Source organism: Neophocaena asiaeorientalis, unplaced genomic scaffold (genome assembly GCF_003031525.2).
Source record: "Neophocaena asiaeorientalis asiaeorientalis breed wild unplaced genomic scaffold, Neophocaena_asiaeorientalis_V1.1 scaffold183, whole genome shotgun sequence".
Taxonomy (NCBI): domain Eukaryota; kingdom Metazoa; phylum Chordata; class Mammalia; order Artiodactyla; family Phocoenidae; genus Neophocaena; species Neophocaena asiaeorientalis.
Window position 1 is genome coordinate 100,965 of NW_020175199.1, and position 72,089 is coordinate 173,053.

Here is a 72,089-nt window from a genome sequence, read left to right on the forward strand (position 1 = left end):
CACTAAAAGGGAGAATAAAACACTGAATAAAATGCTGCAGTTCATATATTCATTGTATTCTTTTGAATATTTATTTAAATCTCTAACTTCTTTGGATTAACACAAGGATATGTATCCCAATAAAAGCGAAAATATAACTCCATTTGGAAATACTTTAAAACATTACATATCATAATGAAGTCACACAAAGAAACTTTTTTAAACACAGGCTTTCTCTTTAAAGTTTAAATGCGAGGCAGACATCTGACTTTAAAACAGATGGAACCCCAGAACATTTCCAGGATACATAAAATTGAATTTTGTGTTATATTTTATGTCTGAGACAGCTAACAATATAAATTGATGGCTAGGGTTTCTGTACTGGTTGTTTTTTCCTACCTTCTTTTTCTAACATTCAATTTAACAGTTGTTTCTTTTGTAATCCTATGGATGAGCATTCCAGAATGTATGATTTTTTTCAGTTATACATGTATATATTTTTTCAGATTATTTTCCACTATAGGTTATTACAAGATATTGAATATAGTTCCCTGTGCTATACAGTAAATTCTTGTTACTTATCTATTTTATTTTATTTTATTATTTATTTTTGGCTGTGTTGGTCTTTGTTGCTGTGTGCAGGCTTTCTCTAGTTGTGGTGAGCGGGGGCTACTCTTCATTGCGGTGCATGGGCTTCTCATCGTGGTGGCTTCACTTATTACAGAGCACGGGCTCTAGGCAGGGGCTTCAGTAGTTGTGGCACATGGGCTCAGTAGTTGTGGCTCGTGGGCTCTAGAGTGCAGGCTCAGTAGTTGTGGCGCATGGGCTTAGCTGCTCCATGGCATGTGGGATCTTCCTGGACCAGGGCTCGAACCTGTGTCCCCTGCATTGGGAGGCGGATTTTTAAGCACTGTGCCACCAGGGAAGGCCCTCTATTTTATGTATAGTAGTTTGTGTCTGTTAATCCCATACTCCTAATGTATACCACACCCCTTTCCACTTTGGTAACCATAAGTTTGTTTTCTATGTCTCTGAGTCTGTTTCTGTTTTATATATAGATTCATTTGTATTATTTTTCAGATCCCACATATGAGTGATACCATATAGTACTTGTCTTTCTTGGACTTAACTTCACTTAGTGTGATATTCTCTAGGTCCACCCATGTTGTTGCAAATGGCAATATTTCAAAGAATGTATATGATTTTTATAATTTGCTCTATGATTTTTATCTTAAGTGTGTACCTATGGTGTCTATTATTTAATCAAGAGACACTCAGTAATAAATAATGTAATTTCATGGAACCTAACATATATATTCTGACACAGGAAAAATATACAAGTTACCACTAATAAAATGAGTTTATTTTAAAGTTTTGAAAAACCACATTTGTAAAATTACCGCCATACTAGGCTTAAAGATAGCCTTTACAAAGGGATTAAAAATTGCAAAACTGCTTTCTCTTAACTACTAAAGTACATAGATTTAAAAGGTGTTAGAAGAGAAAACATTAATTCATGGTCAGTGTTTAAAGAGTTAAAATACATCATATCTGTAGAAAACTACTAGAAGATTAAATCTTAAAAACATTAAGAGAATAAATGCTGTACTTTCCTTTCAGAAAGCTTTACTCTTAAGTGATGTTTACTGAGAAACATACACTGCATACCACAATAACGATCTTATCAAAATTTATCTAACTGCTTTGCATATGGATCAACTTAAACAGAAAAACACATAGGAAATTGCTTTTCAATACATATTAACTTCTTATTTTTCCTGATAAAAGAAAATCAAAATAAAAATTTAGTTCATTCCAATTAAAAATACAAATTACTAATATTTAACAGTTGTATTATTTCTAATAACACAAAAGTTCAAGCATTCTAGAGTACAAACTGTTACTTAAAAAGAAAGCAAGCAAGAAAGAAAAACATTTATCTAACCAATGTTTTACAGAAATTTGGAATATTTACATGTCATATAACACTGTAGAAATCTTTGGTGGTGACATATGGATTAAGTTCCCTGAAAACACTTTAATAATTTTGTTCCATCAATCTGTGTACTCAAGTATTTATAATTGGTAATGCTGGCACCATCATTTCCTACCCAATTCCACATACATATAGGGAAGTGTGTGGAGGGAATCTTATGCAGGGTCTATGGGGGTTTACATAATTAATTCCTTAGCAATAAGGCTTATTTCGGGCCCATTTTTATACCAGAAAAAATATGGTGAACTAAAGAATAGATCAATTAGTACTTCCAAACAAACCCTGGAAATAGTTAATATTATGAACAAGTTGAATGACTGTATAATAAAATAAAACACCAGCTACAACTTCTGGATAAACTTTAACAGCTACCAAAACAGTGCCCTAAAGGCTCGTGCAGCATCCAATGCCCATCTGCCAAGTGGTAAGCAATGGGGGAAGCAAGGCACTGTGCTCTAGGGATTAACACACCTCTTTTAAAAGCATTAGACTTAAAAGCAGAAAAACAAAAAATGACCTGTTCCACCTTAAAAGAAACAAAAATTTACATTTATTATACAAAATTCAAAAAAAAAGCATGCTAAAACACACATAAAAGAAAAGAAGCAAATTTAAGAAATGTACGAAAAGGAAAGAAAGGAAATGATAGACCAGCAAAATGACATTGACTGTATATAAGGATATAACAAACACATCAGAGGAAGCATTGTTAAGTGTAAAGAGATACAATTAAACAGAAGGACTTGCATTATCTCTTTGAAACTAGTGTTGCCCTCCATTAAACGTTTTGATTCTACAAGTGTAGAGGGATAAATAATTCCTCCAACTTAGGACAGTATTCATGAGTTTACTATAATTAAAGAATAGGTTTAATACTGAAATTAGACTTGAAAAAAAATACAGTGGTGCAAATCAGCGCCCAAAGGTAATGTTTTTGATACAAAGTCACTTACTTACATGACTTTGTCAGGCAATTTGAAATGACATTGCCTTTGTGTAGGAAAGATAAGCATGGCACAGGTAGCATTTATACTGGGAAGTCTAGTACTAGGCAAAATAAATAAAACTCTCTTCCAAGAGTTTATAACCAGAATTCATAGAAATTTTGAACACAAAGAGTCTTTCCAGAAACGAAGAGGCTAAAAATTAGTCAAGGTAAAATAGATGAAGATATTCATGGAATTAAACTTTGGGGGAAAATAAGTTGAATGAAGTTTTAGTCGGTGGTACTTATCAAGAATGTGAGATAATCTAGAAGACATTTTAAGACTTGCATCAGGAGAAATGTATGAATTATATTAAGGTACTCCTGAGTAAACATTCTGTTCTCTACCAACACTCTGAGTAGGTCCTGAATATACACTGCTAGCTGGCTTCATTTCTTAGAAGGTAGAAAGGTCAAAGATCTTACAAATCTCTCTCACTGCTTTTTCTTTTGGACAAACAGAAAAATCAAGTAAATTTCTGAACAAGTATAATAAAACAAATTTGATTACTGATGACTAAAACCATCATCAGAAATATATTTACTTAGAGTTCATAATGCATAGTTACCTATGCCACCTAAAAAACCTCAAAGTTCAGTAACTCAAATTCTCTTGGATTAAAAAAAATGGTATTTTTCTAAAATCTATTATAATAATTTCTAACATGTAAGATTAACAACATTTGTATTTTGCATTGGCAGGTATCTTCAGGAAATTATTTCAGCTAGAAGTGAAGTGATTCAAATGGTTCTAGTCAATGCCAGATTTATAAATCAGCAGCTCGTATCAGTGCCAAGCTTGTGAATGGATTGGCTGTTGGTTAATTTCATGAATTAGAAGATACCTCAGTGCTATACTGGTCTATGACTCCATTTCACAAAAGCTACCACTTTTAAAAGCTGAAAACATAACCAGTGTTAACAAAAACATGCTAAGTTCAACTACACTATAGAGCTAAATATGGGAAGCTGGTGAGTTTTAAAATAACTTCTTATCTGTAAAGAAGGTAAGTAAAAATAGTTAAAATTGAAAAATAAGCTCTGGTTTTTATTATTAAAATTAAATGAATATAACTAATGAAACCCACAGGAAAAGAGATGATGTAATTCAAGGCATAAATTTGACATGCCAGAAAATGACAAATAACAATAAACACAGTGTTAATAAAACTTAAAATAAATGTACAGTTGTAAAATAAGTAAACAATTTTCAAGTGTGCAAAACTAGTCAGGAATGAAAGTGCTATGTAGATACCTGGTTTTCAAACATTTGCCTTGAAAACTTTCAGTTGATGGTGGAAAAACTAGAAAGTATTAACAAAGTAAAAATTTGAAGAATATAAAGCGTACTTTATCTTACATTATACCCTTGTTCTATCACTGCTGGATCAGAGGCCTATTTAATTACTATCCTCATGTGATAGAGAGGATAGTAACAGAAATATAGGTAAACACAATACAATATCACAAAGTCTGGTGTATCTTGAACCATAAAAAGACTCTTTTCAAGTATACTGTGGGTTTGTGTTTCACTTTACATCACAGGCACTCAGTGTTCTGAAGAATGTGACAATAGATAACACAGTATTCTATTATTTCTGATATATCTATCTATCAATTTTTGTATAACTACCTTTAGTAGTCAAGATTTGGAAGTAATTGTTAAAGAAATAAAAGCTATTTAAATAGATGAAAGTAAACCCTATGACCGCCACAATTTAAAGAATTATTTTAATGTATAAATCCTGAATATATGATGTTAGAAAAAAAGTTGATGTATTAGCATAATTTGTCTTGGGATACTTGACATGTACATGACTAAAAATAAACTTGTGGTCTCTTCTTCACTTTGTATTTCAGTGACCCATACCGCACCTGAAGAGAGAAATGTGTTATTATTATGACTTAGGTTTTGACATAAGACAGGACTTAATAGCTCATAATCACAGTAATCATTTTTTAACTTTTCTGATATAAAGAATCAACTATGCGCTAAGTGTGTACTCAAAAGACAGCACTACCTATATACTCCAAAATGTAGTTGGCATTATGTTGCATATATGCACAGATTATGATCACTGATAAAAAATGAAAACTGTTATTAAAGCTGTTATTAACTGTTATTATTTATGCTTTGCTGGGTACATGTCAATGAACATTGCTCACAATAACCTGAGGTCATTCGCTGAAATCCTCCACTGCTTTCTGGGCACAAAGACAACATATTATCATGGATAGACTTTTACTATTTAATCCTTATTTAGAGTTGGTTCAGAACAAAAGTACATACTTAATACTGCTTTTTCTTGCATATACGTAGGGCTGGCACTGGGTACTCACATCAACCGTAGGATTTTGCTGTGTGAGAATACCATTTTCTACTTAGAGTGGAAGACTAGGAATCTGCCATTTTCTAAATTTCCAGAGATTGTAATCCATCTGATCTGAATAAAGAATTTTAAATATAGCCGGTGCTCTATTATTCCAACCCTTCATCTACGGATACCCTAAATGCGAATGCAGCAGGAAACCCCTAAATAGTAATCGCTGGGAAAACAACTCTATACCTGACTAACCTCTTTTCGGCCTTTCACGGTTTTCACAGATTTCATGCTTTGTGATCTTCGTAGCCCTTTGTGTGTTAACATCTCATCATCTGAATATGGCCCATCCGCTTCTTCATCTGTTTTCTCATCTCCGTCTCTCAGTGGAATTCCATCACCTAGACGAGTTGTCAAAACCAGTATGTTTTGGTAAAAGGATGCCAGTTAGCACCACCTCTTCACCCTGTCTATTGGCGGCTCTCTCCATGCTCTGCATTTGCCAGCTTGCTCTTCTCCCTGTCTCATCTGGAAGGTGTTCCCTGCCCTTTACCATCAATCTTTGCCCCTTGCACTATTCTAGAGGAGGCTCATAACTCATTTCTTCCAGGAAGTTTTCCCTGGCCATTCCTATTTTTACTATGCATTTTTCAGAATAATTAAAAATACTTTATTTTTCAGTAGGTTAACACGGCTGTCTTGTTCGAAAGTCAAAGAATATAAATAGATACACAGTGAAAAGTCTCTTCCTGCCCTTTCTCCTTTTTGTGAACTCTTTTTTTCTTTTTTCTTTAAATATTTATTTATTTATTTGGCTGCACCAGGTCTTAGTTGCAGCATGCAGGATCTTTAGTTGTGGCATGTGGGTGGGATCTAGTTCCCTGACCAGGGATCGAAACCGGGCCCCCTGCATTGGTAGCAAAGTCTTAACCACTGGACCACCTGGGAAGTCCTCTTTTTGCGAATTCTAAGCAACCTAAGCAACAGTGTGTTTTGGTCTGTTATTTGTACCTTTGACTTTAATTAGGAACTCAGGGTCCTTCTCACTCCCCAACGTGTCAAACCTTTTGTCAAGACCAGAAATGGTAGAGTGAACTTAAGGAATCATATAAAACCCTAAGGGGATAGAACTATGGGCAAGATAGTTCACTGGGGGCAGGTGATGGAGAACTTAAACTGACACTGTTGCAGCTGCTAAGATAAAACCCAACCAGACAGGCTACGGTAATTAGAAACACCACAGGCTATGATGACTGATGTTAGTCAAAGAAAATAGCCAGCATCAGGAGGGTCAGTAAGAGATGGATCCTGTGGGTGTGCTAACAGGCTGCTATGTGTAGCAACGAAGACTTAACATTGGCCAGTATGCAAACATCTAGGCAGTCAGGCTGGTTACCGTCAGGAAATCTGAGAGCACCCTGAGAGGCTGGGATTCAGGGACAAGACCACTCCCATTCCTGAAGCAGTGGTTCTCAAACTTTATTAGAGTTTATTAGCACAAACTTATTAGCACTTATTAGAGTCACCTGGAGAATTTACTGATCCACACATTGCTGGGCCTGGTGTGGGGCTGAGAATCTACATTCCTAGCAAGTTCCCAGGTGATGCTTATGCTACTGGTCCCGGGCCCACACTTTGAGAACTACTGCCTGGATGGCGCAAGAGAGGGGCTCAAGTCTAAGGAACTGGAGTACTAGGTAGGTTATAAAGATAGTGGTGAGGGACTTCCCTGGCGGTCCAGTGGTTAGGACTCTGTGTTTTCACTGCCGAGGGCCCGGGTTCCATCCCTGGCTTGGGAACTAAGATCCCATAAGCCGCAGGGAGCGGCCAAAAAAAAAGAAAAAAAAAAAGAAAGACGGGTGACGTTACAAGGCCCCATTATGTTTCAAATTTTCCTTCAATAAAGGTAAGGAGCATAGATACCTTCTTCAGATGAGAAAAAAGTAGCAGGTTTTCCAGGCTCAGGAGGGGGCAAGAGATGGACTTTTTGCATGTGAAGAAAAGTATACTGAATAATTGTTTATTAATCTGCTCTCATAGGACATGAATAACTTGAGCATCACTAAGCAAACTATGAAGAGTTATAATGGGAACATACAGTATAGCACAGGGAACTCTACCTAATGCACTGTGGTAACCTAAATGGGAGGGAAGTCCAAAACGGAAGGGATATCTGTATGTGTATAGCTGATTCATTTTGATTTTGTTGTGCAGTGGAGGCTAACATAACATTGTAAAGCAACCATACTCCAATAAAAATTAATTTAAAAAAAAAGCTTCCTCGTCTCATAATAAGATAAACATCTTTAATTATATATTTAGGAAGTACAATTTTATGCTGCCAGACTTCTAGGCTAGAAATCAGGAAGGATTTGGAAGTAGAATCAGTCATTACATAGGTCAAGATCCTTTGCTTTCCTGCAGCAGTCGGAGGAATTTTGTTCTAGGTAGACATGATAGCATGTGCAAAGGCCCCGGGGCATTGGGAAGCATAACTGTGTGGAAGAGCTGTGAGGCGGTCAGTGTGGCCAGGGGAGGGAATGGGGTCAGTAGTCCTGGGAAAACCCTCTTGGTGCAATATTAAGTGGAAAAAAATGTATGTATAGAAACAAAGTGTTGAAAAACATAAAAATGAAACCATTATATCTGTTGGAAGTGGGCTTTTAAATTTCTTAATTTTTCCTTTTTTAAAAAAAGTTGCCAAACTTTTATTTAAAAAATTGTATTACTTCTATAAACGGGGAATATAAACCAGAAAAAGTATTTTTAGATTGCCATTTGTAGATTTTTCTCTATTGCTGTTGCTTATATAACACCCCTAATCCCAATATAATAAAACTAAGGTAAAACATAGAATAAGGAATCAAGGAAAGAATCAGAAAGGAAGCAACTGTGATCAAAAAGTTCTCTAAGGCCACAGATGAAGCATAAGCCTACATTTCAACAAACACGGCCCTTGCTATTTCAACTGCCTCTCCCTTCATGTGATTAAGAATTGGAATTGCATTCAAAATGATAATTATATATACATCTTATTCTTTGCTTCCTAATTTCAACTAAAAAAAAATCTTAGTTTTCTAAATATTGTTTCAGGAAAAGTGATGGATTGATTTGTTATTCCACAAGTATTGATATATATATATATATATATATATATATACAGGGAAGCCCAAGTATTGATATTTTAAAAATATTACTATGTGTGAGGCAGTGTACTAAATTATGGGGGATACTATGTTGAAAAACACACAACTGTCTTCTTCTACCCTAAGAAATATATAGTCCAGTAGAGGAGACAGAGTCTAGTGGGCATGACAATACTGTAATAAATGCTGTAAACAGAAGACAAGGCCAAGGTGCTACAGGAGCACACAGTAGGGGAAGTGGGTGGTAAGAGAAGACTTCTTGTAGGAGGTGTTGGCCAAGCCGAATCCTGAAAGACTCATAATTCTATACACCGAGCACATGAAAGAGTGTGATGCCAAGTCTGGGGAGCTAATATACCACACGCTATTGAGCTTGGGCTTCAGAGAGCAAGGGGGAGGGGGTATTGAAGCATTTTAATCGGAGGGCGACATGATTAGATTTTGTTTCTCTAAAGGAGTCTTCTTGTACTTTGGAGAATGAATCAGAAGTGGATGAGACTGGAAGCAGGGAGGTTACTGCAGTACAACAGGCCGGAAATGATAAAGAGTCCAGGGATTGAGGAGACAGGAGCCAAATTTGGGATCTGTTAGGAGATGAAGTCGACAAGCTTAATTTAGCAAGTTATTAAACTAAACTGCATCAAAAAGAGAGGAGTCAAGTCAAATATCTTCAATAAAATATTCATTTTCTATTCCACTTAAAAACCTGAAAATGAGTATGTATGAAAATTCTGCTGTGAGTGGTGGAAATAGTATTAATCAAAGTTGTCCGAGGATTTTAAAGACTTCGGAAGAGGGGGAGATCCGAGATTACGAGAAAAGCCCGAATCTGGATGCCCTATCTGAACAGGAGCCCGGCAAGTTGGCTGAATGGTTTGCAGGTCTTCCAAGCCCAGGCAAGGGGAAGCTGGTGGGGTGCAGCTGGCGCCGACAAAGGTGATGCCAAGGTCGGCTGCTTTCCGTCATCAGTCTAGACTGGGCAAAATCCTCAGAATGGGGCTGTCCATTCACATTCCTGAGGGGGAGTGACTGAGGACCTAAAAATGAGGAGTCTGTGTTGCCGGGGGCCCTGAGGCCTAAGGCTGCAGCTGTTTGACCACCTTCGGCCCAGAGCTCTGTTACCATTTTAGGAAAAGTAGCAGATGCTTTTGCAAACTGACCTGGTTTTATTCATAGCTCGTACATCTTAGAATTGGTATATTTTAAGTCCCCCTTCCCCCCTTAGAATAATAATAGCCAATACTGATCCAGTACTTAGCATGGACCAGGCACTGTTCTAAGCAGTTTCCATGTATTAATGTATTAATGTAAGTGCAGAATCATGGAAAGTTGACTTGGAAGCGGCCTTAGTTATCGTGGTGGAAGGGGCCCTGGATCCATGTGAGGAGAAATGAGTACTTGGCCACTTAACAGCTGTTAAGACCTTGAGTGAGTCTTGCTTCTCTGGGTTTCAGTTTTCTTATCTGGTAAGCTGTTGAGGCGGATGGGAGATGAATACGTTTCTATGTGAACGCCAACTCTGAGCCAGTTGAGCTGTCTGGGGCACTGTGTTGAGAGGGATTCTGAGCCAGCGTGGGAAGTGCCACAATCCATTAGCAACGGCTGCCATGGGCACAGGAGCAGAGAGGAGGCATGTCACTTATTTGCCATCTTTGACTAAAGCACCTCTAAGGTCACCCCTGCCAAATTGTTTGAATTCATTGTTCCAGCCCAAGTGTCTCACTAAGTGCAGTCTCTTTATAAAGTAAAAAAAGAGTAAGAATTAGGTTAGGAACCTTGGATACTTCATTTCTGTCATTGAGTATGTGGTCTTTGACAAGTAATTTAATCTCTTTAAGTCTCAGTTTATTCATCTACAAAATAAGGATAAAAATATTTAACCTGCATCGTCATCTTAAGGATTAAATAAATATGTAAAGCATCAAAAATAAGACAAAACAGAAATCTCTTTATGTGCTGGTATATTGAAACTGAATATTGAACCATTTTTAACTAATATGGGAGCAGCAGGTTCTTTGCAGAAAAAATATTTCCACTTATCAGAATTTGGTGTTCTTTCTAAGGAAGTGAACATCATGTTCAAGGTGTCTATTTTCTTACAAAAAAGCATTTGGAGGGAGCTCTTTTTCCCATAGTGACAACATGCGGACTTGAGTAACTTCATCAAAGCAAGACTTCTCTCAATCAGCTAACCTCAAACCGCTCAGAGCAAGCCATTACTAGTTTTCAAAAGGGAACCACTTTTCCAAATATTTGAATTTGCTTGTGTTCTGAGCTAACTGTATTGATTACACGAAATATTAGTAAACAGACTTTGCAATATAAATATACTTCCCACACTAAAAAATGTACCAACTTGCTTTTCTTGAGGAAGTTTGGAAGTAAATAAAATAGAAAAAAATTCATGATATAAAAAAACGAATACCTTAATTGTTTTCAAAACAAGAAGTAGGTTTTATTTCTGATTTTAAGGGTAACAGGTTGGTTAAAAAAAAAAAAATCACTAAAAACCCAAAACTCAGAGGTAAATGCTGTTAACATTTTAGTTAGCAGCATTTAGACTCTCTTCCAGACTCTCCTCTATGTACATATATCTGAAAAACAACTTCACATATATTAATCCATTTCATCGTCTATCTATTGTTCCTCTATGGTATAGGATTATAACACACACATTGTTTCACTGTTATTGTTCTCCCCCGCCCCCAATCTGGATATGTTTTCATGTCAGTAAGTATAAACTGACATTATTATTTTTCACGGCTAATAGCCACCTTTTTTCTTACCCATTTCTCTTAGGAATTTGGTTTGTTCCAATATTTTGTTACTATAAACAACAACAAGATGAACATTCATACATCTTTGTATCTGTATCTTTGAGCACTTGTCTGATTATTTCCTTATGACATGTTCTTAGAAGTTTCTTGCTGAGTTAAAAAGAATACATTTTGATAATTCTTGCCAGACTGTCATCCATAACGATTATTCTACTTTAAACTCTCATAAAAAGTGTATCAGAGTGTTTGTTTCCCAACTTTCTTGTTCTTTTAATTTCATGGTTTAAAATTTAACAGAAGAACTAATTAACACCTCACTATCCTAAAATATTTTAGTCACACCATTTTAAATTTAATAGATGGATACCATAAAACTAGTGTCATGGATTTTCAAATTTATAATCCTGGTTTTATTTAAATAATTGGAATACAATTCTTAACCAATTCTAAGGTATAATTATGAATAAATTGCTGATAAAGGACTCAGATTACTGGTCCAAATCAGCAAAATATATATAGCAGTCCCCATAAACAAAATCAGTATACCTCAGTTTTAAAATGCATATTAAGAAAATGCCTATTAGGGACTACTTTTACATTATTAAAGTATAAAGGATGATGGTTCAAGGTTCAAAGTTTCCTCACTCTTAAAGGCATTAGTACCTTAATCAATGGCCAATACTTAATTACTACCTCTTAGATAATAGCCACCAGCTTTTTAAAGTTATTCATTCTGGGGAGAACTTAGAAGAAGGTTCACTATTTTTCCTTTACATGAAGGGACTGTTCTTTTCTTTCTTTCATTTTTAAAATTAATTAATTCATTATTTTTGGCTGTGTTGGGTCTTCATTGATGCACGCGGGCTTTCCCTAGTTGTGGTGAGCGGGCTTCTCATTGCAGTGGCTGCTCTTGTTGCAAAGCACGGGCTCTAGGAGCACTGGCTTCAGTAGTTGTGGCTCACGGGCTCTAGAGCACAGGCCCTGTAGTTGTGGCACATGGGCTTAGTTGCTCCGCGGCATGTGGGATCTTCCCGGACCAGGGATCGAACACGTGTCCCCTGCATTGGCAGGCAGATTCTTAACCACTGTGCCACCAGGGAAGTCGCTCTTTTTTTTTTTAACATCTTTATGGGAGTATAATTGCTTTACAATGGTGTGTTAGTTGCTGCTGTGTAACAAAGTGAATCAGCTATACGTATACACATATCCCCATATCCCCTCCCTCTTGCGTCTCCCTCCCACCCTCCCAGGTGGTCACAAAGCACCAAGCTGCTTCCCACTAGCTATCTATTTCACATTTGGTAGTGTATATATGTCAATGCTACTCTCTCACTTCGGGACTGCTCTTTTCAAATTGGTTTTAATTATAAAGGATGATTTTCAGTCTCCCTCAGAAGAAAACTTCTACTTAAAAAAAAAAAAAAAAAAGATCAAGTAGCCCTGCACCTTATGAACCTAATAATACTTTAATAAGAAATATCCTGAAGATCTTAGTTCTCAATTAGGCCTTGAACTACAACTTTCTTATATGCAAAAAAAATGACTAAGGGACTATGTCTTTTTGTTTATGTGTATGTTTCTAAGACCACAAAAATTTACTAAAATTTTAGAACGTATCAGCTATGACATGCTTATAATTTACGTTAGAACAAGGTAGTTCTTAGTCTACAAGTCATGATTTCAACACATTTTTCCATGGGAGTAATCCTATTTTCAAACCTGTCATCTTTTGTCACCTGCTTAAAACTTTTAATCTTATAAGTCAATATCCTTCTTTGTTCACATCACTTACATTAAAGAGGGTTTAATTATAAAACTCAGATGCCACTACATAGTTTGAGTAGCAAGTTAGAGATCACAGCTCAGAACTAGTGCTGGTGGTAGAGGGTAACCACATCCACTGCTTTAAAAAATTCATGGCAGCACAAGGCGCTACTGCTACTTTCTTAACTGGATTATCTCCAGAGTCAACAAAAAGCAAGCACTAACCTTATTTAGAGAAAATTAGAGAAGGAGACCTACATACAGTTAAGTGTGAAGCTAAAGAATATAAGCTTAAAAATAAATGTTGTTTACCCAAATTCAGCTAGCGACCAGGTATTATTTTAGTACCCATCTTGACTCAAGATCCCAATTATGAAAGAACAATACATTAACACAAAACAAGCACACCTGGTGATTCACCGGAGGCTGGTTTACTTTTCTTTTTTGTTTCTGGGAGAGGTTGGTATGGTCTTTGTCCCACAGGCTCATCACCTTGGATAGCTGTTAGATCATGCATACTGAAACTTCGTAAACGTTCAGTTATTGCTCCTTGGCTCTATTTAACAGAGAAGTGATAGGTCCAAGAAAAGAAATGCACTTTAAAATACTTAATATGTTTCCATTTAACTTTCCTCCAACATTTTTTCATGAAGCTTATTCATTTTAAAATGAAACATTCAGAAAAGTTTAAAGAATTCTACAGTGGATACCCATATATCGTTTATATTTTGCTATATCTGCTTTACCACATATTTACCATCTATCCATCCATCAATCAATTTTTAATGCATTTCAAAGCAAGTTGTAGACATCAGTACATTCCATTCCCAAACATTTCAGCTTTAAATTTAATTCAAGAATGTAAAAAAATGTATAATGAGCTTATCCCCTCTGTAAACATCATCCATAATATTTCTCTCTCCTAAAAGCAGCACTTTGAGGCTTACGTTTATGATTCAGAAGAACTTTTTAAAGTAAAAGAGATGCTGTTTCTTTTTTTTAAAACATAAATTCTACTTTATTATAACATAGCCTATACCTAATTTTCTTTTTCTTTTTTTCTTTTTAACATCTTTATTGGGGTATAATTGCTTTACAATGGCGTGTTAGTTTCTGCTTTATAACAAAGTGAATCAGTTATACATATACATATGTTCCCATATCTCTTCCCTTTTGCGTCTCCCTCCCTCCCACCCTCCCTATCCCACCCCTCCAGGCGTCACAAAGCACCGAGCTGATCTCCCTGTGCTATGCGGCTGCTTCCCACTAGCTATCTATTTTACGTTTGGTAGTGTATATATGTCCATGCCTCTCTCTCGCTTTGTCACAGCTCACCCTTCCCCCTCTCCATATCCTCAAGTCCGTTCTCCAGTAGGTCTGCATCTTTATTCCTGTCTTACCCCTAGGTTCTTCATGACATTTTTTTCCCCTTAAATTCCATATATATGTGTTAGCATACGGTATTTGTCTTTCTCTTTCTGACTTACTTCACTCTGTATGACAGACTCTAGGTCTATCCACCTCATTACAAATAGCTCAATTTCGTTTCTTTTTATGGCTGAGTAATATTCCATTGTATGTAAGTGCCACATCTTCTTTATCCATTCATCCGATGATGGGCACTTAGGCTGTTTCCATCTCCGGGCTATTGTAAATAGAGCTGCAATGAACATTTTGGTACATGACTAGAGATGCTGTTTTAAAGCTAAGTCAGGAGTGGTAATGGCTCTACCTAGAACACAGTAAAAAAAATTTAAGAGCCAAAGAATCTTAAGTATGAAAGATATTCAGTTAATGAATTCACCATCTGGCAAAGCATATCTACTAATACACACAATTTAACTTTAAGTCATTTTAAAGCCTTAACAATATGGTAGACATTAGGTACAAGTGGGTATTTAAATTTAACTAAAATTAAATAAGTTTAAAAATTCAGCTCCTTAATTGCACTAGCTACATTTCAAATGCTCAATAGCCACATGTGGCTAGTGCCTATCGTATTGGACAGTGCGATACAGGACATTCCCATTACTGCAGAAAGTTCAATGCTTTTCATCATTGCACAGCTTTGAAAGGGACATTTCTGAACTTCTCAGACATAACTACATTTCCCCCCAAAGTATAAAGTTTTGTAAAGAGAAAAAAATAATTTCTAAATTTACCCACTTGAAAATTTGCATAGCATACAGATGACTCATTTCTTATTTATAGCTGGATTAAAAATATTCTTCTAAAGGTTTTTTTTTTACACTTATTTCTTCTTCTCACACATGTGAATTTATGATTGCCTCTAGTTATAATGTAACTGTAGAAACTCATCCATAATGGTTCATCTCTAAATTTCAAAGCCTAGGGCACTATAAACATTCCAACATTACTGCTAACATGTATTTTACACTGAAGAAAAAGGTCTTGTTTCATGAGTCTTGATTTAGCTACTCCGAGTGAGTGATATCTTATTATGTCAAACCCAAACACCATTTTCATACCCCACTTAAAGCTTTGTAATTTCTACCATATTTTTTGAATTATGAAAAAGAATTATTAAATTAAAGGGTCTATGTCCTCAATAAAAATAATTGGATTCCACACATCTTTAAACATTCTTGACAAGGTTTAATTCATTATACTCTCTTTTTATCGGATACGATTTGCTTCTTAAATAGAGGATGACAGAAGACTTCAGACACACACTAAAAGGAAGTGATCAGTGCTCATCTGAAACAGATGCCTTGTTTTCTCAGAACTGTCATTTTCTCTATTCCTACCTTTGTATTTCTGTGCCCTTTCTCAGCAATTCTTGACTGTTTGCCTATTGCCAAATGAATGATAATATACGTCCATGATACCCTCTACTGTAATCCCAAACCCTCCCACTCAAGAAAGTACATCTCAGCATGCAAATGAGTCAAAGTGCCATTGAATCAGTCTAGCTTTATAGCACCCACAAACTTTGGTATCTTTAATGATTATAATCAACTAATTACTTCGGGCATATCTCACAAATGAACTCACAAATTAATGTTAGTTCTATTGCTGTACTTTATATATTTTGCCTCCAGAGCAAGATTTTAAGAAACTAGAGAGGGACAAATCTTCAGCTTCTTCTGTTCTCTGAGTGCATGTGGTATGGGACTGATATTGAGTATGTAATAAGTAAACTAAATACTCTTTTTATGCCTCTTCTTTTTCATTACTCTTGACTGTTGGAAAGTTCTCCATAGGTTGCAGCATGTTTTAATGTAAACACTGGAGTTTATATAGAGAGTTTCAGCACCAAACTACAGGTACAGTCATGGGTATCTACATGGTTAGATTACACCATCCACTAGGAGTCTGCTTCAGGTTTACATTAAAGGTGAGCAAGGACCAACCCTGAGGTATCTGGGTGATCTATATACAGTATGTATTTTAATGTAGCTCTTGAGTAAGCAACCCTCTAGCCCCAAGTATTATCAATCCCCCAAAAAGGCCAGGTACTGTAGACAAAAGCAAAAAGGGGCTGTACCCTCCTTGAAGACCCATGGCACTTTAACAGCCAATATCACTTTGAAAAATCATTTTTTTCCACTGTATATTTTCTAATGGGTCCAGAATAGAACTAATATGGGGAGAGAACTATTGCACTATTATGAACTTCAAAAATATTACATAAATTATAAGTATCTAATGTGACCACTTTAAAGGAGAGGTGTCATTATAAAATAATTGCAGCTAAAGGCAAACCTATTCCCTCTAATTTTTATATATTCAGCACAAGAAGTCCATTAATAAGGGAATTATGTTTGCAATACAACGTTAAGTGGAAATACCTACCCTCCACCTCAGAATTCTAAATCATGCAAAATACGGGCACAAGTATGCAGTATGGTTATAGTTAGGGAAAAATATTAAAAAATGAAAACAGTGTGATGTTTAGGCAGATGAGCGATTTTTTTCAAAAATTTCTTCATATTACAAAATTAGTCACAGATGGTATAGCAAAGTTTTAATTGTAACATAGTATACTATAAGAATTTCTTTTTTTTTTAAGAATTTCTGATCCATTTCTTGATCATTTTTCCAATATCTAAATCCCTTACTCCCATAATTAAAAGAAAAAATTGTTTCTACATTTTAAGGGCATAAACAGGGAATTATAGTCACTTGTCAATAACAATACAAAAGATATTGAGATTTTGTTTAAATTAACAATACCTTTTCAGAAACCATGGAGGACAGAAAGCACTGGGATGACATATTCAAAGTTTTGAGAGAAAAAGTTTCAAATGTGTATTCACTATCCAGCAAAACTGTCCTTTAAAGAACAAATTCAGACAAAGATTTTTAAAAACTAAGAATTTGTCACTAGCAGCCCTCCCCTATAACAAATACTAAAGGAAGTCATTCCAGCTGAAAGGAAAGGACGCTGGACAGTAAATATAATAGAACCCACGTGAACAAATAAAGAGCACTGTAAAGGCTTCCCTGGTGGCGCAGTGGTTGAGAGTCTGCCTGCCGATGCAGGGGACACGGGTTCGTGCCCCCGGTCCGCGCAGAGCGGCTGGACCCGTGAGCCATAGCCGCTGAGCCTGCGCATCCGGAGCCTGTGCTCCGCAACGGGAGGGGCCACAACACTGAGAGGCCCGCGTACCGCAAAAAAAAAAAAAAAAAAAAAACCATGAAGACAGGTTCTAGTCTGAGGAGGAAAATACGTGTGGAAAGAGCAGTCTTAGTCAATAAGTTGGAAGGGCGTTACCATCCTCAAGGTAATTCTATATCCCAGTATTTTAGATCTTATTCTCTACAGAAATGTATGTACACTGTTAAAATTAGTCCTAAAAATCAAAGAGAAGGTAACAGAAAGATTATGATGAGAAAGCAAACGTCAAAGTAATTAAAAAGCATTCTGTAGAATATTTCACATCATTAGCAGAAGTGTTCCTGTCTTCAGGTAACTCTGAGTTCTCGGGGTTTGAATTTGGAGCCCAGAACATCCATTTAAGAAACTAAGAACACTGTAAGGGCTGACTGGGTGGGAGGGCTGGGACCAAATCTAACACATTCAAGCTCTGGAAAGAATCTTTCAGCTGAGAAGCAGCTTCCCGAGCTGGCCTCACACAGAGCTCACTTATATCCAAGGGCACTAGAGAATCTGAATGTCTGCTCAAGTATCCAAGTCTACAGTTGGCATCTGTGAAAAGGGACCCTGCATGTATGACTAATTCTAACTTCTTTATACCCAAACGATTCTGCCTTTGTTTAAATACTTCATATCCTGGTTATATATTACATTAAAGTTACTATATTTTGTGTTAAATAAGGGGAATTTACCGTGCTTACCAGCATCTTTGTATAAAACCTCAACCTATCCTCTTCACATTTTTAAATTAAGAATTCAAAAACATAATCAGCAATGCTTTATAATCTTACAAGCATACAAACAACCTTTTATGGAACAATTTTTATGATACTGTTCAATAATGAATAGCCATGAAGCTCTATTTCTTGTTGATCTTTGACATACTACATTATAACTGCAGATAGGGTCAGTCCCCAGTTTTTAGGGAAATGGCTTTTCCCTATGGACATTTAACACAATCTGATCAAGCCTAGAATGGAATTGATTGCATTTGCATTAAGTGAAAAATATATTTTAGTGGTTTTAAGATTAAAGCAATATATATTTATTGAAGAATGTTTGTAACAGAGAAAAATATAAAAAAGAAAGATTATTTGTAACCCATCACCCAAACTACCTATACATATTTATGTATTCTTTTAGCCTTTTCTGACTCATCATACTTTTAGAGCAGGGTTTCTCGACTTCAGCACTAACGCTATTTTGGGCTAGATAATTCTGTGTGTGTGTGGGGGATGCCATCCTGTGCCTTGTAGGATATTAAGCAGCATCCTTGTCCTCTACCTGAGATGCCACTGGCAGCACTCCCCTCTAACTTGTGACAACCCACAACGTCTCCAGACATTGCCAAATGTCCCTTGGAGGGCAAAACTGCCCCCAGTTGAGAACCATTGTTTTAGAGCATAAGGGGTTTTAGAAGTCAGTTTTTACCCTTGCATTTTACAGGTAAGAAAATAAATACTTAGAGAGATCAGTGCAGATGACTGCCCCAAATCTCACTGCTAATTAGTGGCAGAATCAGGGCTAAAAAATGCTGACAACTCAACTGCTATAGAATTCAACTTTCATTATAATATTGTGCTTTCCTAGATTGCAGAGAAAAAAATATGATCTTTCTTCTCCATTGTCTAAAGAAGTGCTCCCTTTTTAAATGGATGATACTAAGCAGCTGAATCTCCTCAAATCGTTTCACAAACAGAAAGCCATTAAAACAGACAGCAAGATGTCAGGATTTTTGACCTAATCATCATCATTTACAGTCAATAAGGTTTCAGAAATTTTAACTTTAATACTCTCATTTCTGTGATAATTGATTTTTTATAATATCTGCCAAAGAATTCACCAAGAAGAGGCTGCCAAAGAAAATCCCAAGAGATGGTTAATACGACTAAAAGTACTTTTCTTCATCTGTCCTTCGTCCGGCAGGAGTGTTGCTCATCTGTACAAAAGCCACCGGCATTTCTCGTGTGAAAGCTATGGGATGTTGAACATCCTCAGTAAATCCTTGAAGCTCCTTCATATGCTTGTGCTTTGCTCAGCCAAAATAAACTTGTACACTGACCTTGGTAACAGATGCCTGGTAATGAGGTCACAGAACTGAGTAACATTTTCAGAAAATTGCTTTACGGTGTAATAAATGTTCTGATTAGATTCCTATTTTCATGTTTAACATGCTCAGGTGGTTCAACCTGGGGAAACTAGTCAGGGGTACTGCTGATCTTTAAAGGTCACACTGAGAGTCCAATATTTTTAGCCTGAAAGATATTTTTAACAAACCATATATTGCAAAAAAAAAAAAAGTTTAATAATTCTCAAGTCTTTCTATTAGCTTTCTTGCAGTTTCTCCTTAAACTTGACCTATTTCCTATTTCAGCTTCAATTTACTCTTCGGTATGAAGTGTCTGGTTCAGTGATTCTTCCATCACACTGCCTTTCTTTGACATCTCCAGAGATGAAACTAATTTCCCCTGCTTTAAAATAGGCACAGTAAAACTTGAGGCAAATAGTGTTAACATTATGCTGTGTTCAGCATATTTAATGACTATTTCTGATGAATAAAATCCAGTATGGTTGATGCCAACATTCCTGTGCTCATGAGGAGAATGGTGAGGGTTGCCTCACACGGTGAGCTTGATAACAAAAGGATCACGAGATCACAAACAAAAGAGAGCATTCCAAAGTGAATTCAAATCACAGGATGTGTGTTTGATTGTTCTGCAGTGGTAACTTAGATGACTTTTATGATCTCTGTTTCCTGCCTTTGAAGTGAGGAGGTGGTTTTGATTTGTTAAATGTATAAATAAAAACAAACATTGAACAACAAAGAAGCCAGAGAAACACAGGTATAGAATTACTTTTATAGCCTTTCTATAGCAAAGTGTTTCTGTGAGACGATGCTTATTTTTATTTTATTTTTTTTGTCTGCACCGTGAGGCTTGTGGGATCTTAGTTCCCCAACCAGGCATTGAACCCTGGCCCTCGGCAGTGAAAGCGTGGAGTCCTAACCACTGCACCGCCAGGGAATTACCAGATGATGCTTATTTTCATAGTGGAGGGCAAGGGGTAGGCTCTAAGCAACCAAAGATGAGGTAAAATTTTCAGTTAGTGAATACAGACATTCAGCTTGACAGTAGTAGCCTGTGAGGGTAAGGACTGTATCTATTTTGTTCATTGCTGCATCCCAAGCACCTACCATATGGTAGTCATTAAATACATACATAGGGACTCCCCTAGAAGTCCAATGGGTAAGACTCTGGCTCCCAATGCAGGGGGCCCGGGTTCAATCCTTGGTCAGGGAACTAGATCCTACATGCTGCAACTAAGACCGGGTGCAGCCTAAATAAATAAATAAATAAATATTAAAAAACATACATACATGTAGATGTTAAATACATTAAATACATACATGTTGAATAAATATATCGGATGTTAAATACTGATGGCAGCAAAGTATGTATAAAATCAAAATAAATAAGAAGGGAACCAGGATAAGATAATCTAGTTGGGATTTCTGATTCCTCACACAGTTTGGAAGTAGTAAGTCAAAATAAAATAAATATCCTACAAAATAGTGACAATATGTAGGGAGGTGTCTCACAGAGTATGCAGGATTATAAACTATATTTAAGTGTTAAAGTGAAGAGAGCAAGGACTTCCCTAGTGGTGCAGTGGTTAAGAATCCGCCTGCCAAAGCAGGGGATGTGGGTTTGCACCCTGGTCCAGGAAGATCCCACATGCCGGGGTGGGGGTGGGGGCAGCAACTAGGCCCGTGCACCACAGCTACTGAGCCTGCGCACTACAGCCTGCAAGCCACAACTACTGAAGCCGGTGTGCCTAGAGCCCATGCTCCACTACAAGAGAAGCCACCAAGATGAGAAAGTCCACGTACCGCAAAGAAGAGCGGACCCCGCTCGCCCACCGCAACTAGAGAAAGCCCGTGCACAGCAATGAAGACCCAATGCAGCCAAATAAAGAAAAAAAAAAGTAAAGAGGGCAAATGGGATTTGTGTGCTTCTATGTTTCCTAAAACAATGTTCTAAAATGACTATATTTTCTAAGCAATTTTTTTTTTCTAAGCAATTTTTGATGTCGAAAGTTAATTTTTTGCCATAGAATCACGGTGAATGTTGCTTTTAAGTATGGAAAACTCAGAAAGCATCTTCTTTGGGGTGTAAATAAATACATGTACTTCATTTGTAAAGTTAAATGATGCTAAATTTTGTAACAAAAGAAAGCAAGAAGCCCTCGGTCCCTTTCTCTCCATCCCCCTGCAGGCAACCACTTTAAAACCTCTACTTTCATATACAGCAGATGAGGATTTTAGTTCTCTTCCACCTCATTTTCTCCTCCTCGCCATCCTCCCAGTTGAGAAGTTAAGTCAATCGCCGATGGTTACTTAGAAAGTCACACTCAGCACTTTCTGGATCTGAAACCTATTTTCCTTCCATACACTACACACCAAAACCAATTATGCTATGGTATTTAAAATAAACCACACTAATTACTACATGCAAAGAAATCCAAAAGCCATAATGCGAATTTTCACAGAAGGCATTCATTCCTTTGATAATTTGGCTTGCAAAACACAACACATGACATTAGTAATTGGCTAAGTAAAATCTTAAGTTTTAAGAACAGAAATTTTTCATGCCTTATTTTGAATAATCAGTTACCTCAAACTGGTTGAAGTATGGGTGCAGAAGTAAGCCAGAAATCCTACCAAGATATTGCCATGGACAGAGAGAGGGAAAAAACACCAAAGACAGAGAAAGAAAGAATGGTCATCTTTACTAAAGGTGATTTACTCAAAACTATTTTAAGGTTATAAAGTAGGAAAATTATGACAAAATGACATTTTCCAGTATGTTTTACTTACTAACTAGCTCTCATTTTGTGATCAATTAAGAGTTTCAAAATATCCAAGTTATAGAAAACACATGTTAAAATGCCTTTAAAATAATCTACTTGTTTTTTTTCTAGTATTACAAAAATAAACAGAAGGTAAATTTGTGCCAAAATTTTATAATGATCTGAAGTAAAAAGCCACCCTACTTTGTTCATTGACAATGTGACACTGGATTAAAAAAAAAAGGTAAATAAAAAATTACCTTCACTGCTGCAGTGACAGCAGCAGTAGCTGCTAAATTTAAACCTTGCCGCCCAAAGTTTACCATAGTCTCATAGCCTCGTTCCTTTGCTTGTACAATATAATCATCAATCTCCTAGAAAAAAAATCAAACCCATAAATATTAATTTTATTTAAAAAGAGTATCAAGAAGCTGAAAACTGGGACTTCTCCCCCTTAACATAATAGTTTCACTCACTTTATAGCATATAGCATGTGATGATACACATTTCTAATAAGTGATTTGTGGAAATAATCTGTATATCTTACCCTTTCCTTTGAAGAAAGTAGTGGATGAAGGAATTTTCTATATATTAAACTTGCTCCTTTGGTATAGGGAGAGAGCAGCCATATGACAAAAGCAATCTTAAGCTCATAGTACAGGGGGAACCTAATGAGAAAAAATTAGAAAAAAACGCCAGTGAAAATAAAGTACAGACCATGAGGAAATTGCAAAAAAACCTTTTTACAAAGTTCAGTCACTGGGTTAAGTTTTCACATGTAAAAAGTTGTGATCAGGGAAACAACCATGTTTGAATTGACAAAATCTCATTAACTATACAGATCAGAGCAACCTGACCCCTGGAGTGATTCACACCTTCTAGTACAAGATTGCTCCGTTTAGACAAGCACAGCCAAGCTGCCAAACTGACTGTGGCAGTTCAGAGAGGGCATTAATAGCATTTATAACTATGATAGTAAGGTACACCCACCCTGTCTGCAGAGCGTAGCTGTTATGGCATTACCTGGACACACCTCCAAGCATCAGGAGTCACCTTTATAAGTACCAGGTGTACAGTGTTACACCATATACACATCTCCTTCCCTTAGGACTCCCAGAAAACGTCCCCTCCAATTTCATTTGGCACTTGACAGACCTAAACTGTTCACTTGAAAGGAGAATGGAATTGCCATTGTGGTAACCTGGGAATTAGGGTAATATATCAATGCCCCTTCCCACTTGATTTTTCAGTGCCTTCTAGGTAGGCTGAATACACTTCCTCAAGCAATGACCATGGCTTTAGCCATGTGACCTGCTTTGGGCAACAGAATGTGAGTGTGACATATGTCACATGCAAGGAGACGCTTTAAATGCCCTTTGACTCCCTCACCTCAACACCCCCAACCTCTTGCTTTCAACTTTTGCTTTTTGCCACGAGAACAGCTGCTTCTTCAGCCTTGGTCCTTGAACAAGAAGACACTTAAAACTGAGCTGAGCCCAGTAAAGTTGCAGCCAACCATTTGTCCTCATATAGCTTGAGCAAGAAATGAATGTTTGTTTTTCTAACCCATTGTGCTTTTAGGGTTGTTTGTTGCCACAGCAAAAGTTAACTAATACATCATGAGGAGACCAGAATCTTGTGGTACATGAAGTACTAAGATACATGATAAAAAAAAAATCTGGGCTCTTCTGATGAGACAGATGGGCAGGGGGCAGTGAGGAATGACTCTTGTGTAGTCTACAAAGGGTCTCTGCAGTGCAGTTACAGAGGAGTTTCTGGACTATCATTGCTCGTGGTAAGCATTTTCTACGTTGTTTACTTTTCAATAGTGTATATGTGCTACATCTGCAATCAGGAAAAAAAAAATAGAAGTCTTTAAAGAGAGAGCATTGAAATTTAAGAGACCTAGTATGGCTTGGAATCTGTGTTCTGCCACTTAAAAACAAACAAACAACCCTCCCCAAACCCCTACACCAAAACATAACAGGTAAATAAATGAGCTGTGGGACAGAGGAAGAGAAAGATCAATGCAGATACTGAGAAGTTGAAAAATAAAGGCAGGTTGTTAAGAACATTTAAGTCTGATGACTCCTGTTTTTTCCTAGCAATCCAATGTGACCTAGTGTGCTATGAGAATATGATGAGAATAGCAAAGTCAGAAAGACAGTTTAAGCAGAGAACAGTTAAATGTTTGAAACAGATGCAGGAGGGAATGGAAGTAGCCACTGACCAAAAGCAAGTAAAGGGAATCGTGACTTTCAAACTGATACCAATATGAGCAGCTGATTGATTTTTTTCAGCTCAACTGGTAGCCTGGGTAAAGAAGCAAAGAAAAGCAATTGTTGGGCTAATTTAGGATGAAGGTTTGTGCAGCAAAGGCGGTTGAAGATAGTGGCAAGGTAGTAAAAGTTTAAAGAGCTTGAAAGGAGGATTTCTCCAAATGGAAAGGTATAGATGGAAATACACTACTGAAATACAGCACAAGGAGATTCAAGTTGTTCCATTAAGTACTGCTCCTCAGTAAAATGTTAAATCCTCGAGGATATAAACATGCTTTAATTTTGCCCCATGCTGTTTGGAATAGAGCAGTCAAGGAGCTGGTGTTGGGGGGTGTTTCTGTGTGGATTTGACATCATCCAGTTTGAATGTTTGTAGATGAGACTTTTAAGGATGGGGAGGGAGCGCTAAAACCAGATGCTGTGGGATTCAAAAGAGGAGTCGTTTAGGAAGTAATCAAGAAAAAATAGTCTGAAGTCATCAGTGTGGAAAAAAGATAACGACAACCAAGTTTTCTCTATTCCAAGGTAGTGGGAGGCGTGTGGGGGATGGGCAGGGAGTGGCATGTGGGGAGGATGAGCTGCCTTCACCTGGGGGATTTCAAAAGGAAAGTAATGTTCTTGTGGGGAACCCACATGAAGAAAATGATACAATGGATAATCAGGTAGACTGATCAAATTCACTCAGTTAACAGCCGGAGCAGGATAAGAACTCAGGACACCTGATCAAGTCTATAGTCTGGCCTTTTGTCAACACTAGAACTTACCAAGCAACTGTCTGATCTGCTACTGTTTCAGTCACAGTATAGAGAGCAAAGACAATCCAGTACATCATCCATCGAACCTGTAAGACAATAAAAATATGTATGAAATAATAGACCAAAGTTATCTGCAACTCTGAAAAACTGCATATATCATACGTAGTATGTTGGATTAAATGCAGAAGGCGATGGTTTAATTCTCAACAGGTTTTATGCCTGAGTTCCTCACATCACTACATCAGCAGTCTTGGGATATAAGAATCAAAGAATAACAAATCTCTAGGCTTTGATGCAATATAATGTAGGAACCGAAATGAGAGAATTGAAAAAATAGGACATGTTTTTCTTAACTGGAGGAAAATTCTTTAAAAGATCTTATCTACATGCTCCCTTATGAAGATTACTAGCTATTTAATTATTATACAAATCATATAGTATATGTATGATATGACCACATTTAATCTTTATTCGTCTTTTAAATTTTGCATTCCTTATTTCTCAATATATAGAAACTATTCGGAAACCAAAGAACAATCCTGGATTTGTTACACCCATAACGCTAGTCACCGACTTTGCAAGTCTAAGGTTAGTGTCTTCTTCCTCTTGCCCTAAATACAAGCCTGTAATCTTTCACATATCCTTTTCCTTCTACTCCAATACCACAAGAGTAGTTGCAATAGACCAAATGTTTGTGTCCCCTCAAAATTCATATGCTGAAATCCTAACCCTGAATGTGTACTAGAAGGTGGGGCCTTTGGGAGGTTTTTAGGTCATGAGGGTAGTGTCCTCATGAACGTGAATGGTGTCCTTATAAAAGAGACCCCAGAGATCTCTCTCTGCTCTTCCACCATGTGAGGACATAGCAAGAAGATGGCCATCATAAACCAGGAAGTGGGCCCTCACCAGACATGGGGTCTGCTGGCACTTTGATCTTGGACTTCTCAGCCTCTTAAACTGTGAGAATAAATTTCTGTTGTTTATAAACCACCTAGACTATGGTACTTTTGTTATAGCAGCCTGAAAGAACTAAAACAGTAGTTCAGGACATCTTTACCTCTTGCCTGGAATAGAGCATCCTAAAAGGTCCTCAAGACTCTGGTATCTCTGTACCAATCCTTTTCATGGAATGCTGCCATATTAATTTTATCTTGAACTCATTCTCACAAATGAGTGAGAATATACCTTTCCACCTTCCTAAGCACAGAGACTCTCATCTCTCATGTACGTTGGATTTTCCTTAAGGGTTAAAATATCTGCTTTTCAACCTAGGTGTCCATCGACAGATGAATGGATAAAGAAGATGTGGTACATATATACAAAGGAATATTACTCAGCCATAAAAAGAAACAAAATTGAGTTATTTGTAGTGAGCTGGATGGACCTAGAGTCTGTCATACAGAGTGAAGTAAGTCAGAAAGAGAAAAACAAATACCGTATGCTAACACATATATATGGAATCTAAAAAAAAAAAAAGGTTCTGAAGAACCTAGGGGCAGGACAGGAATAAAGATGCAAACGTAGAGAATGGACTTGAGGACACGGGGAGGGGGAAGTGTAAGCTGGGACGAAGTGAGAGAGTAGCAGCGACATATATACACTACCAAACGTAAAATAGCTAGCTAGTGGGAAGCAGCCACGTAGCACAGGGAGATCAGCTCGGTGCTTTGTGACCACCGAGAGGGGTGGGATAGGGAGGGTGGGAGGGAGGGAGACGCAAGAGGGAGGGGATATGGGGATATATGTATAGGTATAGCTGATTCACTGTGTTATACAGCAGAAACTAACACAACATTGTAAAGCAATTATACTACAATAAAGATGTAAAAATAAAACCCTCCACTTTCTCAATAATACACAAAACTATGGCTAACAATAATACACAAAACCATGACAACCATAGGCCAGCGACTGTACTAAGTGCATCGCATATATTAATTCACTTATCCCCACAACAACATTATGAAGTAGAAAACAATTACATGATTATAAGGAAACGGTGGCAGAGAGAGGTAAAATGACTTAGTCAAGCTGCCCGACTCTGGAATTGGTGCTATTAACCAATTTTGCCACGTACAGAAAGAAATGTGAGGAATTGCTGAATGCGAGGTCCAAGAATAACCACTACTTCCCTTGTTCTCATCCCAATAAGATGACAAAAAAACAAAAATTAGGTCTCTATAATTAGCTAGAAAATTGACCTATTTAGTTTTAATACAGATGCTTGTTTGGGTATTCCATAAACAATAAGGAACTATAACTCAGGTAGCTTTAACAGTTTTCTATGTTCATGGAGAAATCAATTAATAATAGCCAAGAAAAACTTTTGAAGCAATGTGTTGTGACATATGCGTAATAATTTACCCAAGAGCTTAGAAAACTGCCTGAAGCAAATAGTAGGGCACGTTATCTCTATTTAAAATACAAAGAAATTGATTTATAAGATTATCATCTCAAATTAAAAAAGAAAGTTAGACCAAATATTCTCTTTAGTTTTTCACTTTTCATAAGTTATCTTAAATCCCTCACTGCTGCCAGCCCAGTTCCAAGCTTTTGTCCCAATATGGGGATTTTCTTCCAGGGCTAAAATCCTATGTGTTTTTTCTCCCCGCCCCTTTCTATTTAAAGGAAAGTGAGGCTCTCACATGAGTTCGTTCATTTAGCTTTTCCAAATCAAACAGTAATTTAGTACTCTTACCATTCAATTGTATTCACAAGGTTATCCCCTCAAAAAGAAATGAAGAAAAAAAGCCCCTGCAAACAAAACAACACACTTTCACTGAGCTAGAAGGGACCCTGGTGGCGATCAAGTTTTTTGAACTACATAAGCCTTTATTGAAAAAAATTGTAAAACAATTACAAAAAAACCAGCTCTGGTTGGTCCTCCCATTCTACCCACCGTCGGACTCCTGAGGAAACTCCAAGAAACCCTATTGCTCCATGGGGCAGAGTTCGAAAATAAGTAACCTGGCAAACTCCTCTCATTTTACTGAGGGCCAAAGTAAGCACGTTGTGCAAGGTCGCCAAGCTGGGAAATGGGCGCAGGAGGGCACAGTCTACTTTGAAGCCTGAACCAGGCAGATTTTCAAACAAGCAGCTGCCATCAGACCAATCTTTTCAGCTCTCTCTTCCCTCTCCGATACTCAGCCTGGGGATTTCAGTGTAAACTTTACCACCTTCTTTCCTGGGAAAGTGGTGGCTTGAGTTAAATGGTCTCTCTCATAGGAACTTTAGGAAACTTTCAGAAAAATAAATGATTTAAGTCAACGCTTGTTATTTTTCATTATTTTACTATTTCACAACCGTCATTATGGTTGTGATCTTCCAAATGGATAACAACAATAAAAAATACCCCACAAGGCTTCCCTGGTGGCGCAGTGGTTGAGAGTCCGCCTGCCGATGCAGAGGACACGGGTTCGTGCCCCTGTCCGGGAAGACCCCACATGCCACGGAGCGGCCGCGCCCGTGAGCCATGGCCGCTGAGCCTGCGCGTCCGGAGCCTGTGCTCCGCAAAGGGAGAGGCCACAGCAGTGAGAGACCCGCGTACCGCAAAAAAAAAAAACAAACAAAAAAACCCCAAAAAACAACAACCCACAAATAGTCATAATTTACCTGTTAATAGGGTTGAGCAGAGGTGAAAGGAACTGCACAGATACCTAATGTTTGGTGATACTCCCTGAAAGACTACTTCTCAAATAGACTAGAGCTGCTACAGTCCCACAGGTTTCAAAAGCACCCTGGCTTCAGTAAAGTCAAGTGTTAATTCAGTTTTCAAATTCATTTAAAACCCCATCAAATAAATAAGTACTTTCACGTATATAATGTTTATCTCTAAAAAGAAAAAATTTATTTAGGTTGTGAGAATATGCAATAATGCCAAAAATTAAAAAAGGGAGAAAAGAAGAAAAAGAAGGCTCTATCTTTTTAGTTAAAAAACAACAACAAACTATATACTCAATAGGGTATTCCTAGACATTTCCCTGAGGTATCGGCTACAATTTTATATAAGCAAAACTCCATGGTTCTAATTTATCTTTAATGAATATATTCTTTGACAATCTGCTCTCATAAACTTATGGATTTTTTTTGTTGTCCTCATTAGAAAGATGGACCTTAAATATAGTTGAGTTGAGGTAATAATTAAATGAATTCAATGAGTGTGTGTTATTCACAGGAACAAGCACAAAGAAAGTTAACCTTGAAAAGATATTGCTTTCTTTTTTCAGTTAATGGTTGGGATTTTATACCAAATGATTACTCAGCAAAGCTTTCATTAAAACTATACCTCAGGGCTGCTCAGCCTACTGTTTAAGGTCTAGCCCAAAGGAAATAACAGAAAGAAGTCAAGGAGAGAAAGAAAAGAAGGAAGGAAGAAAGGAAGGAAGGAAGGAAGGAGGGAGGGAGGGAGAGAAGGGAAGGAGGGAGGGAGGGAGGGAAGGTAGGAAGGAAGGAAGAAAGAAAAAAGAGCAAGTCACAAAATTAGAATTATAAATATGTGGAGACAAAATATTCTTTAGATCGACAGAAAACATCAATAACAAAATGCAATACTAAAACAAAAAACTAGTAGGAAAACAATCACACTGATAATCTTATGACTGTATATAACCAAATATAATAGAAATAAGTGTCATTAAAATGTTATGCAAATAAAAGACTGTAACTTAAAAGGTAACTGTAATAAACCACAATCTACCTTTAAAATTACTGGAAAAAAAAATTGATGTTAAGATAGTGGGAACAAGTATTATTTCTTTCCAGTTCAGAAACAATTGGTAAAATCGACAAAACTGTTGTTTAGATATCTTCATGAGAACAATGAGTAGTAAGAAAGCTACTCAGCTTTTTCTTAAAATTCTCTTTGATTCCAGGGAATTGAATTATCCAGCAAGGTGGAGCTTATACCTATAAGCACTAAGATGGACACACACACACATCCTACTTTTGATTAATCTTTCATATCAAACATAATTTAGACTATTCCTAAGGACTCAGGTGGGCTCATTATATATAACACTCATTGACACAACTGTAGCAAACCCTACCTACTTCACATCACGGGAATAGAAACAGGAATATAACAGCTTCTGTCCTCAAGGAGTTAACATTTTACTGGGGAGAAAAACAGGTAAATAACAGTGATTTTAAAAATGTTCTTCTGTTTTTACTACATTAGATGCCCTAGTTCCCAGTATGAGTCAAGAGCACAAGTTTGAGGAAAGCTTATTAAAGGGACTATTTATAAAGTTGTGGGTGAGGTTCAGGAAAACCAACAAAGGATAGTAGTTCACCCTTGAGCTAGAGACAGCAGGAACTGACGTTATCCCCTTGGTGTGAAGAAGGGAGGACAGGGAAGGGTTTCATGGGATCCAGACAGGGTAACCGTAGGGGAGAGCTGTAGCCTCAGGTAGACAGTCACAGCCAACCTGCGGTGGCAGGGAGACCAGTACTCCGACTGCACGCTCACCCTGCCATCTGATCTTCTGCAGGAGCCTCTCATGAGCCAAACCCAAAGGGAAGTCAGACATAATGCAGCCTGTAAGGATCGGCCTCCTGGGCCCCAAGTGAGGCAGAGCAAGGTGGAGCGTGGGGAAGAAACTCCCCTGGAGGGGCAGGTGGTACGTCCCAGCGCTATTCAGCCTGTCTGCTCTTGGAAACATATCAGGAATCAAAGTCATTTCTCACCCCTTCCACGGACACCTCCCCAGGGCACATGACCATCATCTCCTGTCTGGATTATCCCTATAGCGCCCTAACTGATCGCTCTGCTTTTTCGGGTCTTTTGCACACATCACTGAGTGTCTCCTTAACGAGCAGGTCATTCCTTTGCTCAAACCCCTCCGATGACCCCCCTCACGATTCTTACCTCAGCCTACAAGGCCCTGTGGATCTGGCACCTCAGCTGCCTCTCTGGCCTCATCTTCTCCTCCTCCTCCTTCCCTTGTTCTGCTCCAGTCACATTGGCCCTTTACTGTCCTTCCTGTGTACAGTAATGTTCCTGCCTCAGGGCCTTAGTACATGCTATTTCCTTGTTGAAATGCTCTTCCCTCAGTTTCTCACTTGCTTCAGGTCTCTGCTCAAATATTTATCCAAGAGGCCTTTCCTGACCACTTGTTTAAAATAACAATGTCGTTCTAACTCCCTTATCATGACTTATTTTTCTCTTTAGCACATATCACATACCATAGACACATCTAACAAATATTCAATTTTTTTTCCTGCCTTTCCTCACTAGAATGTAAACTCCAAGAGGACAAAGACTTTCATTTTTTTCACTACTACATTTTTTTCACTACTAAATCCTCTGCGCCTGCAATTCATAAACATATGAATTGTTGCATGAATATGGGGCTGCACAGAGCTTAGTGTGCTCCTTTACGTCAGGACTACAAAAGGCTGGACAGTAGACAAGAGGTAAAGACATGACAATTAAATATAGAGGAGTCTTTTAAGAGACCTGGTTTAAAAAGAAAAAAAAAAGGGGAAATAAAAAATATCAGGAGGCAAAAGGAAAGCATGTGTACAGCCTCAAGGACTGAACATTTTACTGGAAAGATAATGAGATTCAAATTATGAGAAAGCAGGAATACTTAATGGAACAAGATCTTGAATGAGACAGACAAGAATAATATTAGAAAGAAGAGTGGGATCAAGAAAGAAGCAGGGGGACTTCCCTGGTGGCACAGTGGGTAAGACTCCACACTCCCAATGCAGGGGACCCAGGTTCGATCCCTGGTCAGGGAACTAGATCCCACATGCATGCCACAACTAGGCGTTCACATGCCACAACTAAGAAGCCCACGTGCCACAACTAAGACCCGGCGCAACCAACCAACCAACCAAATAAATAAATAAATGTTTAAAAAATAAAAAGAAACAGGGATGCATATTCCTCTGGGATAGAAGGAAAAGAAAAGAAGAGTGGCCATGTTGGGAAGAGGGCTGAAGTGGTTCATAGTTGAGGACCTCTATCTTTACTCTGCAGTAGGAGGGCAGGTCATATTTTAAGGCTGGGGATGGGTGGGAAGGACAGTGGACTTGAAAAGAGTAGTAAAGGTTTTTACAAGTTGTCTATATGGATGGAAAAAGACCTGCCTAGTGTAGAGATGGAAGAGGTTATGTGACCAAGGATGCTCTCCACTGCACTGGGTGTCAGAGCTAGGGGGCTGCAAAGAAAGGTCTAGGGTGGTGAAACAAGACAGGTGTGGAGATGACAGCTTGCTGTCCATAAAAAGACAGAATAACGGAGTGGCGGCTGGGGAGTGGCCCAGCCAGGGCCGTGCTTCTCAGTCTAACTTCTGAGGGAGGAAGGGCCACGTGTCCTGTTCTCACCGACAGAATCTTAGCTGAGGCTTTTGAGTAGGGCTGGGTCTCCCCCACAGGCTCTCTCCCTTCCTGTGGCTGGGAGGGCAGGGGGCAGAGCAACCTTGGAATCTATTTGTTCAAGATGGGCAGGGCCCTAGTTCTTACACGGTTGCTTGAGAAGCATTTCTTGCTGAAGTCAACACTAACCTGGACCGTCAAGTGAGAGAGGAAAACATTTCTGTATTCCCTCGGCCGTTGCATTTTTTTCCCGCATTTTGTAATTATAGCAGCTTAGCCTACCCTAATATAAAAGGCTATCCTCTAGTCTCTATGGAGAGTGAGAGAGCAAGGCCATAGTAGCCACGGTTCCAGAACTAGGTGGACATTGGTCACAGTGCCATTGGCTGCCATCTGTGACATAGCTAATGCCCTGGTTGGCAGTGATGGGTGCTACAACCACAGTGATGTGGAAATGGAGAAGAGGACTTTCCTTTTAAGAAACTCTGGCTGAGATATCCCCAGGGGACTCTCAGAAGTATTGGGGAAGAAACTGGAGGATAGGCAAGATTGATATTCTCATGCAGCAGACTGGGGCAGAGTCAGAGAAATACTATTTCAAATTACTATTGTGATCCTTTGGCAAGTGTGGCTTCTATCTGGGTGAATTTGTTATCATTTGTATTGTCAGTATATGTGACTTAAGGCAATCCCCTGCTACTTTCAGTAGGCCAAGGAATCAGATAAATAAGCTTGTTAGAAATATGCATAAAGTTTAAAGTCATTATATTCTGAGTGGTAGGCCAAGATATCCAAAAAATAAAATGCATAAAAGTCGGTGGGAAGACTACATGAAAAAAGTTGTTCAATGGTCTATTCTGCCTACTTTGTTTTGTTTTCTTTCCCAGGAGTACACCTAATGCCTACTACAGTACCTGGTACAAAATAAATGCTCAAAAATATTTATTTAAAGAATTAGTGACCAGGGCTAACTTATAAGCAAGAATATAATTTCCATTTTCCCGAAGTATTTGGTAATAAAGTTCTTTTGAAGTGGTCACAATGAAATGGCAATCACTTATCAATTTTGGGACACTTTACCCACTACATGTTTCATTACTAGAGAAATGTGATGAATGTTTTAATTAAAAATAAAATATTTATAAATAAAAGATTACTCAAATAGAATGTTAAAATCATTTAAATATCAAAATGAATTTATTTTCTAAGAAAATGTACTTCTGTAATTAGGCAAGTTCTTCTGAAAATTATGGAGTCAACTGTGATATAAATAAAACCATAGTATCTAAAATTACATTCTGGTTTACATAGTGCATGGATCAGATTATCCTACTTAACAAGCCAGCATTTGCTGTATTACTCAAAATCCATAAGGCTTTTATAAAGACTTAGCATTTCGGAAACCCAGACAGTCATGTGATAGTGTTCTTGCTTTACTCTCTGCAAGGAATTAGGATAGTTTAAGCCTGAGTGAATACTGTAAAATGAATGTACTCATAGGCTAAATTTACTATCAAAAGACCATGCTCCATTTAATAGGTATGCGTTTACCTACCCCTGATGCCAAAAGAAAAGTAGGCCTCATTTCATGGGTTTTGAACATTTTTCAACAAAACAAGTTTTTATGATTTAACATTCTTAGACAAAATTTTTAATGAAATTGACTTAGATCCCAGGACAAACAAATAAAGCAAACAAAAAGTGAACTGTGACTGTAAAATAATCCTCATGATTTCCATCACGGAAGTTGAGACCAATGCACAGGCCTATTTACATACGGGAATATCATGTTCTGATGGGAGGCTCGTTGCTATAGATTTGCGAGAGTTATGGAATAGTGGTTAGGGCATATTAATTAAAAAGCATTTTTCTTAAATTGCATCTCTATATAAGTTATTCTTGCTATGCTATGAGCATTGTGATATTATGACAGCAATGATATTAACAATGATGTATGTTAAATCAGCGGTCCCCAGCCTTTTTGGTGCCAGGGACCGGTTTCGTGGAAGGCAATTTTTCCACGGAGGTGGGTGGGGGATGGTTCAGGCAGTAAAGCGACCAACGGGCAGCGGTGGGGAGCGACGGGTAGCGGCAGATGGAGCTTCGCTCGCTCACCTGCCGCTCACCTCCTGCTGTGCGGCCAGGTTCCTAACAGGCCGTGGACCGGTACCGGTCTGCTGCCCGGGGGTTGGGGACCCCTGTGTTAAAAGATATAACTGTACTAAATGATACTTGCACGATGAAAGAAAAAGGTGATATATTAATTTGACAAGTATTACTCAGGGCCTATTACAAACAAAACCCATTGACATAAAATAGTCATAAACCTAGATGTCAAGGCATTCCTACCCCCAAGAAGCTTTCATGGGAGGGATGAGTAAAAGAAGACATATAAAAGGATAATAATAAGCGATCACTGGCACTTGTGTGTTGGATCCAGCATATAACTACTAATATTTTTTACATATTATATATTCATTTGCCTTGTATGAATGAAATTTCTTCATTTCCAAAGGAAAGCCTTCCCTAACTGCCTCTACCCCTCTCCAAAGGTCCTATATAACTTTTGTGCATGCTACTTTCTCTTTGTGGCATATCTGTGAAACGGTTTGTATAACATCTGTCTCTGCTTTTTGACCCTGACAACCAATAGGGACTGAAATTGTCTTGTTCATCATCATGTTCCCAGGACCTAGCACCCCTGTGCCTAGTAAAGCAAAAACAGGGGGAGCCTTTTACTTAACAGTTTCTTAATTTTAAGATCTGAATTGATGTAAGATTCAAACAAGTAACTCTGGACTGCAAACAGCAATTTATAACATACAGCATAGTCTATTTTGTCAAAGTTGTTTTCAAAGTTTTCAGAGATTAAACAACTTTCCAATGTCTCTTAATTTCAGATTCTTTGAATTATAAAGCAATTAATGCTTGTTTTTAAGAAAAAATGAAAAATTACACATGCCTAATGATTTCAATTATAACCACACTAAGTAAATCCAGGGCATAAAATGCTAAAATATGCTTCACTGGAAAAAAATATCCTTGCTGAGGCTGAAAAGAAATAAACACTGCTGAATTTCAGACCACCCAAAGAGAACTTTATTTTCCGACCATTATTAGTTATTCCCTCAAGTCAGTTCACCTAAAACACTCATTCTATACCACATTTCAGAGACCACAGACAGATCTTCTAACAGAGATTTCTTTAGAAACAGTATAGAGTTGAAAAGATTTCTCCTGTTTCACTAACATTATGCAATAATTTGGTTACTTCATAATGATTTTTCCCCATTAAAAACAAAAGAACAAAATGTGAGAAATCAAATAGAAAAACTCCCTCTTTTATCCAACCCAGATGGCTCAATTATGGGATTTTTCCCAGAGCTGTGCTAAGTTAGAAGCATGCTTGAAAACAAGCTAGTTGAATTTCATTCCACAGTGAATAAGACCTTGGTTGAAATAGTTTTTTTTTTTTTTTCTTTAAAAAGAGGGAGGGGCTTCCCTGCTGGCGCAGTGGTTGAGAGTCCACCTGCCGATGCAGGGGACACAGGTTCGTGCCCTGGTCCGGGAAGATCCCACATGCCGCGGAGTGGCTGGGCCCGTGAGCCACGGCCGCTAAGCCTGCGCGTCCAGAGCCTGTGCTCCGCAACGGGAGAGGCCACAACAGTGAGAGGCCCACGTACTGCAAAAAAAAAAAAAAAAAAAAAAAAAGAGGGAGAATGCGTTGGAGGTGAATATGTTAGACTAGGACTGATTTGGACCTCCTTGACTTTGGGGTACTTCTTCCCCCATTGACCCACTGTCTTCACTTTATAGCTTTCCAGGACTTGGATGTTTGGGAATCGGTTATACTTTCAGATGCTGAACTTGCAGCAACATGGTTTACCTGCCCTTTCCAGACGTCACTGCCGAAGACCTCACAGAATATCCTGTTGTTCTGAGGAAGAAAGCCTCACATTATACAGATGTATCTGGTGTTAAAATCAATTAAAATGGGGTAGATTGTAACTAGAAATGGATATTCTTTCACAAGATTGCCTTGGTCTTCCTCCATGTTCTTGAATCACAGAAGCCCCATGTATCTCATCCCTGACCTCAGTAGTTTGAGAAACTTGAGAGAAGGAAAAAGTGCAAAAATGTTTAAAAACTAGATGATAATTAATTTAAAAGGGGTGTTGAAAAGAAGATGTAAAAAGCAGGAACTGCTTACAGGAACTGTTCCCGGGAGCAGAATTTAGGAAGGAATGACCTCTGAGTTCAAAATAACTCTCTGCATCCACACTGGCTGAGAATTTGCACTTCACTTTTTGTATTACTTAAAGTCCTATTGATTTATGAGGGATAATAAATATCTAACAGAGACACCGCTCCACTTTTGATAGAACCACACAGAATTTCTCAGGATTTTAGCCTGTGACAGAGCCTATCCAGGCAGAGAGGAGTAAACGGGGCTCAATGGCCATCCTAATTGTCATGTTTCCATGCTAGATTGTCATCGTACCTTCTTTATTCCCTTAGTGTTCCCAAAGTCTTGGCCCATTACATTTCCTATTTGAGGCATTCCCAAGGGCTGGCACCACTTCTTAGGAACGTAGGTCCTCCAGTTCCTCATGCATCTTCACATGGTCAATTCCACCTTGCTATTTCCACAAGTGAACTAACCTAGCCACTAAAAGGTATGCTCTTTTCTCCAGGTGACTGACAGGGCTATGACTGACACAGTAAACGAAAATCTTCCTTCTTTAGGTAAGATACTACTTTCTATATACAAGTTGTAGCTTTATGTTATAGGCTCAACCGCATGCTTTAACATACAATAACCATTCAAACAGTAAGAGCCAGCCTTTATACCACATGGGAAAACGGCTTCATCTCGAAAAGCAAACACTGGTAAAGAAAAAACACCAAAAGCTCCAGGAAGAATAAATCTGTCATGACTGAAAGTGAGTCTGGGTTATCAAATTACTTTCCTTCAAAAGCATGTGCAGCCAGCCTCACACAGAGAACTGAGGTTCACATTTGGGTGAATGGAGAGAGAGGCAAGTTACAGAGCACTGGATAGTTGGGGTAAGGAAGGGATGGATGTGTGCCAGAGTGCAGGATAGTATGAAGACCCCAAGTAAACACAGTGAGAGGAAGAAAAAAGTGGGAGGAAAGGTACAGGAAGAAAGGTGGATGATTCTCAAGAAAAACGTCACTGATGTAGAAATTTTGTGTATGGCCAGCCCTACAACATGGAAGCTAGGAGAAAGTCCAACTCAATATCCTTACCCTCTTAATAGTATTATATGGTTAATTTTGTTAAAATATTATTTTTCTATCATATACTCCAAGTTGCTAGTCCATTTACATACAGATGTTTTCTAAAACAAACTATTTGTTATTTCATGCCCATCTTCCTACATAAACTTATACTAAAAAAAGCACAACGTGGTAATTATTCACTTTTCACAATACAGTAAGATACCTCTTAATCAATGCTTTTCGATTTGGCTGTGGATAAGAATTACTTGGGGATTAAAAAAAATTATGTAGGGCTTCCCTGGTGGCACAGTGGTTGGGACTCCGCCTGCCGATGCAGGGGACGCGGGTTCGTGCCCCGGTCTGGGAAGATCCCACATGCCGCGGAGCCGCTGGGCCCGTGAGCCATGGCCGCTGAGCGTGCGCGTCCGGAGCCTGTGCTCCGCAACGGGAGAGGCCACAACAGTGAGAGGCCCGCATACCGAAAAAAGAAAAAAAAAAAAAATTATGTAGATTCCTAGGCCCCATCATCACGTGCAGAGAGAGGGCAGCTAGGTGTTTAAAAGGCAAGCTCCAAAAGTTTTTAATATGTAAGCAGACTTGAGAACATGCACAAAATTCTTGCTACCTGAAATGCGGTCTACAGGCCAGTAGCATTGGCATCATCTGGGCACCTGCCAGAAATGCAGACTCTCAAGCCCAGGCCAGAACTACTAAATCAGAATCTGCATTTTAACAAGATCCCAGGGGGATTCCAATGCTCCTCAAAGTTTGAGAAGCACTGCAGCGGGAGGCTGCTCTGTGTTTTTTCTGAAAATATCACTTAGAAGGAGGTGGTATCATTCATGAAAAGAATGTAAGAAGAGCCTTGGGTTTGGAGAAAAGATGAACTCAGTTTTGCATGATAATGCTGTTTAGATGTAAACAGTTTAAATGTACCCTTTTTTTCATAACACTATTTAGGCACATCATCATTACAAAAAAAAAAAAACTGAAAAAAATAGAAGGAACTGAGTCTTTAGCCTACTTCTCAGATTTATAGTCAAACAACATGTCATTGGCAAAAACGTCCTTAATTGGTTCTAATAATTTATTCTGGCAATCTTCTTAAGAAGAATATAACATAATAAAACGGAATTGTTAGATCTTCACTTAAAAGATGCTATTGAAAACCTTTGGAAGTTAATATAATACTTTAAAATAAAATTACTCAACTCAATCTACTTCTGTGACTTTTCAAGACCTTTTGATGAATTTTTCCATTTTACCTGCAGAGTTTGGATCTGTGGTTTAAAAAAAAAAAGGAATCAGTCTATATTTATCCTGACAGACAAGAGACAGACAAAATTTCATATATTTGTATAATTCAATATATTTAAAAATTTTAGTTTTTCAAAAGAACTTCATCTTTTTACAATCTATTGCATTTCTGAAGTAACATCTCTCTCATGAGCTTTTAAAATTACATGAGGTTTTCTGAAAGATGTTATTTTTCTTACTTAGCTAAAATCTTCAGGAACAGCTCTAGCTTTTATACTTTCAGGAGGACCCTTCACAGTGTGATGGCAATCTGGCTGACAATCTGATTATTACAGCTGTAGTTGATGAAGCACTATATTACTAAAATTACATAATGGGAAGATGATGTACATATCTGAACATTCCAAAGGTAGATCCTGGTGTTGTGTAAAAGAGGAAACTTCCCTGCTTAAATAATGTAAAATTTAGCTGAAAAGGAAAAATAAAGAATAGGTATATCTTACATTATTAGAAAACATTCCATTTTATTTACTTATTTTTTAAAATTAATTTTTATTGGGGTATAGCTGCTTTACAACGTTGTGTTAGCTTCTACTGCACAGCAAAATGAATCAGCCATACATACACATATATCCCCTCCACTTAGGACACTACAGCGCATTAAGTAGAGTTCTCTGTGCTATAGTATGTTCCCATCAGTTGTCTATTTTATAAATAGTATCAATAGTGTATATGTGTCAATCCCAATTCCTCCCACCCCACCCCTTTCCCCCTTCATATCCATACATTTGTTTTTTACATCTGTGTCTCTATTTCTGCTTGGCAGTTAAGGTCAACTATACCATTTTTCTAGATTCTACGTATATGTGTTAATACACGATATTTGTTTTTCTCTTTCTGACTTACTTCACTCTGTATGACACTCTCTAGGTCCAAAAAAAATTTATTCTAAAATTTTAGAAAGAACTATGTTATGCATTCATTTAAAGCCCTCCATTATACAGTCTTAATTTTCTGTCACTTAAAGTTTAGCATTGCTTGCTTAAACCCTTTCTTGTTTATTTTGTCAATCCTTTTTCTACTCTTCTCCATACCTTAAGCTATTTCAAGTGTTTATCTTACTAGACTCATTGAAGGGAACAACTCTTAGATATTGTAATTCTCTTGGTTTTGTTTTTATTTTTATTTCTGCTTTTTTACTGCTTTATTCATCCTACTTTCTTTACAGATTCTTTTAATTCTGATATTCTTCTTGCTTTCTGAGTTGAATGTTTCATTATTCTTCCCTCCTGTTCAAAATAAAGGCGTTTAAAGCTATTACATTGAAGAATATAAATTGTAATATGTATTACTGTCATTTTTATTTTTGAATTCGTCTAGTACTGCACTTTTGAACTTCTCTTGTACTCATTATTTCTCCTTTTTGGAACTTATTGGGGGTTTTCTTCAAAGTAGTGAGGTAATGGTTTCTGAACAGATACGGGGGAGGCAGAACACTGGCTGCCTCTGAACACAGTTCCCCTGCAAAGAAGGCGGTGGCAGTTGAGTTTTTTGGTTGCTGTAGCTTTTATGATTTTAAGCTGTTCCATCACTAGGGATTAGGGTGGAGGTGGCTAGGTCTCCCTCCAATTTACTGCTTAACAACATTTCCTTTAATGGAAACAACGGTTTCTGTCCTTGTTTTTAAAAGTCTATTGCCATTGGCACTACAGTTAGTAAAATTCTTCCTAGATATTAGCAAAAGCCTGACTTAGCCTGTTAGGTTTAAATGTTACCATGAGAGTTTTTTTCTTTCCGTAGGTTTTGCAAAGCATTTGCATTGGAAGCTAGAAAAGGACAAGACAGCTGTGGTTGGCTAGCTCCATCTTAATGTGAAAATTGTTGGAATGCTTTCAATTTACTTCCTAAAGGTCAAGGGGTACTCTAATTCACACACACACACACACACACACACACACACACAGGAAGCCCCCAAGTGATTCTTTTAACTGTCTCAAGTAGAAGCTGTGATTTTATCACAACTTGATTTGTGAACTATAACTCAAAACAAGATATACATGTATTCATTGCATGTATTCATTGCATCAGCTAAGTTGTGGCCTTAAAATTGTCGAGGATTGAATAAATGATAATATGTATTACTACTTTAAACCTATCTCCTATGCGAACACATTTTAAAAACCAATGTTAATGGTAAAACAAGTCTTATTTGATATCACAGTATAAATCAACCACAAGTATACGACTCACAAAGTCAATTTGGAAATATGGGTAAAGATAGTAGAATGAGTACACACATTTAATTGCATTCCCCACCACAAATCTCTTTAAAGCAACAGTAAAGTGATTTTCCAAAAACATTTAAGTCCAGAAAAATATAGAAGAGAAGAGAGCATCAACATTTTTGGACCCAAGAAGGAAATGGCTGAGTAGTAACTGACTCAGGAGACTTGAGAAAACAGAATAATAAGTGGACAATGGGAAAAGCTGAGAAGCAGCCCAACTTCACACTGCAGAGCTTCCAAAAGGCTAAAAAATTGGTAACACAATTCTTGGCAAAAAAGGCAAAAGAAGGATGGCTGTAAGGATACCTGTAAGGAGCAGGTGGGCCCCTAGATGTCCTCCCACTTGAACTGTGTGGTGATGCCCCTCCCTCCCCTAGCAGGACCCTGAGGCTTATTCTCTGGAAAGGGTAAATCAGAGGATCGCTGGATTTGCAAATCTCTGGCACAGCTGACAGTAGGGCTAATAGGAATTAAGTAAAAGTTTATAAAATATTGAGTGCCCCCAACCCTTATTTTCCCACCAGAATGCCAGCAACCAAGTACCTTTCAGAATGGAAGAGTCTTCTCTGAAGAATCTGCCAGGCACAACAGAAAACATCTAAGGATATAGACATTGATAATTTTTTAAGGAAATGATTGTTATGGGTTGAGATGTGTCCCCCAAAAGATACGTCGAAGTCTGTTATAGACTGAATTCTGTCCTTCTAAAATTCACATGTTGAAGCCCTAACCCCCAGAGTAACTGTATTTGGAGACAGGAACTTTAAGGAGGTGATTAAGATTACATGAGGTCATAAGAATGGGGCCCTAATTCAATAGAACTAGTGTCCTTATAAGAAAAGTAAGAGACACCAGAGATATCTCTCTCCATGCATGCACAGAGGAGAGGTCATATGAGGACACAGAGAGAAGGTCTATAAGCTTCCTTGAGGCGTCACCAAAAACCAATCCTGATGGTACCTTAATCTTGGATTTGCAGCCTACAGAACTGTGAGAAAACAAATTTATGTTGTTGAAGCTATTCGGTGTGTAGCATTTAGTTATGGTAGCCTGAGAAGACTAATACAAAGTTCTAACCCTCAGAATGTGACCTCATTTGGAAATAGGGTCACTGAAGATATAGTTATATATATATAGTTAGTTATATATAGATATAGTTATATATAGTTAGGATGAGGTCATACTGGGGTATGGTAGTCCCTTAACCCAATATGACTGGTGTCCTTAAAAGAGGAAGAAGAGAGACTCAGAGACAAAGACACAGGAGGGGAGAACATCATATGATAATAGAGGCAGAGACTGAAGTGGAGCAGCTGAAAGATAAGGAACACCAAGGATTGTTGGCAACCACCAGAAGCTAGAAACAGGCGAGAAAGGATTCTCAACAGGTTTCAGAGGGAATGTGGCCCTGTCCACATCTAGTCACCAGAACGGTGAGACAATACATTTCTATTGTTTTAAGACACTCAGTTTGTGGCACTTCCTTATGGCAGTCCTAGGAACAATTTTTTTTTTTTTTTGCAGTACGCGGGCCTCTCACTGTTGTGGCCTCTCCTGTTGCGGAGCACAGGCTCCGGACGCGCGGGCTCAGCGGCCATGGCTCACGGGCCCAGCCGCTCCGCGGCACGTGGGATCTTCCCAGACCGGGGCACGAACCCGCGTCCCCTGCATTGGCAGGTGGAATCTCAACCACTGCGCCACCAGGGAAGTCCCCTAGGAACAAATTTAATTGCCTAGTCAGATCACCCTGTAGTGAAGATCACATTCAGCAAGCCTCTTCATGGGTATAGGACTTCGAATCAGCTTTTCATTATAATACTCAAATATGAGCAGAGAACCAAGGATCATCCAAAATCTGAGAAAATCATACATGAAAAACAGAGATTGAAACAAACAAAAAAACCAGAACTCAAAGGACAGAGACTGTAGAAAGAACATGTCTAAAAAGTAATCACTCATATCCTCAGACAAAAAGGAAGTTATTTTAAACAAAATAAGAATAGGGCGCTATCGAAAAAGGGAACATTCAGAAAATAAAAGGAGCTCTTAGAAATTAAACACATAAGATAAAATTGAGGAACTCTACCATAAAATAGAGCAAAAAAGATAGGAAAGAGAAGAAAAAAAGATCAAAACATTAGAGAATCAGTCCAAGTGGCTTTCTAACTGAGTAAAAGGAATCCCAGATAGAACAAATAGTGAAAATGAAGTGGAGAAAATCATAAAGAAATAATTTTAACCAAATTTCCAGAGCTGAAAAACAAAGGATTCCCAGATTAAAAGAGACTACTGAGGGTTTAGCAAAATTGATTATAATTGGCTCACACCGAGGCACGTCATCATGAAATTTTAAAACAATGGGGACATAGAAAAGATCCCACAAGCAGGTAAGAATCAGAATGCCTTCAGACATCTGCACAGCAACACAAGAAGCTAAAAGACAAAATTCTGAAGGAAATTCTGAAGGAACATTATTTCCAGCCTATCAACTCAAAAAAAATCTACCTCTTGGGCTTCCCTGGTGGCGTAGTGGTTGAGAGTCTGCCTGCCGATGCAGGGGACACAGGTTCGTGCCCCGGTCCGGGAAGATCCCACGTGCCGTGGAGAGGCTGGGCCCGTGAGCCATGGCCGCTGAGCCTGCGCATCCGGAGCCTGTGCTCCGCAACGGGAGAGGCCACAACAGTGAGAGGCCCGCATACCGAAAAAAAAAAAAAAAGAAAAAGAAAAAAAAATCTACCTCTCAAAAAGCCTTCTCAGGAAGAAGGCATTGCATCAAAATGAGGAAGTAAAATAAGAAAGAGAAAACAGGAGATCAAGAAGTCTAAGGATCTAAGACGAGAGTCAGTCCAGAGGGCTTCCCTGGTGGCACAGTGGTTGAGAATCTGCCTGTCAATGCAGGGGACATGGGTTCGAGCCCTGGTCTGGGAAGATCCCACATGCCGCGGAGCAACTAGGCCCGTGAGCCACAACTACTGAGCCTGCGCATCTGGAGCTCATGCTCCAAAACAAGAGAGGCTGCGACAGTGAGAGGCCCATGCACCGCTATGAAGAGTGGCCCCCACTCGCCGCAACTAGAGAAAGCCCACGCACAGAAACGAAGACCCAACACAGCCAAAAATAAATAAATAAATAAAATAATAATAAAAAAAGAGCCAGTCCAGAATAGCTAACAGATGAGAATGCACTGAGAAGAAACTCACACAACTGTCACAGAATTTGAGTCTAAATTTGCAATGAGAACAGAGGATACCAAAGAAGTGAACAAAACAAAACAAAAAAAACAAAGACAATACCAGGGAAAACAAACTATTGGGCAGAAGAATGGTCACAGTAGGATACTACAGGGATCAAAAAAATCTTATATAACAGGTACTGATTTAAATACTTTGTGTTCATTAACTCATATAATCCTCACAACCACCTGAGGAGGTAAGTACTACTACTGTTCTCATTTTCCAGATAAGGAAATTGAGGCAAAAAAATAACTTGTTCAGGGACTTCCCTGGTGGTCTAGTGGTTAAGAATCTGCCTTCCAGGGCTTCCCTGGTGGCGCAGTGGTTGAGAGTCCACCTGCCGATGCAGGGGACACGGGTTTGTGCCCCGGTCTGGGAAGATCCCACATGCCGCGGAGCCGCTGGGCCTGTGAGCCATGGCCGCTGAGCCTGCGCGTCCGAAGCCTGTGCCCCGCAATGGGAGAGGCCACAACAGTGAGAGGCCTGCGTACCACAAAAAAGAAAGAAAGAAAAAAAAAAAAGAATCTTCCTTCCAATGCAGGGGACGTGGGTTCAATCCCTGGTCAGGGAACTGAGATCTCACATGACACGGATAAACTAAGTTTGCGCGCTCTAGAGGCCCGCGTTCCACAACTACTGAGCCTGTGTGCTCTGGAGCCTGCTCGCCACCAAGTAGAGAGAAGCCCGCATGCTGCAATGAAGATCCCGCATGCTGCAACTAAGACCCGATACAGCCAAATAAATAAATAAATAAATAAATAAAAACGTGTTTAAAGATACAGCTAGTAAGGGATAGGGCCAAGATGATAAGACAAGCAGCCTGGTTCTTTATATTCCATTGCTTCTTTCTAACTTAGCCTCAATAATGTAAAGACTGAATACTGATCCAACCCAAATTACAACCTAATGACACTGGGAGGCTACAGGGAAATTATGCAAGTATACAGTGACATTGGGTAACTACTGAATCATCTTTAATAGAAGAAAGTCAACTGACGAGATCCCTCTGAAAAATTAAGAAGCAGCAATATGAGCATGTATTTAGATGTGGAAATAAATACTAAAGGATCTGGATAAAAGAATTCAAAGTAGTTGCCTCTAGAGTCAGAAATAGGGATGAGGAGGGTGGGGAACTGTTGTTTTTCATAATAAGCCTTGGACAACTGTTTGATTTAAAAATTATAAATAAGTACAGCTTTGATAAAAGCAAAAACTAAATTAAAAGTAGATCAGAAAAGAAAATAAACAGATAGGAATGTGGCCCTGAGAAAACTAATTTTCAAAAACTTAAAAAAAATCCCCCTTTAATCAGTGAGTTAATCTTTACACTTCCCAAATTATTAAAACCTTTTAATCAAATGAGTATTTTTAATCCAAAATATGAAAAGATGCCTGGGGAGCACTTTTGACAATAAAGTTCTTTACTATGTTTTTTCACTATGTTTTTTCCCTTATAACTAGTAGATAAACTTCTATCTAGTAGACAGAATTAGTAGACAACTTCAGATTTTACCAACTGACAAGAACTGTAGAACTAGCATGTAGCATGTTTGTCCACTTTCATATCACCCAAATATTGTCACAAATTAGGTCACTTTCAAAAGCCAAGTCAACAGTGTTTTAGAGGGCCTTTAAAAAAGTAATCTCCCAGGGCTTCCCTGGTGGCACAGTGGTTGAGAGTCTGCCTGCCGATGCAGGGGATATGGGTTCGTGCCCCGGTCCGGGAAGATCCCACATGCCGCAGAGCGGCTGGGCCCGTGAGCCATGGCCGCTGAGCCTGCGCATCCGGAGCCTGTGCTCCACAACGGGAGAGGCCACAGCAGTGAGAGGCCCTCGTACTGGGAAAAAAAAAAAAAAAAGTAATCTCCCAGAGTTTTCCCTGTTCTTTGTTCTTGCTCATAGTAAATCTCAGGACCAAATGTCTGATTTTGATTTGTAAGTGCTTTTAGCCAGTCTTTTTCATTGCCACTTTCTCCAACATTCTTAGAGTAAGAACATTGTTTTCCTAGAAAAGTGACAGCAATTATACACGACTTGGAAGTAAACACTCTATTTTCAAGTCATGAGACGGTATAAGCTTGAAAAAATTTGCAAAACCATTCTAATTCTTCAGTGAGTTTACATTTCAATTACTGCAAGACTGAAAGACTTTAAGTAGGCCATATCAGCCACACTATACAGGAAATTATATCCTAGGAAAGCTCCGTTTTAAAAATAGGCAAAGGAAGAAAGGAAGGTTGCCAAAATACACAGCACTTTCCATTTGCTTTGATTTGAATACAGCATCTGTTTTATCAGGTGCAATCTACTATTTGCAGGCTCAAGGGGAATGGTAGTAGTTACGGTTCGAAGAAGTAAATTAATAAAAAATGTTTGCTTTCTGAAAATAATTTTGAAGTAGATATCAGTAGAATTTAGGTAACAACCAAACATGACAAAGTAACTGGGTTTAGGGATAAGTCAGATTGCACTGTGTACTCCTTAACCCAGTAGAATCAAAGCTGAGTAACTAGACTAATCCACTTAAGAAACGTACATGCTCTTGAAACACTATTTAATATTTCTTATATACTTAGAAGTCAACTCTTCTTTCTTTTTTTATTCACTCAATAAAAAAATATTGAGTACCTACTATGTAACATGTACTGTTCTAGGTACAGGAATATAGCAATTAACAAAGCAACAGAACTCTCTATGGAGCTTATCTGGTGGGGAAGACAAATGCAAACACATATAAAAAATACAATACAGATAGTATAAAAGACTATTAAAAATATAACAGGGGAATTTTAAGAAGGTTAATTTTACTAAGAAACTACCATATACAAAGCAAATTTGGATGGGATTACCATACAAGAGAACTTTGTGAGAAAAGAGTTTTGATAAAACTTCTATAAGTCACAGGTAAAATTGGATGACTAAGTTTAGGTGAGACTCAGCAAGAAAATGATATTCAAAATTTTTGTCGGCCAAAAAAAAAAAAAAATACACCAGACCATCCAGAAAAAGATTTGCTACCTTTAGTAAAACACTTAAAAAAAAAATTTTTTTTTGTCGGAAGTAAATTTAGGTTGGAAATATTTAAAGAACTGCCAAGACTATACAGAACTTTCAAAAACTTCCCATTCCGTCTTTAACCATTTTGATCACGGTTGATTTAGATGCTTATGGGTCCTGCCCCAGTACTGATTAAGCTGCCTCATTGCTCTTCTTAGAAAATATTCATACAATTGTGGCCCCTGAAGATCTACCTCGGAATTAATCAGAGGCATATTCACTGGCTGGTTGCGAAAGCTCTTTCAACTTTTTCGTGAAGATAGAATCCTCATTTACTTTTCTAATCTGGTACCGTTCCTGCCTTAATGATCCATGTGACTCTGGGCAAGTTAATTCACTTCACTGAGCCTATAATATTCTAATATTCCTTACTACTTTATAGAGTTGTAGTGAGGGCCAGTGAGATATTGTAGTATGCAGAATAATGTCCCCCACCCCAAAGATGCCCATGTCTTAAGCCCTGGAATCTATGAATATGTCAGGTTGTGTGTTAAAGGAGAAATCAGGCTGGAGTTGGAATTCAGGTTTGCTAATCAGCTGACCCTCAGACTGAGAGAGGAGCCTGGATTACTCAGGTGAATCCAGTGTAGTCACCAGAGGCTGTATAAGTGGAAGAGGAAGGCAGAAGGGAGAACCAGAGTTGGCAGCTTGTTCCTGGCTTTGAAGATGGAGGAATACAGCCATAAGCCAAGGAGTGTGGGCAGCCTATAGAAGTTAGCAAAGATAAGGAAACTGATTTTCCCCTGTAGCCTCACCAAGGAATGTAGCTGTGGATCCATTTCAGATTTTTGACCTCAGAGACTGTAAGAGAATACACTTGTGTTGGTTTAAGCCAGTGTGTGGTAATTGTTATAGTAGCAATTGGAAACAGTAATATACAAAAGTATTTTGAAATTGGTAGGAAATTATATAAATGTAAGATGTTATCTTTCTAGTATTATATCTGCTTAGTCTCTTCAGCAGACTTGATGGCAGACAACTTGGTCACCAGGAGGTCTCTAGAGCTGTATCAAATTTCCTTGTCAAAAGCAGATTCCTGCCTTTCCTGTTTCAGTGCCTATTTTTGCGATCGCTCTAGCTCTCGTTTAATTTGTGAAGCAGAGTTGATTACCATGCAATAATCAAACCAATGCCAGCCACCTGCCTTTCTAGTTGCCTAGTTTCTCTTCAATTACTCATGATTCTGATATTCCCAAAGGGATGGTTAAGGAAACTTTTTCCAATAATAGCATTTAAGTCTCAGCAGTTACATCTTGGGGTTGAATCCCTTACTGAGGATAGCTTTGAATAGGGGAACACCTGGACATTCTTAGAAGCTTTAGCTTCTTGATGTTCTTTCCAAGATAATTAAGACTTTCAGATACCCTGGTTAATATTGTTCAAAAATGCTAAAAACTTCCTTAAAAAACGGAAAAGAACAGGCTATAGATTTAAAAAAAAGGCTTTTAAATGACCCTAAAAGTGATATAATAATGCTCTGCGGCTGGAATAGGAAAGAGATACTAGAAATCTTAATGATATAAGGTTAGAAAAAAAAATTCCCTTGTTGATTTTGCTCCATCGCAGTGTCAACAACAAATTGGCCCTTGCCATTGGTACTTGCCAACAACAACAAAAAACTTTTCCAGATTTGTAATACTGTAGCAAGATTATGTATAGATAATTCTTAACTTTGTTTATGAGTTATTCTGTAAAAGCTGTGCAAGGCAATAGGTGAAGTATATCTCCAAATAAGCATATATGCAGATATGTATGTATATCAGTACATGTCAAGTCTTATAGTTTTTTCATCAGTTTGAATAAGAATGTTAATAGATTCTCTTCCATAGGTTACATTATCTTTTTTTTTTTAATTTTTTTTATTTATTTTTTTACATTATCTTTAACTTATGAAGCAGAATTAAAATTTCAGGGTTGGGGGCTTCCCTGGTGGCGCAGTGGTTAAGAATCCGCCTGCCAATGCAGGGGACACAAGTTCAAGCCCTGGTCCAGGAAGATCCCACATGCCGTGGAGCAACTAAGCCTGTGTGCTACAACTACTGAGCCTGTGCTCTAGAGCCTGAGAGCCACAACTACTGAAGCTCGTGTGCCACAACTACTGAAGCCCGTGCACCTAGAGCCTGTGCTCCGCAACAAGAGAAGCCACCGCAATGAGAAGCCCGCGCACCACAACGAAGAGTAGCCCCGGCTCTCAGCAACTAGAGAAAACCCGCGTGCAGCAGCGAAGACCCAATGCAGCCAAAAATTAAATGAATTAATAAATTAAAAAATTTCAGGGTTAGACCATTCTTATTAATCCCAAATTTATAAAATAATCTAGTAATAAAAATTTATAGACCAATCTAGTAATAAAAATTGAGTGTTGCATTAAGGGATAAAACTCACAAATCCATGTTTTTAAGTCCTTAAAAGTTAACATTAATAAAGTTAAATTGACGCATAGTAAGAAAGACTAATATTTTTATAATGGTTCTTAGACCAATACCTAAATAACACCATATTTTCTGCCCTTTTAGCATTAATTAACACATAACGGGTCTGTTTCTTTTTATTATAATTTGTTATGAATACCTTTATATTTCTTCTTGCTAACTTACCTTTTATCTTAGGAGATGGTTATTTGTGTGCCTGCTGATAATACCCTTATATTATTAAAGCTTCATTTTCAACTTGTACTTAACTTTTTTTCCCAACAAAAACATTGCACATTTGGGAAGGAAGATAGGAGAATACCTCAAGCAGAAATAGGTACACAAAGACACACAGAGGCTTACCAGTTATTGTTTACCCTGGGTGTATAAAACTCTATAGGTAAGATGGACCCAGAGTTGAGAAACATATCACCATGTACTTCAACTATATAATTAATTAGGTTCAGAAAAAGGATCTCATTTAATAACAGTATCATAGACATTTCAAATAAGGATCACTGTTTTGGCCAGTACAATTATTAAGTACTAGCCAGTTGTATACTTCCAGCTCATATTTTCGTGGTGTTTGGAAATGAAGAGCAACTCTTATTTTTATCTTTCAAAAGAGAATTCCAATTAAATTCAAATATGACACCGTAAGGCAAAGTGTTGTCTATGTACTAGCGCCAAGGCTGTGAATTGTTGCTGTTTTGCTTTAAATACAAAATTGTCAGTAATTTCAGGTCTACTGAATCTAATAATAAAAAAAAGTTGGGGGCTTCCCTGGTGGCACAGTGGTTGAGAGTCCGCCTGCCGATGCAGGGGACACGGGTTCGTGCCCCGGTTCGGGAGGATCCCACATGCCGCGGAGCGGCTGAGCCCGTGAGCCATGGCTGCTGAGCCTGCGCGTCCGGAGCCTGTGCTCCGCAATGGGAGGGGCCGCAACAGTGAGAGGCCTGCGTACCACCAAAAAAAAAATAAAGTTGAGGTTGTATTTCGTATGTTCTTGGGGTTTCGTTTCATTTTTCTAGTAATTATTTTTAAATTTTATTTTAAAAAGTATTTGTCTATGACTTAATGGAAATTATTTAAAAAGAAAACAAAAAGTCCCAAACTGGTCCTATACCACAGGTAGCTTGAGAGCCACTGTTAACTGAAGAAACTTGCTTGTTTCTAAAAACTAAAGTATGTCAGTACCATAAAACAATATTTGAAGAATTTATTTATTAATACATGGCCTTTCAAGCCATTAACAATTACTTTAAATTACTAGGACTTAATGTGGTTCCATCTCTTAAGACTGCACCAATCTTAGATCCAAGAGATAAATATATATATTAAAAGGACAGAAAAATTTCAGAGCTCAACTGAATAACCTCTCTACCTCTGCTAGGTATATTCCACCATTCTAATTAATTTGTGTATACTTTACTTCAAAATTAGTTTTATACAGAAGATAAAAAGTGAATATAAATGTTCAATAGGATGGGTTAGCTATAGAGGTTTCAGAGCCTCCCCCTACTCAAAATACAAGAACAAACTACCCTGAACAAATAGAATAAAGAATATTTTCTCTGGTCATTCAATAAGTTGGATGACAAGGCTACCATCCAAGATCCCTTGTAAAGAACCATGGCTATATATCCAAGAGAACTGAAATTAGATACTCAAACAAAGCCTTGTACACAAATGTTTATAGCAGCACTACTCGTAATACTAAAAAGCTGGAAGCAATGCAGATGTATGTCAATGGATAAATGCAGAAACAAAATGTTCTATGTGCATACAGTTTTACTCAGCCATAAAAAGGAATGAAATAATGATACATGATATAATGTGGATGAATCCTGAAAACATTATCCTAGGTAAAAAGAAGCCAGACACAAAAGGTCACATATTACATGATTCAGTTTATATGAAATACCCAGATTCCATACAAACAAAGCAGACAGGTGGTTGCTAGGGGCTGGGGGGCAGGGGCAGTGTGACAAGTAACTGCTTAACGGGTATGTTGTTTTATTTTGGAGTGATGAAAAATCTTTTGGAAGTAGATAGAAGTAGTGTTTGCACAAGATTGTGAATGTAGTGAATGCCACCAATTGTTCACTATGAAATGGTTAGTTTTATGTTACCTGAATGTCACCTCAATTAAAAAAAGAACCACAGCTACTGATGTGCAGTTCTCAGTGTTGACTGCTTACCCCTGTTGATTTAACCACTCATAAGCTATGCTTTTGCTATTCTCTGAAAATTCCCTTCATCACAAATAGTAAACTTATGCCAGGATTTATAGGTGGGGAAGCCCATTTACCATTGAACATTATGGATAAAATTGGGAGGGAGAACTTACAGAAATGTGTAAATAAATGAATGAATAATAAAGAAAGGAAGAAAATTTTAAAAATTAGTGAAATTAAAAAAAAAACAGTTAAGGAATGGGGAAGAGGAAAGTAAAAGAGAAAAGAAACATTGATGACTGAAGAGGAAATCGTTGCAAATATAGTAGGATTCAAGAAGAAAAAAGATTGTAATTGTCAGTAGTCATGAGGTATCTATGTATTTAAATCAATTAGAAAGGGACAAAACAACTATGAAGGAAGAAAAAAGGTTTTGGGACCAGAGAGATATTCTTGGTATACCTATCCATTTACAAGACTAAAAAACAGACAATTTACCAACCTCTTATTTTACTGGGACTTAAAGTCTAAATGAATAAGAGATCCAATTACTCATTTGGGGATCGTACTTATTTAAATGCCAACTGACAGCAAACTATTTTTGAAACTCCACTTTGCAATTGTATTCAAAATTAGTTTTAAAAAAAGACTTAACTTTATTACATTTATATCACATTTTAAACCCAAAACATTATTCCAGCTGTTTCTAAAATAATGGCAGTTTTTCTAGTATTGTATATAATGGATACATTCAACTAGAATTGATCACTCACAAAACTATACTTACATACTCCTTCACATTTTTTGTTTTCACAGCTTTGTATGAATAATATGCAGGATAAAGCATTCCAAACACCAACCTAAAAGTAAAAAGTACAAGAGGACTAATCAAACATAATAATGCTTTTAACAGCTCATGAAAATTTCACCTAATAGAAAAGTAGAAAGTACATGGAGAACATATGACAGTGTAAATGTGTATGAAAACTTTGTGTATAAACTAAATCCACTCAGAAAAGCAAACTAAAAATACAATTTTTGTTAAACAAAAAGATGGTTTCAATATTCTAGGTAGTTTCATGGGAAAAAAAGATTTACTTTTAAAAACTGCCATTTAAAATCTTTTTTACTAATTACAAAAAATATTCTGTAGATCCTTGAACATTTGGAAAATGTACAAAATTGCCAAAAGAATAAAATTTGCCCCAGTGCTACCAGTCAGAAATAACCAGAGGCAACACTTTACTGTATGCAAATCCTACTTTTCATCCATGTGTAGTACACCTAAAACATAAATATAACATGCATGCACACACACATAATTTGGGGTAATGGAAAAAGTGGCCCTTCACTCCATTGGTTTGAGAAGCACTGATTTCTAATTATGACAGTGCTGTGAAACAATACTTGATACATTTATTACAATATATCTTAAAATAACTTAAATATTTTTTTATTGGAGTATAGTTGATTTACAATGTTGTGTTAACTTCAGGTGTACAGCGAAGTGAATCAGTTATACATATACATATATCCACTCTTTTTTAGATTCTTTTCCCATAGAGGTCATTTCAGAGTATTGAGTAGAATTCCCTGTACTGTACACTAGGTCCTTATTAGTTATCTATTTTATATATAGTAGTGGGTATATGTCAATCCCAATCTCTCATTTTATTCCTCCCCCCTTACCCCCCGGTAACCATAAGTTTGTTTTCTACATTTATAACCCTGTTTCTGTTTTGTAGATAAATTCATTTGTACCTTTTTTTTAGATTCCACATATATGTGATATCACATGATATTTGGCTTTCTCTGACTTACTTTACTCAGTATGATAATCTCTAGGTCCATCCATGTTGCTGCAAATGGCATCATTTCCTTCTTTTTTATGGCTCAGTAATATTCCATTGTATGTATATGTATATATACACACACACCCCATCTTTATCCATTCTAAAGTAACTCAAAGCATTCATAAAATGACAATCACTAATAGGACTTAATTTAATGCTCTCTGTTACAATTATTTCACCAAATTCCAGATCCAAGAGGGTGTGTGTGTGTGTCAGATATAGAAATGGCATGACACAGTTTATATGGTTTACAATTGGCATTTTCACATAACATCATGGAATTTTTTGTCTTCAAATATTAGTCTACAGTATTAATACCTTCATTACATTCCACATTGAGATTCACATAATTTATTTAAACAGTCCCATATTTATAGGCTTTTGGTTAATTGCCAGATTTTTGCTATTGCACATAATACTGTGAAAAACATTTCTATGCACACTGATATACACTTCCTGGTTGCGATATTGCTGCTTCAAAGAGTACACACATTTCTACTTATTACCAAAAATGCCCTCCAGAGAAGTAGTTCCACTTTGCATTCCTATACATTGCCAATCGTGTGTATCATCATTTAAAAAATGTTTGCCAGCTAAATAGGAGAAAAATAATTGCCTTATATGTTCTAATGTGCATTTCTGAGCACCAGTAAGTATGAGTTTTTCTCAAGTGTTCACTGGGTTTTTGATACATGAGTGTATGATATTCTGTTGTCTACTTTTCTTTCTTTAATCTATTTTTAAAAAAGAGTATTTTAGCATAGTTTTATTTTTATAGAAAAGTTGGGAAGATGGTATAGATAATTCCCAATACCCTACACTGAGTTACTTCTATCAATAACATCTTGCATCAGTATGGTACATTTATCATAATTAATAAATCATTATTAATATAGTATTAACTAAAGTTCAAACTTTATTCAGATGTCTTTAGTTTTTACCTAGGATCCCAGCCAGGGTAGCATATTATATTTAGTTGTCTTGCCTCCTTAGGTCCTCTTGGCTGTAAGTTTCTCAGACTTTGCTCGGGAAATGATCTTGATGGTTTTTTTATACCATATGTTTCTTGTTTTCTTTTAATTAATTAATTAGGTTGCGCTGGGCCTTAGTTGCGGCTTGCAGGCTCCTTAGTTGCAGCAGATGGCCTCCTTTTAGTTGGGGCTCGCCGGCTCCTTAGTTGTGGCATACAAACTTTTATTTGAGGCGTGCGTGTGGGATCTGGTTCCCCGACCAGGGATCGAACCCAGGCCCGCTGCATTGGGAGCGCAGAGTCTTAACTGCTGTGCCACCAGGGAAGTCCCTGATGTTGACAGTTTTGAGGAATATGGGCCAACTATGCTGTAGGAAGCCACTCGACTGGCATTTGTCTGATGTTTTTCTCATGATTAGACTGAGGTGTGGGTTTGGGGGAGGAAGATCACAGAGGCTAAGTTCCATCTCATCATATTAAGGGCACATACTATTAGTATCGCTTATCACTGTTGATGTTAACCTTGACTACCAGGCTGAGGTAGTGTGTGTTAGATTTGGTAACTTTAAGCTTACTCCCACCACCTCCATGCTGTAGTCTTTGGAAGAAAGTCACTATGCACAGGGCACGCTTGAGTGGGGAGTTGCCCTCTACCTCCTTGAGAGTGGAGTAGCTATATAAATTATTTGGAATTCTTCTGCACGGGAGATTTGTCTATTCTTCTCCAGTTATTTATTTATTCAATAATGTATTTATGTCAATATGGACTCGTAGGTTTATTTTACACTTTGGATATTGATCCAATAATACTTTATTTTGTTGCTCAAAAGCTTTGAACATTGCGACATCTTTTGGTTAGTTCCTGTGTCCCTTTGACATACCTCCATAATTGTGAGGGATTTTTTCTTTTTTTTTTTTTTAGCAATTTGTTACTTTCTGGCACTACACATAATGTGCCAGGCTCATACTGTGTACTTCCGGTCGCATTCCTAGAATCAGCCACTCCTCCAAGAAGCCTCGGTTCCTTTTATTGGATGATGGTATTTAAGACCCAGATCTGGGTGCTAGGTGTGCTCATTGTTACTACAGTGTTGTTGATTTGAGGCCCTTCTTTGTCTATTTTGTATGTTAGCCAATATTTTTCTAGGTTATTGTTATCTTTCATTTTTGTTTATGAAGTTTGCTGAAATACATACTGTATTATGTTTGCTAGGGCTGCCATAATGAAATATCACAGACTGGATGGTTTAAACAACAGATACTTATTTTCTCATAGTTCTGGAGGCTGGAAGTCCAAGGTCAAGGTGTTGGCAAATTTGGTTTCTTCCTGAGGCCTTCCTCCTTGGATTGCAGATGGTCACATTCTCACTGTGTCCTCATGTGGTCATACCTTGGTCCATGTGTGTGTCCTAATCTCTTCTTCTTGTAAGAACACCAATCACATTGGATTCAGGCCCACCCTAAATACCTCATTTTAATTTAACTGCCTCTTTAAAGATCTTATCTCCAAATACAGTCACATTCTGAGATACTGCAGGTTAGGACTTCAACATACAAGTTTTGTGAGGGGGACATAATTCAGCCCTTAACACATACTGTATATTTAAGAACTTTTACATTAAATAAATGTTTCCATTTATATTAAATAAGCATTCTTACACTGAGAGCAAGTAAATATTTATATCTCTATATAAGAGATAAAGAGAGATTTTTTAGTTTACTTACAGATTATTTGGGGGAGGGGGATGGGCTATAAATCCCTGGTGACTTTCTTATCCTTCACAAAGCTGAACCCTGTGTTTGGGGGCTCGTGTAACCAGGTTAGAGGAATACCAAGTCTTCTCCTGTTGCGGGTTTTATCCTCACCACCTGGAAGCCACTTGATAAACATTCTCGCCTTACCTAACGATACTACCCTGTGAATACTATTTCACCAGAAGCCAATACCCAGACTCTGGATATGAGATTTTTAGCTGTGCCACAGAGCCTAGGGCTTTTCAGTTTAACACAGGCACCCCACAAGGCACAGAGGCTTTCCAGCTTAGTGACTTCTAAGAAAGCGATTTACCTTAGGACCTGAGGTGTAAACAAGAATACAACTCTCAGGTCTGCTATGTGTTCATCCTCACTGCAGACCTAAGGTATAATCCCAAAGTTAGCCACCACAGTTATAGTTTACATATTCAAGTTAGCCATTTCCATCCACTTTGTATTTCCCTTGAGAATTTGGACACAATCAACATATTATCTTCCATATTCCCATGCAATCAAGTACCGCTGGATTTAAATTCAACATGAGATTCTCCATCACTCTCAGTGTATGGATCTTTGACGCCTCCTTCCCCTGCTACATCGTCCATCCAATCTGTAACTCAGTCCTGTTGGTTCTTCCTTGGTGAGCACCCACACATCCATCCTCTTTTATTTTCATATCAGTGGCCAATGATACATTTAGGCTCTTGCCATCTCATCTGACTTACTGAATGGTTTCCCAACACAGCCTCTGGCTCCAGCGTCAGATCAATCTTCCTAATATTGATCTACTCTACTACCTTGCTTAAAGACTTCAGTAGCTGGCCTCTTCACCCCTTTGCCAACAAGCCCATGTAGAGGCTCATCAGAAGTTATTATGAAAACCACTGCCTTACATAAACCATCTGTTTCAACATGGTTTCCTCAATATGCCTCCTGTATGATATTTCTACTTCAGTCCTGCAGTGTGTGCTTTTGCCTGCAATGCCTCCTTCCCTCCTTAGCCTCCCCTCCACTTCTTCCATTTTTTTCTTGCTTAATTAATTAACTTTTTTCCTTCACGATCCCACCCTCCTCCACAGACTTCTAAATTACTTTTATTGTGAATTGTAGAATTTGTCAGGATTAGTCATTTTGCCTTTAGCATATTCTATTTTATTTTTTAAAATATTTATTTATTTATTTTTGGCTGCGCTGGGTCTTCGTTGCTGCACGCAGGCTTTCTCTAGTTGCAGCGAGTGGGGGCTACTCTTCGCTGTGGTGCATGGGCCTCTCATTGCAGTGGCTTCTCTCGTTGCGGAGCACGGGCTCTAGGCACGTGGGCTTCAGTAGTTGTGGCACGCGGGCTCAGTAGTTGTGGCTCGTGGGCTCCAGAGCACAGGCTCAGTAGGTGTGGCACATGGGCTTAGGGGCTCCATGGCATGAGGGATCTTCCTGGACCAGGGCTCAAACCCATGTCCCCTGGCCGATGCAGGGGACACATAACCACTCTGCTACTGGGGAAGTCCCTAGCATACTCTATTTTAGATCATTTGAATTTTTAATGTATATACAACCGACTTCCAAAATAGATAATTTTCTCACATATAGTGAGGTTTGGTGCTAGTTGATGCTATACATACAGGTGTTTTGCTTTTATTTTTTAACCTCTGTATTGAATAGAAACAGTCAAATGAACAAACACAACGTCCCTAACACCTAACTTCTGTTAAGAGTAGAAAACAATAATGTATTTCATTTGGAACGATGGAAAGATTAAATGTCTTAGTGAATAGTGACACAATTTTTAAGGACCACCACTGTTAATATTATAATTTATTATGGCTCCAATGTGAATATTACTGGATAATTTATTACTAACATCTGTAATATTTTCTAGGTTATTTTTTGGTTCATTTTCTTTAATATTGGCTTCTGCTGGAGATGTTTGCAACCTGGGAGGTCAGGCATAAAGCCAAAGCATGAGCACACACTGTATAAAATCAAATAAAGTTTATTTTAGAAGGCCACCTACAAGATAAACTTACGGTTTATAAAGGGAGTATTTTCTACAAATAAAACTGACCTATAAATTTGAATATCATTTCAGTTATAGAGGTAGGAAGAAATAGCTACTCATTTACTCTTAGTCTTATTTCTGCCTACAGACGCGAGAACTTTGCCAAAATACTCATAATACCCTTCCCTCCCACTAAGGTAAAGTTGCCTATACGAACACTGGCTGTGTTGAAAAACACTATTTAAAAAAGGAAATAAAATTTATGGGAATGTAGTAGTGAAGACGGTTCTTATATCATTTTTCATATACGGAAAATACTTGAAATACCTATTTTCTGGACAGATGGTACGACACAATCCATCCTTCACCAAAATTATTTTAGAGAATTATATCATGTTCAAAGGCAAGTCTAAGAAGCAACGAGTAAAAGTGCTTTCAATACTAGAATTAATGTCATTAAAGCATAAAAGTTAAACATCATTTCATAAAAAATTGATTAACGCTTTTTCCGATTAAGATTTTAAAAAGAACTTGTAGAATTTTTGTAAGATGTAGAAAAGTATAAAAAAGACAATAAAAATCACAAGTAGGGGCTTCCCTAGTGGCGCAGTGGTTGGGAGTCCGCCTGCCGATGCAGGGGACACAGGTTCGTGCCCCGGTCCGGGAGGATCCCACATGCCACGGAGCGGCTGGGCCCGTGAGCCGTGGCCGCTGGGCCTGCGCGTCCGGAGCCTGTGCCCTGCAGCGGCAGAGGGCACAACAGTGAGAGGCCCGCGTACCGCAAAAAAAAAATAAAAATAAAAAAAATCACAAGTAATTCCATTATTGAATAAACCATCTTTCTTTTTGGTAAAGATTATTCCAAATATATATTTATGTATATTTGTTATAATTTTTATCAAACTTTTCACAAGTCTGATTATCACTCAAATTCTTTGAAAACCTTAGAAATGCATCAATAATAGTTAAATAACAACACTGATCAAGAATTAATTTACATTTAAACAAATTACAAAGCACTAATTCCAAGGATTTAAACTTCCTTTTTTATCTATTATTCTTGTCATTCTTTTAAAAAACATTATGGGGCTTCCCTGGTGGCGCAGTGGTTGGGAGTCCGCCTGTCAATGCAGGGGACGTGGGTTCGTGCCCCGGTCTGGGAAGATCCCACATGCCGCGGAGCGGCTGGGCCCGTGAGCCATGGCCGCTTGGCCTGCGCGTCCGGAGCCTGTGCTCCGCAACGGGAGAGGCCACAACAGTGAGAGGCCGCAAAAATAAATAAATAAATAAATAAATAAAAAACATTATGAAAAATGAAGTTATACACAAATAGTATAGTATTAATAAAATAAATCCCCCTATCCCTATCACCTAGTTTTAAGAATCTTTAACAGTGATCCAGTCTTAACATTTTGGTATTATCTTTTCAAGTTTTTTCTATAATCATTTAAAAACATTATTTTGAGATATAACATTTTAAAGACTATTTTAAAAACATGTTCTAATAAATATGTTATAAAATACTAAAAACAATCAATTGACATCTGAGAGCATATAGATTTTTGTCCTGCCCTTCCACTAAATGTTACATTATGAACATTTTCTTATATCTTTAAATATTCTTTAAGAACATCATTTAACAACTATATAGTATAATATTCCTTCATATGAATGAAAATCATATGTTCCTGTATGTGTACTATTTTAATTAATGCTATGATGAACAATCTTTCTCTGATTACTAATAACAGAAATTATTTATCAACATTTTATACTAAGCAGGATGTTAAGCACTTTCTGTATATGACTTCATTTAATTCTCACAATAACACCTAGAGATACGTGCTATTTTCATACCTGTTTTACCGATGAAAAGACTGAGCCTTGGGGCTTCTCTGGTGGTGCAGTGGTTAGGAGTCTGCCTGCCAACACTGGGGACACAGGTTCGGGCCCTGGTCCGGGAGGATCCCACATGCCGCGGAGCAACTGGGCCCATGCGCCACAACTGCTGAGCCTGCGCTCTGGAGTCCGCAAGCCACAACTACTGAGCTCGTCTGCCACAACTACTGAAGCCCGCGCGCCTGGAGCCGGTGCTCCGCAGCAGGAGGGGCCACCGCGATGAGAGGCCCGCGCACCACACCGCAGCAAAGAGTGGCCCCCACTCACCGCAACTAGAGAGGGCCCGCGCGCAGTAGCGAAGACCCAATGCAGCCAAAAATAAATAAATAAATAATAAATAAATACATTAAAAAAAAAAAAACAAAAACGACTGAGCCTTACAGAAGTTAAGAAATTAATCCGGTGTCCATAACAGCTTATAACTTTATTGGCTAGATTCAAAGCCGGGCACTCTCACTCCAAGATCCACCCTTAAAAATCACTATTTCCCAATGACATTATCCTAGAAGGGGAATAGCTAAGTCAAACGGGCTGAGATTTTGAAGATCTTTGATATATATTGCCAAACTGCTCTTCAGAAAAGTAACATCATCTTATATTCTTACAAGGAATATATAAAATACCCATTTAAGGACTATTTTCTTTAATAAGGTAAAAAAAAAGTCAAACAGGTGAAGTAGAGTAGGAGAGTCAGTAGGCATTTTTTCCAACAGATGAACTGTGTTTTTAAGGTAATATGTGGATTAGAACAATCATGCAGTGTGTAAATTGCTATGAAAAGAGAAAAACTTCCCAAAATATTATAGTTAATGATATTAACATTTAATTTCAGAATTATTTTAATTCCCCCTAAATTGTCTTTAGATTACAAGTTCCTGCTCTAATAATAGAAAAGAATTTACATTGTAGTTTGTTAAAAGGAAGCGTTACAAACAGCTTATTGCTGATAATAAACTATATAATGCTAATACGTAACGTGACCATGCTCATTGGCACCTGGTGTTACTCATTCAGCAAATTCTCCTCATTCCACTGCATTCAGAATCATGCTCCCAAACAAAAAAAAGTTAATTATGGTGTTCTATTACATTAAAGGACAAACTCAATGAGACGAGAGATTAACTAAAATGGGATAACTAATATTAAAGAAACAAAGCATAGGATGAAAAGTCAGAATGATGAAAGACAGATGTACCAGACTCGTTAGGATTAGTCACAACGAACATAGATACCATGTACACTCTCAAAGAGCAACGTAAAATACAATACTCTCCAGGCCCTCATCAAAGAGTAAAAACAAACTCAACCTGTCTGTAATCCAGTTTACACTAAAGACCAAGACCAGTGAAATGTACATAAAATAGCCTGGCTAAGGATGGCAAACATGAAGAGGTCTCTCTGCTACTCATTCCTGTGACCAAGAGAGAAATTGCTAGTCACTCACTGCAATCTTTTCTGCTGACCCTGGTCTCCGAATCCTTGTCAACACAGCACCAACATAAGCTCACAACAAAGGACGGAAGCTAAGTGGACTTATTAGCCTATTTTTTTTTTTTTTTTTTTGCCATCCTTGTTCTAAACCTTTATTTCTGTAGGCGGTGTCACTCTAAATTTGGATCAAGCTCGACTACCAGATTATATTCCTAAACATGATACCTATCTTCTTTGGGGGAAAATTCATTTTAACTGAGTTGTTTTTTAATATTACATTCTTGTTTTTTCTTGAAGTATATTATAAGAAACTGCCATGTGAAACCCATGGCTATAAATACAAGGGGAATAGTATTAAGGGCATTGTTTATTATACTGATATCCCTATATATGAAATTTCATGTGTGAGATTTACTTTGGAATTCAGTACAATGCAATGCTTAGCTTTCTTTGAGAAAATGATGCCCTTCCTTCTGATAAGAATTATATTATTCCTTTCCCCCCGCCCCCACTAATTGCCAGGAAGCTCATAGGCAAAATCTGTTGTTCAATATGATGGGCCTTAAGTTTGGCATATTTATATAGTACTTGTATTCACCAGATTTTTATTTTATATTTTGATTGCTATTTTTCCTAGTCTTAATTCTCTTATTTTTCTTTACATTCTAACATATACATTTGGAAAATGATTTCTCACGTAATTTGAAAGAACATAACAGAGCATAAACAAATAGTTAAAATGCACTGGGCACTGCGATTAAGCACAGAATTCAGCTCTATGGTGCCAGAGAACCAAGAAATGCATTTTTTAGTGTAGGTAGCTGTGACTGAGAACCACTGTTGGTTCCCCAGCTTAGCCACACATGAAAATATTTTGGAGAGCTTCTTTTTAAATACTGTTTTTGTTGTTGTTGCTTAAAACTTTTAACATAGGTAATCTAAAAAATAGAATAAAGTAGAAAATCCAAAGTAAAAGTCTTCTCCCATTTTGAAACAATCTATTTCCCCACAGAAGCATGGAAACAATTTCTTGGATATCTTACAATCAACTAATTTAAATATATAAAACACATTAATAGCAAAACAGTAAATACTCAAACTCCTCATTTCCTAATTATTTTATTCCTAACTACTTTGACTACATTTTGCTATGCTCTTGAAGTTATTTACACACTATCTGTACGGTGGAAATACTAAGCATTCTGTGTGTGTCTCCTCCCAGCTCCACATTTGGTGACATCACACTGGTAGCTTGAAATAGGCTATTATTGTAGGGAGTATTTACATCATGGAAATTAGCAAATGATATGAATCAGTCCCTTTGCCCCAGTTATTAAGCATTCCCAGCACACCACTGCCTATATGTGTTTTAGCCAAGGGAAACTATAGTATGTTTCTATTAGGAGAACAATGAAATACTATATGTAGAAAGAATTCACAGAATTTAGTGAAATCAAAAAGGCCGGCTATTCTGGCAATCAAGTTTATAAAAGGCTTCATGCAAGATGAAGAGAAAGAGGGCAAACGGTTTTTTGCCCTTTATCATAGTTCCAATTCTGTTTGAAGATTAGGTCTCTAATATTAACACAGACTCTGGTGAATTTTTAAAATAAAAGCAGAATCTTAAATATTAGGGAATCAGACTTCCCTGGTGGTGCAGTTGTTAAGAATCCATCTGCCAATGCAAGGGACACGGGTTCGAGCCCTGGTCCGGGAAGAGCCTACATCCTGGGGAGCAACTAACCCCATGCGCCACAACTACTGAGCCTGTACTCTACAGCCTGCGAGCCACAACTACTGAGCCCGCATGCCACAACTACTGAAGACTGCACGTCTAGAGCCCGTGCTACACAACAGGAGAAGCCACGACAATGAGAAGCCCACACACCTCAACGAAGAGTAGCCCCTGCTCTCCGCAACTAGAGAAAGCCTGCGTGCAGCAACGAAGACCCAACGCAGCCAAAAAATAATAAATAAATAAATAAATAAATAAATAAATAAATAAAATATTAGGGAATCCTAGAAATCCTATTGTATAACAGTAGTTTTCTGAAGTTTTTCAAAGCAGTATTCTCCCCCCAGAGGAAATCTTTCTTAGGATCATCAAAAAATAAGAGATGAATGCAAATAAATAAGAGACAAATGCAATTAAGTTGTCCTTAGAGAATTTAGCTTCCATATCTCCGCAACTAGAGAAAGCCTGCGTGCAGCAACGAAGACCCAACGCAGCCAAAAAATAATAAATAAATAAATAAATAAATAAATAAATAAATAAAATATTAGGGAATCCTAGAAATCCTATTGTATAACAGTAGTTTTCTGAAGTTTTTCAAAGCAGTATTCTCCCCCCAGAGGAAATCTTTCTTAGGATCATCAAAAAATAAGAGATGAATGCAAATAAATAAGAGACAAATGCAATTAAGTTGTCCTTAGAGAATTTAGCTTCCATGATTGTAGAATCCTCTGAGGAATCCTAAACCCTTGAGAACTACTTGAAAAGCATCCTCTATAAATGGCTTAGAAGCTTGCAAATCTGTCTGTATATAGAAATCAACTGGGAATGAGAATCTTTGGAAGTGGGGCCCAAGAATTTGAATTTCTGAATTCTGCGTCTTCAACAAACTAAGGTGTGACAACATTAGGTTACTTTAGTCTTGGATTAAAACTGATTATGAGTAAGCAAATGTTGTCCATATGCTAAGCTCTAACTGTATTTTTAGAAGTAATGTGACTATAGGTTATCTTGACTTTTGTCAAACTCTGTCTTTACTTAAATTCTAAAATAGATGTAAGAGATCATAAGGGAAAAGAGTTGTACAGAGTAAAGTGGCAAAAATTAATAAATCTTTGAAAATAATAAATTTGTGCCTGTTTAAGGCTAAATGATTACAACTGGTACAAGGTCTGGTGATAATCCATGTATCTGTGTATATTCTTTCTAAATGAATCATTATGCCACTGTTTAAGCAGCCATCATGTAGCAAAAGTTCATACATGATTACTGAAAATAATATGTAACTTTTGTCTTATACAGATTTCAAGAAAAGATTTGTTGTTAAGAATCTCTACTAGTAGAGAATTCCCATTTAGTAAAACAAGTTAGGTGGCTTTAAAGAAAAGTATGAAAATTACAATCACGAGGAAAAAGTCAAACCCATGAGGAAAAACCCAAATCCTGAATTCTTTAACCAGTGATACAGGTTTAAAACTGCCAAGGAGAGAAAAGCACAGTAAAAAATTCCTTTGAAAGATTTTATACATGTTTTAATTATAGTCATCAAGAGCTATAAAGCTTGGAATTTTCATGTTGTCAGAGCTAAACTTCTAATTTTACTTCAGAGCTTCTAATTTCTACTCTAAAAGGAAAGCTAAAGATAAAACTAAGGGGAAATAAATCAATTCACAGTAAATCAGACTAGTATTTCATCATCCTCTTACTCTTTCCCCTAGCCACCACCTCACCCCGCAACCACCAGGGCCTACTACGTGGTAGGCCCAGACCAAAGAAAAATGTTTAAAAATAATGTTCAACTCGGGGCTTCCCTGGTGGCGCAGTGGTTGAGAATCTGCCTGCTAATGCAGGGGACACGGGTTCGAGCCCTAGTCTGGGAGGATCCCACATGCCGCGGAGCAACTAGGCCCGTGAGCCACAACTACTGAGCCTGCGCGTCTGGAGCCTGTGATCCGCAACAAGAGAGGCCGCGATAGTGAGAGGCCCGTGCATCGCGATGAAGAGTGGCCCCTGCTTGCCACAACTAGAGGTAGCCCTTGCACAGAAACGAAGACCCAACACAGCAAAAATAAATAAACAAATTAATAACCCCCTACCCCCAACATCTAAAAAAAAAAAATAATAATAATGCTCAACTCAATACAGAATATGCTATAGAACCACCAACTTTTGAGGCCTTCAAGGAACTAGGCATCCTGTGGACAGGGTTCTACAGAATGCCATACATGACTAAAAGAAGACAAAGGTCCCCCAAATCTACAGCATTCCCCAGTTTACCAGGTGTAATTTTTCCATTCTGATTGTCACTACAAATAAGAAATTCATACGTGGGGTAGATATTATTGCTCTATCTCAACAGATAAGGCTCAGAGACTAACAATCTTATGAATTAAGCACCCACTAGTGTCAAAGGCAAAACAAAATAAACATAGAACTTCTAATTTCAAAACCTGTGCTCTTTGTTCTATACCAAAAACACTTTGTAATTTATACAACGTGTAACTCATAGCAAACATCTGCAATGTTAGTAGTTGAATGAAGTCAACATTCAGAAGTTATCTAAGTAACTGTGAACTGTGACCCATCATATATAAAAAAAAGATATCTGAGACCCATTTTCTAAAATTTTTTTAATTGAAGTATAGCTGATTTATAGTGTGTTAGTTTCTGGTGTACAGCAAAGTAATTCAAAATTTTAATATACATAATTATATATATATATTTTTTCTATATTCTTTTCAATTATGGTTTATTACAGGATACTGAATATAGTTCCCTGTGCTATATAGTAGGACCTTGTTTATCTGCTTTATATACAGTAGTTTGTATTTGCTAATCCCAAACTCCTAATTTATCTCCCTGCCCCAATTCCTTTGGTAACCACAGATTTGTTTTCTATGTCTGTGAGTCTGTTTCTGTTTTGTAAGTAAGTTCATTTGTGTCATATTTTAGATTCCACATGTGTGATAACATATTTGTCTCTGTCTGATTTACTACACTCAGTACGATAATCTGTAGGTTCATCCACACTGCTGCAAATGGCATTGTGTCATTCTTTTTTATGGCTGAGTAATATTCCATTGCATGTAAGTACCACATCTTCTTTATCCATTCCTCTGTCCATGGACATGTAGGTTTGCTTCCATGTCTTGACTATTGTAAATACTGCTGCCATGAACAAAGGGGTGCATGCATCTTTTTGAATTATAGGTTTGTCTGGATATATGCCCAGGAGTAAGACTGCTGGATCATATGGTAATTCTATTTCTAGTTTTCTAAGGAAACTCCACACTGTTCTCCATAGTGACTGCACCAATTTACATTCCCACCCACAGTGTAGGAGGGTTCCCTTTTCTCCACACTCTCTCCAGCATTTATTATTTGTAGACATTTTAATGATGGCCATTCTGACCAGTGTGAGGTAATACCTCATTGTAGTTCTGATTTGCACTTCTCTAATAGCGATGTTGAGCATCTTTTCATGTGCTGTTGGGCATCTGTATGCCTTCTTTGGAGAAATATGAGACCCACTTTTTGATTGTGTACAAAGTCTACATAGAGGAGTATTGACATGTTTAATCAACATTCACATGCTCTCCATTCCTATCAAACTGGTTAGGTGGCTATACTTGGCGTGATTAAGAATTACTCATATCATCTGACCAACCCCTGACTCCTGAACAACTCTTAATTCAGAGGAACTGTTTTCTTTATTTAGCCCCTTAAGCACAGGATCTGTTAAAACCCAAACTCAGCTTTAGCCCCATCGACATTAAAGATAAGGAGAGTTGAGTTGTAATCTAAAGTTTAAAAAAGCTGCTGGTGAAGAAAAATCACATACAAACCACTTCTGAGTATGTTGAGAAAACTTCCTCTCTTAAAGTTCATGCCTCTATACAAACAAGTAGGAGATGAGTAAGAAAAGCCATAAACATGGGTTCTAGCCTGATCTCGAAGTGAAATTCCCTGAATTGAACTCAGATCTAAAATTTCTGCCAAGTCCTCCCACTGGACATTCATATTTACTGTGCAGCCCATACTACGATCCTCTGTAGTCCGCTCACAAATGAGCATAACAACTCTATTGGGCTCCAACCAATCTAAAGTGAATTTAATATTTTGCTTTCAAATAATCTGTTAATTTCTCTCCAATATACAGAAACAGATATCACTGATGGCATACTTTGTGCCAGGCACTGTATATTCTAGCTCTAAGGATACAACACTGAACTCCCCATTGCTTTATTTGTTTATTTATTTATTTGGTTGCACTGGGTGTTAGTTGCAGCAGGTAGGCTCCTTAGTTACAGCTCGCGGGCTCCTTAGTTGTGGCATGTGAACTCTTAGTTGCGGCATTCGTGCGGGATCTAGTTCCCTGACCACGGATAAAACCTGGGCCCCCACATTGGGAGTGCGGAGACTTATCCACTTCGCCACCAGGGAAGTCCCCCCCACCCCATTGCTTTTAATTATAACTAAATTTGTGATGATCTGGAAATCAAAGCAGTCTATTTTCATATTTCTTAAACCACTTCCTTCATTTCATTTGTTCACATCTTTCTAATACTTCTATTATCTCCAACGAAGTAATTTTTCCTCATGCCACTCCCTAGAGCTAGAATAATCTTCCTCTTTACTGTTGAGAATGCTCCCTCTTTTCATAGGCACTCTGCATGTTACTCTTTGATTAATGAGGTTTGGTCTTCTTATTTTGTAGAGCAAATAATCAATAACAGAAATTACAAAAATAACAACCAGAACATAAAAATTAAGCATTGTAAAAGCATTTAAAGATATTTTCTGTTGTCTTGAGGTGGTTAGCTGATTAGAGAATGTCTAAGTAGTTTCTTTGTACAAGAAAACCAGAGAGGAGGGAACTTTATGCTGTCTTGGGCAACTCATTAACAGAAAAAGAAAGCAAACATGTGCCACAAGAACTATACCACCACCTAATTTAATTCTGACATCAGTAATTACAGCAGGGAACCAGCACGCTGACTGTTTGGCACTAGCAAGCCCTTGGGCTCTTAGGAAACACGACTCATTGTTGCAGAAACGCAGTTCTGGATGATCCTACTCCCACTCCTTTGAAGTGATACAGAATCCACCAATTCTGAAGCTGTGTCTTTTTGCTCCATAAAAAAAAAGATACAGGGCTTCCCTGGTGGCGCAGTGGTTGAGAGTCCGCCTGCCGATGCAGGGGACATGGGTTCGTGCCCCGGTCTGGGAGGATCCCACATGCCGCGGAGGGACTGGGCCCGTGGGCCATGGCCGCTGAGCCTGCGTGTCCGGAGCCTGTGTTCCGCAACGGGAGAGGCCGCAACAGTGAGAGGCCCACATACCGCAAAAAAAAAAAATCTTACAATACTATGGTACGTTTGCACCATTAATGAACCATTAACAATACATTAGAATTAATTAAAGTCCCTATTTTATTCAGATTTGCTTAGTTTTTACATGTATCTATGCTAGGATACCATCTGGGATTCCACTTCATTTGTGACATGACATTTAATCACCATGTCTCCCCAAGCTCCTCAAAAAGTTTCTCAAACTTTATTTTTGATGACTTGATAGTTTTGAAGATTACTGGTCAAGTATTTTTTATAATGTCCCTCAATTTGTATTTGTCTTATGTTTTTGTCAGGGTTAGATTAGGGTAAGGGTTTTTGGGAGGAACATCACAAAGACGATGTATCATTTTCATGACATATCAAGGGTACATACGACATACCCTTATCACTGATAACTTATCACTGATGATGTTAACTTTGATCACTTGGCTGTAGTAGTAGTTATCAGGTAAAGTTACTAAACAGTCCCCACCAAAACACTGTCCTGCTTCCCATACCACACCTCTTGGAAGGAAGTGACTATATACAGCCTCTGCTTAAGGAGTGGCAAGTTATATGCTCCACCTCCATGAGGGCAGAGTATTTACATAAATTACTTGCAATTCTTCTGCATGGGAGATTTTTCTCTTCTCTTCCATTCATTGATTTATTAAACCATTATATCATTATGGACTCATGGATATTATACATTTTGGGTTCTAACACAATAGTACTTTATTTTGTTGCTCAAATTTTTCTAGATTTGGTCATTGGGATCTCTTCCAGTTGGCTCTTGGGTCCCTCTGATATAACCCCATCATTGTTTTTATTTGTATGTTTTTCGAGCACTTTGTTATATTGTGGCACTAAAAGATGGACCAGGCTCATACTGTATACTTCTTGTCCCATTCCTAAAGTCAGCTATTTCCCCAAGGAGCGCTGGTATCTTTTACTGGAGAATGTATTTGAAACCAAGATATAGGTGTTAGGTGTGCTCATTACTATTGGAGTATTGTTGATTCCAGGCCTTTTTTTGGTCTATTTTGTATATTAACTAATAGCAATTTTGTTTGTGAATTCTGCTAATATGAATATGTTGTATATTTGTACACCTTGATATTAAATGTTTGCACTTATATTAGATAAACCTTTCTTATGCTGAGAGCAAGTAAATATTTGTATCTCTATCTTTTGTAAAGATTTTATCTTTTTTAAAAAATTTATTTATTTATGTATTTATTTTTGGCTGCATTGGGTCTTCGTTGCTGCACGCAGGCTTTCTCTAGTTGCGGAGAGCAGGGATACTCTTCGCTGTGGTGCACGGGCCTCTCATTGCAGTGGCTTCTCTTGTTGCAGAGCACAGGCTCTAGGTGCGTGGGCTTCAGTAGTTGTGGCACGTGGGCTCAGTAGTTGTGGCTGACAGGCTCTAGAGCGCAGGCTCAGTAGTTGTGGCGCATGGGCTTAGTTGCTCCACGGCATGGGATCCTCCCGGACCAGGGCTTGAACCCGTGTCCCCTGCACTGGCAGGCGGATTCCTAACCACTGCACCACCAGGGGAGTCCCTCTCTCTATACTTTTAATGCATTTATAGTCTGTTTTATTTGAGGGGGGAATGGGCTGTAAATCCCTGGTGACTTTCTTATCTTTTACAGAGCTGAACCCTGGGTTTGGGCCTCATGTCATCAGGTCAGAGGAATACCAAGTCTTCTCCTGCTGGGGATTTCATCCTCACCAACTGAAAGCCACATCATTAACTCTCTGCCTTAACGATACTACCCTGTGAATGCTATTTCACCAGAAGCCAATACCCAAACTCTGGATATGAGATTTTTAGCTGTGCCACAGAGCCTAGGGCTTTTCAAGTTAACACATGTACCCCTCAAGGCACAGAGGCTTTCCAGGTTAGTGATTTCTAAGAAAGCAATTAACCTTAGGAACTGAGGTATAAACAAGAATACAACTCTCAGGTCTGCTATGTGTTCATCCTCACTGCCAATTTAAGGTATAATACTAAAGTTAGCCACCACAGTTATAGTTTACATATTCAAGTTAGTCATTTCAATCTACTTTTTATTTCCCTTGAGAATTTGGACACAATCAACATTATTATTTTCCATATTCCAATATAATCTAGTACTGCTGGATTTAAATTCAATATGATTCTTTTTTTAATGCTTTAAAAATGCCTGTTTTGTTCATAAATTATAATTATGATGATTATCTTTTGTAAAACTGAAGACCTTACAGGACATTTTGCACTAAGTTGCCATGAAGAAGTCCTGTTATATTGCCAGTCTGAAGTGGTTCAGCTCACTTGGTCTGTCCATGTGTGGCAGCAAGTTAGTATTTCTTTTCTTTCCTTTTAAAAAAAATGCTTAATTCTTCCCCTTTATTTCTATTTTTAATTGATGTAAAAATGACATACAACATTGTATTAGTTTCAAATGTATTGATACAACATGATTTGATATTTGTATATACTGCAAAATGATCACCACAGTAAGTCTTAGTTAACATCTGTCACCATACATAGTTAGAAAAATTTTCTGTGGTAACTTTTAAGCCCTACTTTTTTTTTTTTTTTTTTTTTTTTTTTTGCGGGGAGTCCCCTGCATCGGCAGGCGGACTGTCAACCACTGCGCCAACAGGGAAGCCCTTAAGA

General features: G+C 37.9%; 1 protein-coding gene across 1 annotated transcript; it reads right to left on the bottom strand.

The window, feature by feature from the left end:
* Positions 1-1,316: 1,316 nt before the first annotated feature.
* On the bottom strand, positions 1,317-53,312 carry REEP3 (receptor accessory protein 3). Its single transcript, XM_024765235.1, has 7 exons — positions 53,246-53,312; positions 25,481-25,557; positions 22,985-23,105; positions 22,698-22,811; positions 13,377-13,524; positions 5,537-5,682; positions 1,317-4,835 (listed from the first exon to the last, which is right to left on the bottom strand). Exons 1-7 carry the CDS (start codon positions 53,303-53,305, stop codon positions 4,779-4,781), a joined length of 723 nt encoding a protein of 240 aa, XP_024621003.1. The 5' UTR covers positions 53,306-53,312; the 3' UTR covers positions 1,317-4,778.
* Between the last annotated feature and the right edge of the window lie 18,777 nt (positions 53,313-72,089).

Bases quoted from the DNA above. Each gene is read 5' to 3' on its own strand.
- REEP3 (XM_024765235.1), bottom strand. From the start codon at position 53,305: ATGCTTTATCCTGCATATTATTCATACAAAGCTGTGAAAACAAAAAAT. The intron at 13,525-22,697 runs GTAATTTTTTAT...TCTGTTAAATAG, and splicing joins CTGTCACTGCAGCAGTGAAG to AGCCAAGGAGCAATAACTGA. The intron at 4,836-5,536 runs GTTAGTCAGGTA...TTCTCTCTTCAG, and splicing joins CCGTGAAAGGCCGAAAAGAG to GTGCGGTATGGGTCACTGAA.